Raw genomic sequence first — 62,500 nt, forward strand, 5'->3', positions numbered from 1 at the left:
ATGTGTTAGTGGGAGGAGTCTGTGCAGTTGAGTTTAAGCTGCAGTGATGCGTGTGCGTGTGTTTTAATGGGAGGGGTCTGTGTGGTTGACTTTGAGCTGCAGTGGTGTTAGTTGGAGGAGTCTGTGCAGTTGAGTTTGAGCTGCAGTGATGCGTGTGCATGTGTGTTAGTGGGAGGAGTCTGTGCAGTTGAGTTTGAGCTGCAGTGATGCGTGTGCATGTGTGTTAGTTTGAGGAATCTGTTCAGTTGAGTTTGAGCTGCAGTGATGCACGTGTTAGTGGGAGGAGTCTGTGCAGTTGAGTTTGAGCTGCAGTGATGCGTGTGCATGTGTGTTAGTTTGAGGAATCTGTTCAGTTGAGTTTGAGCTGCAGTGATGCACGTGTTAGTGGGAGGAGTCTGTGCAGTTGAGTTTGAGCTGCAGTGATGCGTGTGCATGTGTGTTAGTTAGAGGAGTCTGTGCAGTTGAGTTTGAGCTGCAGTGATACGTGTGCGTGTGTGTTAGTGGGAGGGTCTGTGCAGTTGAGTTTGAGCTGCAGTGATGCGTGTGCGTGTGTGTTAGTGGGACGAGTCTGTGCAGTTGAGTTTGAGCTGCAGTGATGCGTGTGCAAGTGTGTTAATGGGAGGAGTCTGTTCAGTTGAGTTTGAGCTGCAGTGATGCGTGTGCAAGTGTGTTAATGGGAGGAGTCTGTTCAGTTGCGTTTGAGCTGCAGTGATGCGTGTGCACGTGTGTTAGTGGGAGGAGTCTGTTCAGTTGAGTTTGAGCTGCAGTGATATGTGTGTTAGTGGGAGGAGTCTGTTCAGTTGTGTTTGAGCTGCAGTGATGCATGTGTTAGCAGGAGGATCTTTTCAGTTGAGTTTGAGCTGCAGTGATGCGTGTGTGTTAGTGGGAGGAGTCTGTTCAGTTGAATTTGAGCTGCAGTGATGTGCGTTTTACTGGGAGGAGTCTGTGCAGTCGAGTTTGAGCTGCAGTGATATGTGTGTTAGTGGGATGAGACTGTTCAGTTTAGTTTGAGCTGCAGTGATGCGCGTGTGTGTGTGTGTTAGTGGGAGGAGTCTGTGCAGTTGAGTTTGAGCTGCAGTAATGCGTGTGCGTGTGTGTTAGTGGGAGGGTCTGTGCAGTTGAGTTTGAGCTGCAGTTATGCGTGTGCATGTGTGTTAGTGGGAGGAGTCTGTGCAGTTGAGTTTGAGCTGCAGTGATGCGTGTGCACGTGTGTTAATGGGAGGAGTCTGTTCAGTTGAGTTTGAGCTGCAGTGATGCGTGTGCGTGTGTGTTAGTGGGAGGAGTCTGTTCAGTTGCGTTTGAGCTGCAGTGATGCGTGTGTGTTAGTGGGAGGAGTCTGTTCAGTTGAATTTGAACTGCAGTGATGCGTGTGCATGTGTGTTAGTGGGAGGAGTCTGTTCAGTTGAGTTTGAGCTGCAGTGATATGTGTGTTAGTGGGAGGAGTCTATTCAGTTGTGTTTGAGCTGCAGTGATGCATGTGTTAGCAGGAGGATCTTTTCAGTTGAGTTTGAGCTGCAGTGATGCGTGTGTTAATGGGAGGAATCTGTGTAGTTGAGTTTGAGCTGCAGCGATGCGTGTGCTCGTGTGTTAATGGGAGGAGTCTGTGCAGTTGAGTTTGAGCTGCAGTGATGCGTGTGTGTTAGTTGGAGGAGTCTGTGCAGTTGAGTTTGAGCTGCAGTGATGCGTGTGTGTTAGTTGGAGGAGTCTGTGCAGTTGAGTTTGAGCTGCAGTGATGCGTGTGTGTTAGTGGGAGGAGTCTGTGCAGTTGAGTTTGAGCTGCAGTGATACCTGTGTTAGTGGGATGAGTCTGTTCAGTTTAGTTTGATCTGCAGTGATGCGTGTGCCCGTGTGTTAGTGGGAGGAGTCTGTTCAGTTGAGTTTGAGCTGCAGCGATGCGTGTGCGCGTGTGTTAGTGGGAGGAGCCTGTGCAGTTGAATTTGAGCTGCAGTGATGCGCGTGTGTTAGTGGGAGGAGTCTGTGCAGTTGAGTTTGAGCTGCAGCGCCTGGTGAGTTTAAAATTTGTGTTTGATCAGCAGTTTAACGATCAGTTAAAGTTTACTCGTTCAATGGAACACGGTTAACTGGTTTAACGGTCACCGCTGGAGTCTGATGGTCGCGCTGCAGGTTTAAATGCAAAAATGGCGGCGCTTTAGGCCTGCGCGAGATTAAACACGATTACAAACACACACGAAAGAGAGTGTTAGAGAGACATACATGGGTGTGACAGCAGTGTGTGTGTGTGTAATTCGAGTTTATTAATGGTTTGATTTCGTCAGTGCAGCGTTAGCAGCGGTGCTAATATGTTAGCCTGTTAGCATGTGTATGCGGAGGAACGGCGCAATATTTGCGGTACTGTCACCGAATTCAACTACAGAATTAACCGCACTGGACCGTTATTCACTCAAAAACGAGCATGTAATGAATCTCAAAGTCATTTATGCGTCTGTAAAGTGACGACAGCCGCGCGCCGGTTACAGGCCGCAGATCATAAACACTGAAATATAATCATCACTTTAATATCAGAAAGACTGATGACATCTGAGCTTAGATATACACTTACAAAATATAACACGCACATTATGACATGCACACCTACAAAGACATACTCATTACACACTAATCAACAAACACACCAAGAACAGTTTGAAAACACAACGGAGGTGAATGACGTCACTGACTGACGGTAGACGTAAAGTTGATGTGAGGTCTGCAGGTGATTTTTACTGAACAGCTTTTAATGATGATTTGGAGAGTGAGCTTCTGTATTTATAGAGTTTGCAGCTCTTATTAGAAATATAAATTAATACTGTATTAATAATCTGTGATTATGTGTCAGAGTGATTAGTGCAGCTCACATTGATTTTAATAAATTGTAAATGAGCTCAGTGTTTCTAGAGATGTATGTCAGTCTGTCTCATCTGATTAAAGTTCTTCAGGTTTGAGTGACAGCAGCGGTTGTGTGATTGTGTTGTTGTTGTGTGTGGTTGTGTTATTGTGTGTGGTTGTTGTTGTGTGTGTGATTTTGTTGTTGTGTGTGTGGTTGTGTGTTTCAGCTCAGAATGGCTCACAGTGATGGCTGAAGGACGGCAGGTGTCTCACACATCTATTGTGAGTTGATCAACATTATATTTCAGTTCAGTTTAATCCGTATGCTCATTGATCTGTTGGGATGTTTGTGGGGCTGATGGGTAAATTAGATCTGATGTTATTAGTATTCAAACCCTAATCTGCCAGCGACTGCTTACTGTAACCGCTCACAGAAACAGTCTAGTGTGGAAGTATTTATATTAGTGATGAAGCAAGTGAGTTGCGCATGTGTTCATTCAGGTCCTGTGGTGTGTTTAAGGTCATGGCCACGGGCTCTTGCAGGACAGACTGTAGCAATGATGTGAGGGAACGCTCGCAGCTGCACACCGTCGGTAAGACGACATCATCATCATATGTATAAGTGCCATGTTTACTGTAGACGGTGATCTCACTTATGAGTGTGTGCTGCAGTTTCAGGTGCCAAACTCAAGAGGAAGAAGAATTGGTTTGGAACAGCCATCTATGTGGAAGTGACATCAGACGGAGAGAGCAAGAAAACCGCCAAATCTCACAGCTCATCCAATCCTAAATGGGATGAGAGCTTGACTCTGTAAGACACCGGCACGCCGGACACAAGCAGCCGAGAGAAGATGAATAAAATCGAGCTGTAGAGTGATTTATGATGGTCGTGTGATGATTATTTCACCTGCACACTTTAATGTTCTTCTGCAGCGTTCTCAGTTGTTTATGTGAATGATAAGATTCATGTTCATTCACTAATAACTGTGTAATAAGTCCCTCTTTTCCAGTTTGAACAATAGCACACATCATTTTTGTTATTCTGAATTTATAATAATGTAAAAAAAAAAATACTAAAAAAACAGGCCACCAGGAGTGTGTGATTTTTGCTTGTTTGTGAAAATCTGTAATCGTAAACTTTTTTGATAAATCACAATTTCTGCAAACACACAGTTAGTGAATGTGAGCCAATATCTTTATGTGAATGTTTTGTGTGTGTTATTGAGATTATGATGTTTTTGTTGAGGAAAACATGTTTTGATCTGAATGGTCTTCATTTCAATGAAATCTAATGCTGCTGACTGGCTAATAATTCTCTCTGCAGCTTTTATCCTCATTGAATAAGCAAAGTTTTCTCATCAGTATAATATATACAATATATCAGTGTGTTTATCCAGAACTCTAGAGAGGAGATCTGATGAGAACACAACTGCATTCATTAATGTTTATGATGTTCCAGTTACACACTTATAAACACTTATGCGTCTGCTGCAGGAATGTAACGGCACACTCGCAGCTGGACTTCAGAGTTTGGAGTCATCACACACTCAAAGCAGACACGCTACTGGGGAGAGCCTCCCTGGACCTGATAGAGACACTCCGCAAACATGATGGCAAACGTACGTCCCAGCTGTCCGAACTACATGTGACTAATGTAGACTGTAGATATTGATAAGTGTTGTATTGTGATGTTGTTTCAGTGGAGAATGTTCGTGAGGTGTTGACTCTAACTGTGGACAGTAAGAATGGTGTCGTGTCCACTGGTGAACTCACAGTCTTCCTGGACGGGCCCTCGTTTGACCCGCAGCACATGCACAATGGAAACTCAACCACTGCAAACAGTAAGAACATCCACATCCCTTAACTTAACCTTTAACAGCTCAACATTACCCCCCCCCTCTCTCTCTCTCTCTCTCTCTCTCTCTCTCTCTCTCTCTCAGAAGTTCATCAGAATGGAGATGCTCTTCATGAGAACACAGATGAAAGTTCTGCAAGGTTTCAGAACAGGTGAGAGGATTTTTTTTCTCAGGAAAAGCTCTACAAGGTGTTTATCTGGTTCTTCGTCACAGCTGCATAGTGTTACATTTCCAGACCTCTGACTTTGTGTTTGAAAGAGGAGGCTAATATTTACAAAATGGTTAGCCTAATTAATCTTAAATGTAAACTAATGTGGATCATCGCAGTTCCATACTGTTTGCCAACATTACAATCTAGCTGTCGTTTGTAAATAATGAATGATTGTTATTTTACAAATGTGTTTCTGCAGATCTGTGAACAGCACAGATGGGCTCGAGAATGAAGCCCCACCCACCTCATCTGCCAATAGTGAAATTAGCCCCTCCCCCATCATCAATGGAGCTGAAGACTTTTCCCTCTCGCACCAAACCCCTAGTCCAAAGGCCACACCCACTCTACAGTCTGCCAGCAGTGATGTGAACTGCACAGCCGGTGAGTGCTGATATTTGTCACTCTGAACCAAACCAGACCTGATTTCCTGGTGTCCCATCCAGATGTAATAAGATTCCAGTGATCTTTCTGTCAAAAAGAGTTCACAGTGGGCGGAGCTACCAAGCATGACCCTGATTGACAAAGGGTGCATCTTATCTCATTCCTTAAGTTGTGAATCAGTATATCATGTAAGGGTGTTGATCAGCTGAACATTGAGACATTGGTGACAAAACATTTAACCACATGCTGTATAAAAGACACTATCTAGCATTTTCATTGTGCTATAATAAAAGAGAACCTACATAAACAAAGATGTAAAAAACAAAGGGGTGTATTTTTAATTTCCATAAAACAACAGTAATATCTAAATATTATTTTCCTTTCATGCATGTTATAGAGTAGATGAAAGAATTACATGCAAAATCTCTTTTAAAGTCTAAAATTATGCTTTGACTTCATAAATGTTCACTTGCCCTCATCTTCTGATGGCATTTCCTGTAAGGAAACATAGTGAACATTGATGCTTCTTTAACGGTGCATTCTGGGAGTTTTTAGGGAGTGAACATTTCAGTGCACTGAACTATTTTGCGAATTGGACAGCCCTGACTACTGAACTACAAACCTGATTAAATGCACCTAAGATGCTGTGCAACTTGTTGTATAAATAGTCTGATTAACATGGAAGAGGAGCTTTAATGGTGTTTGTCTGTGTTGATCAATGTTTAGATATTTGTCACACATGCAGTCATGAAATATTAAACCTGATGACAAGAGTCTGGAGAACAAACGTCATGTATCTGTCAAGTCATTTTTATTTGTATAGCACTTTTCACAACACACATTGTTTCAAAACAGCTTTACAGAAGATCATGCATTAACGGAAAATGAAACCGTAATATCTATAAAGTCTTAGAGTCATCATTGTGTAGTTTGATTAAATATGATTGTAAATTGTGTATAAAAATAAATAAATAATCGTATTTAGACCCCCAGTGAGCAAGCTGAAGGTGACTGTGGCAAGGAACACAAAACTCCATAAGATGTTGATTAATGGAGAAAAATAACATCATGAATATAATGTCAATATTACTTATGTATAGTGCAAGTCATGGTTTAAGATTAGTAAACTAAGTAAGTGTTGAGGGTCAGTGTTTAAACAAAGATTCAGTATGAACTGTAAGATTAATGACTAATGTCTTTGAAGTTCATCCTGGATTAACTGCAGAAGTTCACATAGATGCATTGTCCTTTGTTAGTTGGCTGATGAAGGCTTTTGTTGGCAATTAATTGATAGTCTGTGTATTCCATTATAAGAGTGTAGTCCATCAATAGACCAAGGTGATGCAGGCAGAGATCAGTGAGGTTCATCACAGTTCAATCGCAGATATGTGTAATCTATCTGTGTGTGTGTGTGTGTGTGTCAGTGAATGGTGAGGGTTGTGAGGTGTTGTCTGCAGCTGATAATGCAGATGCAGCTGCTGAGATCTCCTTCAGTTCTTCCTCCTCTCCTGCGGGTGGTGCTGTTGTCTCCTCCTGTGCTGCTGCTGCCTCTTCATCACCTCCTCCTCCATCATCAGCAGCAGCTGCTCCCCCCGACTCCAGCTTTCCCGCCCCTGATGGAGGAAAACCACACCAGCAGCCACCTCCAGCCGGACCAGAACCACTACCACCTGGGTCAGATTCGCACACATACACACACACACACACACACACACACGTTTGTTTCACTATGTTAGTAAGGCCCTTTCATAGACGCAGTGGTTTTGATACAGAGGTGATTAATATATGCTGTACCATCATCCTAACCCTCATATCAATCTATCAGTAGATTAAAACAATTTATTACATGGGTCTCTGGAATACTCTATTCTGATTGGTCAATGGCGGTATCTAGCAGTCTGAGTCACAACCGCACATCCATGTATTGCGAGTCATCTTTCCTACTTCTCGGATCACTGTGAGATCTCTACAAGCTAATAAAATAATTTTAATGCAAATCAATGTTTCATGTCCATTTATTGATTTATTTGGCAAGTAGTCTTGTAATAAGCTGGATAATGAGCAGCCAGATGGACCAACAGAACTCCAAGAAAATCCAGAGGTGGAATTTAGTTGTTCAGTGATTTCCTTCACATAATTACATAATTTCAACCCAAATCAATATTTTATATCCATTTATTTATTTGTGTGGTTAGTAGCCATGTCGGTACAACCCTGTTGGGGTTTATTTTGTGATTGTACATTATTCCTTACATAATTTTGACGATTTATGAGTCTTTCAAATAGTGAGAACCACCTCAAATGTCCTCACAAGTTGCTTTTCTACCTGTTGCACTTTATTTTCAAAGATTTTCCCCTCATGAGTATAGCCAAGACAATGTCCAAAAGAATATTTGAAGCCCCCCTGCAGGCCTATGTGTTGATTTCTTTGCTGTTTTAGCATATTAATGAAGATTATTTTATTATAACTTATTTAGTTTTCTTGCCCCAGGGTTTAGAATCCCTGTTGTAGATGTCTACGAACTGTAAACACACACACACACACACACACACACTCATCAGTGTGGGTTTGTATTCTCAGGTGGGAACAGAGGAAAGACCCTCACGGCAGAACTTACTACGTAGATCACAACACCAAAACAACAACCTGGGAGAGACCACAGCCCTTACCACTGGGGTGAGACCACCTGACCTTAACCTTTAACCCTTAACACTGAGGTCTTCAGCATTGCAGAGCTGCAGGGTTCCTCACTATAAGACACTAGTTTATAAATCAACTTTGTCTTTGGGTCATTTTCTGGGTGTTAAAATGCTTTCTGGTATCTCAGTTTAGTGATCAGAATCACTATCAGTAATCCATTGATAGTTTGACTTCCTGAAGAGTGTAAACTCTGTTACACTTCTGTTCGACTTCTGACTCAACAAATGGTGTGAGTTTGGGGTCGGGACTGTCTGTTTGTCTGACCAATGATGGATGGGAGTGGGTGGTATGAGTATTTGGGAGACCTATTTGGAAACATTATTTTTTAACGTGTGAATAGTGATCTGAATCTCATTGTTTCCTCTACTATTCTCTAATGTTTTTTATTTGCATTTATTTTTGCGAAGATACTAATGATCCTTGTTTGTGAAGACTGACTCTCTCTCTCACTGTGTGTGTAGCTGGGAGAGGAGAGTGGATAATCGCGGCAGGGTCTATTATGTAGATCATAACACACGCACCACCACATGGCAGCGACCCACGATGGAGTCTGTGAGGAACTTTGAACAGTGGCAGTCACAGCGCAGTCAACTGCAGGGAGCCATGCATCAGTTCAACCAGAGATACCTGTACTCGGTACTACACACATACACACACACACACACACACACACACTATACATATACGCACACACACATTTTCACACACGTACACACACATTATACATATGCACAAACTATACGCTCACACTATACACACACACACACACTATGTGCACACACACTATACACACACTGTATATATACATACATGTAATAGTGTGTGTGTGTGTATGTGTGATGGTGTGTGTGTGATGGTGTTGATTGATTGTCATTTGATCTCATTTGTCTCATGATGATTGACGCGTGTAATGTTTAAAGTTCAATTATCGCTCTCTCTCTCTCTGTTGTCTTATGTGTGTCTCTGATTGGTTCATATGATGAGTATGAGGTAATACTGGTAATCTAGAAACATCAAACTTTACTTAATATTATTTACAGCCATTCAGCTCTATGTTTTCTCTATCTGGCACCCATTGAAAAAAGGGTTAGACACATCAGTACACAGTTAGTGCAGTTTGTGTGTCTGGGTGTGAGTGTGTGTGAGTGTGTTTTTGTGTGAGTGTGTGTGTGCGTGTGTGTGCGTGCAGTGCATCCGGAAAGTATTCACAGCGCTTCACTTTTTCCACATTTTATGTTACAGCCTTATTCCAAAATGGATTAAATTCATTCTTTTCCTCAAAATTCTACAAACAATACCCCATAATGACAACGTGAAAGAAGTTTGTTTGAAATCTTTGAAATTTATTACAAATAAAAAACAAAACAAAAATCACATGTACATAAGTATTCACAGCCTTTGCTCAATACTTTGTTGAAGCACCTTTGGCACCAATTACAGCCTCAAGTCTTTTTGAGTATGATGCTACAAGCTTGGCACACCTATTTTTGGGCAGTTTCTCTCATTCTTCTTTGCAGGACCTCTCAAGCTCCATCAGGTTGGATGGGGAGTGTCGGTGCACAGCCATTTTCAGATCTCTCTAGAGATGTTCAATCGGGTTCAAGTCTGGGCTCTGGCTGGGCCCCTCAAGGACATTCACAGAGTTGTCCCGGAGCCACTCCTTTGTTATCTTGGCTGTGTGCTTAGGGTCGTTGTCCTGTTGGAAGATGAACCTTCGCCCCAGTCTGAGGTCCAGAGCGCTCTGGAGCAGGTTTTCATCAAGGATGTCTCTGTACATTGCTGCATTCATCTTTCCCTCGATCCTGACTAGTCTCCCAGTTCCTGCCACTGAAAAACATCCCCACAGCATGATGCTGCCACCACCATGCTTCACTGTAGGGATGGTATTGGCCAGGTGATGAGCGGTGCCTGGTTTCCTCCAGACATGACGCTTGCCATTCAGGCCAAAGAGTTCAATCTTTGTTTCTCATGGTCTGAGAGTCCTTCAGGTGCCTTTTGGCAAACTCCAGGCGGGCTGTCATGTGCCTTTAACTGAGGAGTGGCTTCCGTCTGGCCACTCTACCATACAGGTCTGATTGGTGGAGTGCTGCAGAGATGGTTGTTCTTCTGGAAGGTTCTCCTCTTTCTCCACAGAGAAATGCTGGAGCTCTGTCAGAGTGACCATCAGGTTCTTGGTCACCTCCCTGACTAAGGCCCTTCTCCCCCGATCGCTCAGTTTGGCCGGGCGGCCAGCTCTAGGAAGAGTCCTGGTGATTCCAAACTTCTTCCATTTACGGATGATGGAGGCCACTGTGCTCATTGGGACCTTCAATGCCGCAGAAATTTCGGAGGTCTACAGACAATTCCTTGGACTTCATGGCTTGGTTTGTGCTCTGACATGCACTGTTAACTGTAGGACCTTATATAGACAGGTGTGTGCCTTTCCAAATCATGTCCAATCAACTGAATTTACCACAGGTGGACTCCAATCAAGTTGTAGAAACATCTCAAGGATGATCAGTGGAAACAGGATGCACCTGAGCTCAATTTTGAGTGTCATGGCAAAGGCTGTGAATACTTATGTACATGTGATTTTTTTCGTTTTTAATTTTTAATATATTTGCAAAGATTTCAAACAAACTTCTTTCATGTTGTCATTATGGGGTATTGTTTGTAGAATTTTGAGGAAAATAATGAATTTAATCCATTTTGGAATAAGGCTGTAACATAACAAAATGTGGAAAAAGTGAAGCGCTGTGAATACTTTCCGGATGCACTGTGTGTGTGTGTGTGTGTTTGAAGGTGTGTGTGTGTGTGTGTGAGTGTATGATTGTGTGTGTGTGTATGATGGTGTGAGTGTGTGTGCGTGATGGTGTGTATGTGTGATGGTGTTGATTGATTGATTGTCATCTGATCTCATTTGTCTCATGATGATTGACGCTTTACACACAATGATGATGTAATGTTTTATGTGTGTCTCTGATTGGGTCTCAGGCGTCTATGATGTCAGCAGAGAATGATCCACTGGGTCCGCTTCCTCCGGGCTGGGGTAAGACAACACACTGATCGGGCTGCAAATATAAAAGCTAAAACAATATAGAAATGTCAAGTAAAAATGTCAAGGGTCTGTCGTTACATTAGACTTTGATTTAAATAAAAAACTGAATTATTTTATAGGTTTAGGAATCACTTCTCACATGAAAATGTGTATAGTGTGATGCTGTCTGACAAAAATATTAAGAATATAGCAGTATATGTTTTTGCTTATATCCCCCACTCCACACTTTTAATGATGATGTAACTCAGCGCAGTGTGTGTGTTTGTGTGTGTGTGTTGTCGTCTTCATATTCTCAGAGCGCCGTGTGGATGCCAACGACCGTGTTTATTTTGTCAATCACAACACAAAGACGACGCAGTGGGAAGATCCACGAACACAAGGGTGAGAAACATTTCATGTGATCTTATTAACGCTCAAAATCTCTCACTGTGTGTGTCGCTCATCACGTGTGTGTGTGTGTGTGTGTGTCAGGCTGCAGAATGAAGACCCTCTGCCGGAGGGCTGGGAGATTCGCTACACACGAGAGGGCGTTCGCTACTTTGTGGATCATAACACACGCACCACCACATTCAGTGACCCTCGGACGGGCAAATCTTCTGTGTGAGTGATTGAATCTGACACTTTGTGTGTGTTATAGAGAGTGTGTTTGTCTAATTAAAGTGTGTGTTTGTGCAGAATTAAAGGGCCACAGATCGCATACGAGCGAAGCTTCAGGTGGAAACTGGCTCACTTCCGCTATCTGTGTCAGGTATCGATCACTCAACTCTTCAGAAAACATCACACTCTGAGTGTTTGTCATTTATAAACTGTGTGTGTGTGTGTGTGTGTGTGTGTGTGTGTGTGTGTTTCAGTCTAACGCTCTTTCCAGTCATGTGAAGATCACTGTATCCAGACAGACGCTGTTTGAAGATTCTTTCCAGCAGGTAACAGAAGTGACTTCACACACTTGTTTCTAGATGAAGACTAATCATAACCCTCTTTTGTTTGATAGTAACTACACATACTGTAACTCTGAATTTAAAAATGGATTATTTGCTTTATTATGATTTTTTCCCCTAATGAGGCCATCTTCAAATGTCTCTAAAGGAAAGTTTTGTCAGTACACAAACACACATTTCTTCACTTCACTGTTCCGGTTGCTTCTACAGATCATGAACTTTAAGCCGTATGATCTGAGGAGGAGACTGTACGTCATCTTCAAAGGAGAGGAGGGACTCGACTACGGAGGGCTTGCACGGTAACACACACACACACACACACACAGTACAGTGATGTGTTCGCAGGGCTGGAGTGATGACATGACTTTGACTTACATGATCATGTGACTTGAGAAATTAGTTTAAATAGATGTTATTGTACGGATCTCATTTGACGTGTGTGTGTGTGTGTGTGTGTGCGTGCGTGCGCAGTGAATGGTTCTTCCTCCTCTCTCACGAGGTGTTAAACCCCATGTACTGTCTGTTTGAGTATGCTGGCAAGAGCAACTACTGTCTGCAGATCAACCCCGCGTCCACCATCAACCCCGATCACCTGTCATACTTCTGCTTCATCGGCCGCTTCATCGCCATGGCAAGATAAACACACACACATCATTACACCACTGATGTTTGTGAAAGCATGTATTATAACTCTTTTATTGTGTGCACGTGTGTTTGCAGGCACTCTTCCATGGGAAGTTCATTGACACGGGTTTCTCATTGCCCTTCTACAAGCGCATGCTCAATAAGAAACTGATCCTGAAAGATCTGGAGTCAATCGATCCAGAATTCTACAATTCTCTCATCTGGATCAGGTGCGTCTGACGTCTGATTATTAGAAATGATAAGGTCATGAGCTGTCTGATGATTAGAATGAGGGTTATATTTATATCTAATATCTGATTATTAAATGTAACTGCATGAAACCACCAGAATTTACATCCATCATATTTAAACGCACATATCCCTGACCTGCTTAAATGTAGAAAAAGAGTTCAGAGGTGTTTGATTCAGTTGCTTTACTTGATCTCTCTCTCTATTAAACAATATCCAAAAGCAGTCAACAGCTTGTAATAATAACTCTCTTGACAGCAGATAAAGTGATGGTAAAAATGAGCAGTTTGTTGAATAATCTTGATTGTGTGTTTCTCAATGTTCAGTTAAGTGTTATTATTAGAGCTGTCAGAATTAACACGTTAATGCTTGCGATTAATTAAAGTTTTCTTAATTGCGATTGATGCATTTACTGTTGATACAGCATGAACACTGGTGTGAATGGCAGAACTTTTGTAATGTGTCTGCCCGGAGTCATTAGCTGCATTTACATGGACCCTGGTAATCCATTTGTAATTGGACTAGAAGCTCAATCCGAATAAAAAAGTCTCATATAACCACGTCAATCGAATTAAATTGGCCACATCCAATTTAAATTTCATTGAGATTGTAAGGTGTGGTGTAAAGTAACCTTTTCTAATCCATTTGAAAAGAGAATTTTTGCCATGTAAACACTTGATCGGATTGTTTTGTGAAACTGAGACAATCTGCACATGTTCAGTACTGACGCAGTAATGGCGTGATGACGTTTCACGCATCGGTCGGTTAGGTCGGTCACTATATTACTAAACGTCTGTGAAGTCTATATGAAACTAAGATCTGCTTTTAGTTCAAAGAGAACACAAAGCAACCGAGACAAACAAACCTATGCAAATTATTAATTATTACTATTATGTTTTATTTATGTTGTCAAGCACATGTTGTCTCTTTGTAGTGTAGTTAATTTAAAAATATCCAGCATTTTCCATATCAGCTTGCTGTGTAAATATGACTTTTTTACAGTGTAATCTGGTGGCGTGAATATATTCTGTGCTTCAAAGTCTTGTGTTTAATGACTAACATTACTATACTGTATAGCCTTTAATTAAATATATTCTGTATAGCGACATAGTGCTTTTTATACAATGTTACAAACTTCACACATCTTACGCGGTCGTGGTATTATAAATGTAAGTGTTTAATCGCTGCTCTCCCCCTCCATCACTGGTTGACTTGGTGAGTTTGACTCTGGTATGTAAACAGCAGTATCACTTTATTAATCTTTATAAATAGAAACAAAAGTTTTGCAGACTTTTGTCGCAGCACACAGCGCAGCACACAGAAGGTATGTGGAGTTTTGGTCATATACTGTACTGTATATGGCAGCGATGTCATATAATAATATCACATGAAACAGGTAAATAGAACTGACCTCTTGGCTCAATTCAAAGGTGGTATATTTCAAAGCTGAGTTTTTTTATTGTTGCTGGAAAATGAGTAGATGTTATATTTGAACATTTTGAATTTAATATTTGTTGTTATTTATGATGTATTGATTATTAAAACTAAAAGCCGTTGCACATAACATCATATCCCCATTTGTAGAGAAGTCAGAAATAATTTTGTGTGCTCAAAGTCAAGTGTGAACACCCCTTCAAACGGCGAGGGAATGCTGTATAATCGTGCAGTGTACACACGTCACAATAGTAGTTCCAATCTGATGCTTGATACATATAAACGCTCACATCAATCTGCTCACTTTATGTAGCATTCATGTAAACAGTACTTTCGGAATCAATAATTGGAATGATTTCATTCCGATTAAAACAAAAAGTGTCCATGTAAAAGCAGCACATACACCACAGTGCCAGAGCCCTTCTACCAACAGTAGACTACACGCTTAGCATAAAACAGCATAACGCAGCAGTCCCATTGACATTCTATGGCCGTACTGTCGTAAAACGCTAGTTGACTGTCACTGTCTCCTGTGATAGAGCAGTGGAGGTTGTTATCTCAGTAAATAAAATTATCTCTGATAGCGCTTCTCTGTCAGTGATAAAATGATGGAGAAAGAAGCTCTTAACATTATTGGATCTACAAAACAAGCCCAGATGGGACTTGTGACAGAAATCAAGTATTTTTCAGCCTCTGTAAGGCGCATGGTGAGTTCAAAGCGGCGCTGGACGCTGGTGTTGATGCTCTGATGTGAATCATGAACGCAGCTTCACGATTGCTGTAATAAAGTGTATAGTCACAGTCTACTGGCAGATTAATATTGCAGAGGATGAGAGTTTAAGAGATTTAATGCCCATTGCAATGAATATGCAACCTATGTGGGGAGACTAGTTCCTTCAATTAGTCAAACTCCCACTCAGACTTCAGGAAACGTTTAATGTTACTTGAACTGGTGATATTTTAGTGCATTTCTATCTTTATATTGTGGAAGGTTTTGTTTGGAAAATTTTACTAAAACATTATATTGCTAAATACATATAGTTTTTTTTCTTTCCTAAGATGTAAATTAATTAATTTTGAAAAGAAAAGTGTATATATAGTGTCAAATTTCAACACTTTCAAAATCTGCGATTAATCATGAATAACTACAAAAAAATATGCGATTAACTGCAATTGAAATATTGTTATTGACTGACAGCACTAGTTATACTAAACAGAGACAATGGAAAATTACTGCTTCATCAACATCGTCCTGTGACATTAAAGACCTTGAAATGGATACAACAACTTATTACTTCTGAAGACAGTCTCGCACACAACATAAGATGAAGCAAAATATAAATAATATATTAGTATATATATTTATAGAACATATATTAAACAAAATTAAATCAAAAGTAATCCGTTAAAATTAATTTAAATGTGTGTGTGTGTGTGTGTGTGTGATTTGATTATATATTGAATGATATATGTATAAATAAAATAATATGGATGAAATCAAGAAGCAACATAAAAGTACAACACAGATGTATGTTTGCCCTCTTGTAGTTACCACGCAAACACACACAGACCCAGACCCACAGACCCACACACACACACAGACAGACACACACAGACACAGATCCAGACAGACCCCCACACACACACACACACACACACACAGACAGACCCCCCCACACACACGCACACAGACAGACAGACATGGACACACACAGACCCACACACACACGGACACACAAACACACCCACACACAAACACAGACAGACATGGACACACAGACCCACACACACACACACAGACCCCACACACACAGAGGTCACAGAGTTTTTAAAGTGGTCTGTCGAGTTAGATGATGACAGCTGCATTTGAAAAGTTTTTACTATCAGGCATTTAAACAGGATTGAACTCATGACCTCTGCTGATTGATTGACAGAGATAATAACATCGAGGAGTGTGGTCTGGAGATGTACTTCTCAGTTGATATGGAGATCCTGGGCAAAATCACGTCACATGACCTGAAAGATGACGGTGCAAATGTTCTGGTGACTGAAGAAAATAAAGAGGAATATATCGGGTAAAACCTCACTGCTGCTGTCACACAACACACACACAACACACACACGTCTGGACTGATGGTGTGTTTATGTTCTGCAGGCTGATGGCAGAATGGAGATTTTCTCGTGGTGTTGAGAATCAAACCAAAGCGTTTCTGGATGGCTTCAATGAGGTCGTACCGCTGCAGTGGCTGCAATACTTTGATGAGAAAGAGCTAGAGGTGTTTATGTGTGTGTGTGTTTTTATGTGTGTGTGGGTGTGTTAGTGTGTTAGTGTGTTTGTATGTGTGTGTTAGTGTGTTTGTATGTGTGTGTTAGTGTGTTTTTTGTGTTTTAGTGTGTTTTTTGTGTGTTAGTGTGTTGTGTTAGTTTGTTTATGTGTTTGTGTGTTAGTGTGTGTTTTTTGTGTGTGTGATTTAGTGTGTATGTTTGTGTGTGTGTGTGTACTGGTGTTCGACTGGTGGATCACTAAATCTCTTGGCAATCACCTGCATTTCCACTGATTTGAGAACTGAAAGATGAACACACTCTTTTTCTTCATACCTACACACACAAAATCATTAGTGCATTACTTTGCATTGCTTGAGAGTATTAGTTTTATTTGAGAACATTTTACAATCCAAAGGTATTTAATTCAGCGTATTTATGCCATCACAAACTGCAGCGATTAAAAGTTGTTTAAATCTATAACAAATAACATTTATAGCTGGCAATTCACATGTATGAAATTTGTCAATAAAAGCATTTTATTTTAGACAAGTCAAAATCAAGTGTCTGGAGCCACTGTGCAGTGTGACATGTAGAGAAACAGGATGTCTTTTAATCTTGTTTAGCCAGACCTTTAACTAAAACATCAACGGTCTAGACCATATAACAGCTTAAATTGGCCAAGAACCGCCCACTTATACAGGAAGAGCCGTCTGACTGACATGTATAGTGATCACAGTCTGTTTTGGCATTAAGTGCTGTTTAGGGGCGGGATTACCTGACATAAATCACACCATAATAAAGACCAACACATTGATTGCAAATAAAACACACAGGAAAATAGAGGAAATGTGTAGAGAGTCATCAGAGTATTTGACAGACATAATTTATTGAACAAAGCAGAATATAATACATTTCTGTTTGTGTATTTCCATTTCATTGCTCCTACATGCTCAAACAAAACTCTAAATATCTTTAATAGATTTGATGTCACTGACCTGGACAACTTCTGTGATTTATTTAATACTCAAATGTGCTCATTATATCGAAGCAGAACCTTGTGAACACGACTCATGAAAAGTTCTGTGTGCTTCTACTCGCTTCATCAAACCAGCTGGTCGAGAAAGTGTTTTCTAATTTTGTGTGTTACTGTTGAAGTCAGAAGTTTACATAGACTTAGGTTGAAGTCATTAAAACTCATTTTTTAACCACTCATATTAGTAAACTATAGTTTTGGCAAGTCGTTTAGGACATCTACTTTGTGCATGATACAAGTAATTTTTCCAGCAATTGTTTACAGACAGATTGTTTCACTTTTAATTGATTATATCACAATTCCAGTGGGTCAGAAGTTTACATACACTAAGTTAACTGTGCCTTTAAGCAGCTTGGAAAATTCCAGAAAATGATGTCAAGCCTTTAGACAATTAGCTTCTGATAGGAGGTGTACTGAATTGGAGGTGTACCTGTGGATGATTTTAAGGCCTACCTTCAAACTCAGTGCCTCTTTGCTTGACATCATGGAAAAATCTAAATAAATCAGCCAAGACCACAGAAAAACAATTGTGGACCTCCACAAGTCTGGTTCATTCTTGGGAGCAATTTCCAAATGCCTGACGGTACCACGTTCATCTGTACAAACAATAGTACACAAGTATAAACACCATGAGACCACACAGCCATCACACCGCTCAGGAAAGAGACACATTCTGTCTCCTAGAGATGAACGTAGATTGGTGTGAAAAGTGCAAATCAATCCCAGAACAACAGCAAAGGACCTTGTGAAGATGCTGGAGGAAACAGGTAGACAAGTATCTATATCCACAGCAAAACGAGTCCTATATCGACATAACCTGAAAGGCTGCTCAGCAAGGAAGAAGCCACTGCTCCAAAACTGCCATAAATAAGCCAGACTACAGTTTGCAAGTGCACATGGGGACAAAGATCTTACTTTTCGGAGAAATGTCCTCTGGTCTGATGAAACAAAAATTGAACTGTTTGGCCATAATGACCATCGTTATGTTTAGAGGAAAAAGAGTGAGTCTTGCAAGCTGAAGAACACCATCCCAGCCGTGAAGCATGGGGGTGGCAGCATCATGTTGTGGGGTGCTTTGCTGCAGGAGGGACTGGTGCACTTCACAAAATAGATGGCATCATGAGGAAGGAAAATTATGTGGATATATTGAAGCAACATCTCAAGACATCAGCCAGGAAGTTAAAGCTCGGTCTCAAATGGGTCTTCCAAATGGACAATGACCCCAAGCATACCTCCAAAGTTGTGGCAAAATGTCTTAAGGGCAACAAAGTCAAGGTATTGGAGTGGCCATCACAAAGCCCTGACCTCAATCTGATAGAACATTTGTGGGCAGAACTGAAAAAGTGTGTGTGAGCAAGGAGGCCTACAAACCTGACTCAGTTACACCAGTTCTGTCTGGAGGAACGGGACAAAATTCCAGAAACTTATTGTGAGAAGCTTGTGGAAGAATACACAAAACGCTTGACCAATGCTACCAAATACTAACAAAGTGTATGTAAACTTCTGACCCACTGGGAATGTGATGAAAGAAATAAAAGCTGAAATAAATCATTCTCTCTACTATTATTCTGACATTTCACATTCTTAAAATAAAGTAGTGATCCTAGCTGACCTAAGACAGGGAATGTTTTCTACGATTAAATGTCAGGAATTGTGAAAAACAGTTTAAATGTATTTGGCTAAGGTGTATGTAAACTCCTGACTTCAGCTGTAAATGTATCAGACGATTAGAGCACAAACAGACTGTTAAATTAACGCGTGTCACAGTGGTCACTTTCGGTGTAAATAGTTTTGTCAAGTATAAAGGGAGTTAGTTTTTTTTGTGATCTAGTTTTGTCCTGTCAGGCAGAGCTGCCCACCTCTGATGTGACCGATTATTCCGACCCAGAACAACATGTAGAAGAGCTCTAGATTGGTGACCAGCACACTGTCTGTTAAGAAAAAGGAATTATACATCAGTTCACACTGGCATTCAATGATGACATGTTCAAGATTTCATATGTTTGTGTGTTGTGTATTACAGGTGATGTTGTGTGGAATGCAGGAAGTGGATCTTCAGGACTGGCAGAGGAACACAGTTTATCGGCACTACACTCGTAATAGCAAACAGATCATCTGGTTCTGGCAGGTGTGAATCTACACACTTACCTGAACTCATCACACTTATCAGTAGATAAGTTTACATCAAACTTTTACATGTGAAAATTCAGGATATCGCAAAAACAATTTATAAGTCAGCCTTTCCATCTTTATTCAAGAGAATAAAATCATGACGTGGGGAAACTGGCACATATTTCACATAACTCGTGTCAATTTTGAGGGGTGTCAAACTCGGTTCCTGGAGAGCCACAGTCCAGCAGAGTTTAGCTCCAACCTTAATTAAACACACCTGAAGCAGCTAATTAAGGTCTTCAGGAGTGCTTGAAGATTACAAGGAGGCATTTTAGAGCAGGGCTGGAACTAAAATAATTATATATAATATATATTATATCATGAACACTGTTTAAGGCAAAACATAATGCAAAAGTAGAAATAGAGTACTTCATGTTCCCTAACTCTGCGAATTTATAAATAGAATATACCAGTTTGATAATACCAGTATTATTATTTTTTATTTTTTATTTATTTTTTTCCTCCCCTTTTTTTCCAATTTGGAATTCCCAATGCACTCTAAGTCCTCGTGGTGGTGTAGTGACTCGCCTCAATCCGGGTGGCGGAGGACGAATCTCAGTTGCCTCCACGTCTGAGACTGTCAATCCGCACATCTTATCACGTGACTTGTTGAGCGTGTTACCACGGAGACATAGCACGTGTGGAGGCTTCATGTCATCCACCGCGGCATCCACGCACAACTCACCACACGCCCCACCAAGAGCGAACCACATTATAGCGACCACGAGGAGGTTACACCATGTGACTCTACCCTCCCTAGCAACCGGCCAATTTGGTTGCTTATTTTTCTTTTTTTAAATCTTTAATCTTTAATGCTAAATTAATCACTGAAGTATGACCATAACCATATTATGTTTATGTTATTCATAAACGTCCAGTTAAAATGATATTATATAATGAATGGTTCTGTTACATTATTGAAAATGTCAATATATTACATATATTAAGGGAATAAAAATACCTCTATATAATTATCAGGAAAATTAAATCAAATATGCCTGATAAAAGTAGATCATGTAGGATATTTTACTGATATTTAACTGAGTAATAGATAATGAATATTTCTAGTACCATCACCTATGTCATTCACCCCCGCTCTTGTTTCATTTTTTTTGTGATTAACAGTTTTTATTAATTCATACAATTGACAAACAAAAGCAAAACATATATTCAAAGAATCAACATTTAACCCCCACTATTACCCCTCCCAATCCCAGCCTGACCTTCAACAAACATCCCTGTGGTCACACGTGAGTATACACACACAAAAAATAATAATAATAATCACACACATTTAAAACTATACTTCTCTCTCCACTGTCCCTCCCCAAGAGCCCTCCAAGAAGGCCAAATAGCTACCCCTTTTCCCATCAAATGAATTAAGTTCCCCAGCCTTCTACATGCCATTTCCTCGAATGCTGCCACCCTACCCATCTCCGAGCACCACTCTTGAAATGAGGGCGCTCCAGCCGACTTCCGTCCCCTAAGAACAATCTGTCTGCCAATCATAACACTGGCTAGGACCCACTTTTTTATGTGCTTATTCTCTATATTAATGACCGCCCTATTGCCTAAAATACAGAGTCTGGGGCAAAATGAAATTTGAGTGCCCAATACGTCACACATAAAACTCTGAACCCTCAACCACAATTCTTGGATCTTAACACACCACCAAAAGACATGGGTTGTGTCTCCATCATCTGATTGGCATCACCAGCAGGTGGGTGTGTCTTTAAGACCAAGCCTATACAATCTAGAGGGGGTCCAATAGAATTGATGTAAAATCTTAAATTGCATAAGGCGCACCCTTGCACTACTAGATGTAGACTTGATGTTTTTAGAATCCTATCCCACACTCCCTCCTCCAATATCAAGTTTAAATCTTTCTCCCTTAATCTCTTGAGAGAAGTTTAAGCTCCGTCCCCCAGACTCTGAATTAGCAGGGAGTAATACACTGATGCCTCATGACCTTTTCCAAAAGCAGTAATCACCTCTCCCAGAGTATCTGCCGCTTTAGGGGGGTGTATACTACTCCCAAAAACAGTACAGAGCAGGTGGCACAGCTGTAAATACCTAAAGAACTGAGACCTGAGAATCCCAAAATGTTGAACCATATTTTCATCTCAACACTCCACTCTCATATAGCTCACCGAGTGGAGTAACCCCCCTCATAATACACTCTGACCAGCAGAAAGGGGACTTATTAATACATAATTTTGGGTTCAGCCATATGCTCGAGACAACATTTAAATAAATGTCGGAATTAAACACTCTGGACACTTTTGTCCATACCGAGTGCAAATGCGAGATAACGGGGTGTGACTTAACCTCTCCGGTTAGTTTGATAGAAAGGCTTTGTTATGGCAAAATAGGGGCTAGAACTTCCTGTTCAATACAAAACCAGAGAGGGGCTCTCTCAGGAAGAAGTGACCAATGAGCTAAATGTCTGAGACTGAACACAATAATAATAAAACAAAATCTTGGGTAGGCCTAGCCCACCTTTGTCAATCGGTCTATGTAACTTACTGAAATGTAATCTGGGACGCTTTCCATTCCAAATAAAGGACTTCGCTATGCTATCAAATTGCTTGAAATAAGAGAGGGGGACATCTACAGGGAGAGACTGAAGCAGGTAGTTGAATTTTGGAATACAATTCATTTTAATAACATTAACCTTCCCAATCATCGATAAATGTAATGAAGCCCACATGCTGACATCGCTCGAAAACCTTTTTATTAAAGGGTCAAAATTAACTCTGACTAAATCAGACCAATTTGCTGGGAATAAAATCCCCAAATACTTAATGCCCTGTTTGGGCCACTGGAAGTCGCCCGGTTGAAAAGCCGTTACAGGGCAGTACGCTGTCAGAGCCAAAGCTTCGGATTTAGACCAATTGACTTTGTATCCTGAGAACTTGGAAAAGGAATTAATAATTCTGTGGAGGCAAGGCATAGATTTAGTGGGGTCGGAGACAAATAATAAAATATCATCTGCGTAAAGCAGAAGTTTATGCGCCACACCTCCCGCTGTCACCCCTGGAAAATCATCCTCCTTTCTTATCGCAGCTGCTAATGGTTCCAGAGCAAGACAGAACAATAATGGGGAAAGAGGGCAACTCTGTCGAGTGCCCCTATCCAGAGTAAAATAATCTGAAATTAATCCATTTGTTTGTACCGCTGCTACAGGGTGTTTATAAAGTAACTTAATCCAACCAATAAATGTACTCCCGAACCCGTATATTTCCAAAATCTTAAAAAGATAATCCCATTCTACCATATCAAACTCCTTTTCAGCATCAAGTGAGATGGCAGCGACCAGAGTCTGATCATTTTCCTCTGACCACATGATATTGATGAAACACCTAATATTATCAGAACAGCTACGGCCCCGAATAAACCCCACCTGATCAATATGTATAAGAGATGTCATAACTTAATTGGTTAGCCAGAATTTTTGACAACATTTTTACATCTAACTGGATCAGGGAAATTGGACAGTAACTCTTACACTCACTTGGATCTTTGTCCTTTTTAAGAATCAGACTGATCCGGGCTTGCTTCTTGGTTGCAGGAAGCTTTCCATTTTTTAATGATTCTGTATAAACTTCTAACAGCAAATTCTGCGGCAAAACCATCTGGCCCCGGAGCCTTGCCTGTAGGTAAGGCCTTAATTACCTTGTCAAGCTCCTCCAAGGTTATCTCAGAATCAAGACAATTTCTTTGCTCGGTCATCAGTTTAAGAAGATCTAATGGTTCCACAAAGTTTCTAATATCTTCATCAGCAGACGAAGACGTGGAACTATAGAGATCATGATAGAATTCTTTAAAGGCATTATTAATATCAATGGCCGAGGTAAATATTTCCCCACCAGCGGATTTCATTGAGGTAATGGTAGAAAAAGACTCTCTCTGCTTTATAAATCTAGCCAAAAGCTTCCCTGCTTTGTCCCCCGACTCAAAGTATGACTGTCTTGCCCTGAATAACCAAAACTCCACCTTCCGCTACAAAATAGTACTATATCTGTATTTCAATTGGGTCAATTCTCTGAGGCCATCAGATGACATTCGGCGCTTCAGCTCTGCCTCGGCAGACTTTTAATATTCTCTTCCAACTCCACGAGTTCTTGTGCTTTGGATTTTTTGATGTATGAGGCATACTGTATGATCCGGCCCCTAAGAACCGCCTTAAGTGCCTCCCAAGCCACGCCCACAGAGGATACTGAGGACCAGTTGGTCTCCATATAAACATTGATTTCAGCCTTTAGCATCTGTTGAGATTCAGGATTTTGCAAAAGGGATATGCTCCTGTTTGATTTTAAACATTTGAATTTAAAATGATAAACATATATGGAACATTTACATTAAATCAGTTGATACATTTTGTTAAATTTTTTCTGTGATATCTCCGAGTTCGCATAAAAACCAGCTACTGACACACTCATCGAACACTGGCCTGTTGATTTATCAATTTTACTTCAAATTATCCTATCTGAAAGTTTCTCCTGCTTTTGATTCGGTCTAGCGAGTGTTTTTCCACTCGTCTGTAACAGAATTGAATTGTTTTAAAGGTCTAAAGGAGGAAACTGGTTTCTGAGCTCATTTGGCCTGTTTATTTACTGCATTGAATTGTTTTGTCATTATTGGATATTATATTGTGCCTGTGTGTGTGTGCAGTTTGTGAAGGAGGTGGATAATGAGGTCCGTCTGCGTTTGATGCAGTTTGTGACGGGCACGTGCAGACTTCCGCTTGGGGGCTTCGGTGAGCTCATGGGTGAGTTAAACACCATCATCAGTCACCACTCGTTATGTGATTTTCATCAACTATAGACATCAGATGTCTGACATGCCCTTGACTTTCCTCCTCCAGGAAGCAACGGACCTCAGAAGTTCTGCATTGAGAAGGTTGGCAAAGAGACATGGCTGCCCAGGAGTCACACATGGTGAGTTTCACGATGTTTGAAAGTGAACGTCACAGATAAAGCGTGACTCGTCTGACTCGACATGCTTCTCTTTCAGCTTTAACCGACTGGATTTGCCTCCGTACAAAAGCTTCGAACAGCTGAAAGAAAAGCTGCTCTTCGCCATCGAGGAGACGGAAGGATTCGGTCAGGAATGAAACATCTCACCGCTTTACGGCGACACGTCCAGCCAAGTAAAACAAACCATGAAACTTGCACAGATAATTACCAATGTAAATAAGCTATTTTGTCATTTTAAACCAAATCTTAATATAAGACCTCATTTAGCGATCTTTACGATAACATGATTTCCCATGAATATGCAAGTGTTTCAGCTTCTCTGATCTTTTAAGTGCTGATATCGTAATAACACTTTTGTGTTCTGCATTTGGCAGGTTTTTGAAATGAGCCTGAATAAAAACTATTAGAGAGGATTTTATAGTAGAACTCCAACATACGGCTCTAGTTTTATAGAGCTTATACTGAATGATTGTAGAGCTTGATCAGGTGCCTGGGGTTTATTTCCTTGTCTTTATTTTTGATTTTGAGTGTTGATGGACATTACGTTTGATTAAGCGATTGCATGGCTGCATACAGAGTGGGAACGATCATTTGACTCAGACAGACAGCTGTCTCACATATCATTCAGCAGGTCAGGATTGGCTCTTGACAGTATTTGCTGTTTGTCACTTTCGAGTGTAAATCAGTATTTGATCAGAAGGGCAGCAGCTGAAGTCCGTTGTGCTTTTAGCACTTAATTCTTTCTGTGGCCTTTTGACCGTCATTTCAAACGGGAGGAAAACTGTGTCCATGACTATCTTTCATATTAAAATATATGAATTTAAACAAACGTGCATGTCTCTTGTGTTCTTCCAAACACAACACTGGTGAAGACCTTGAGTTTATATGATGGTATGAAGATTTTGTGTGGTTTATTTCTCTTATTAATACCATTGGTTGTAATTAGATTTACTTGAAACATTTTAAAGCATAGTACTTAAACAAAACCAAGATTTTCCATTCTTTTATCTGAATTTTTGCACAATTAAAGTATAATATAATTTAGTTAACAGATGTAAAAATCCTTCAAAAACACTGTTTTTGTTGTGTGGCATTTGAAATGTTTCAGCAATGATTTGCATTTATTGTTAAAATCACCCATTACATTAGTCAACAACTTAGTCTAGAGAAAACCATTCATTTAAATTAAAATATTTTCCATTTTTCCATGAGTCAGTTCTTTCAAGGATGTCCAGAATAATTAAATGAGAAAACTTGAAAATATTCTTGTAGTATTCAAGAGCGAAAAGCACACAGATCTCTGGATAAATATGCTAATTTTCAGCACTGATTACAATAAACAATAATCTGTACCAAATGTGGATTTTCAGTCGGTCCAAAGTCTCTATTTGTTGGACCTGTGAACTCGTGTGTCAGATGGTCTCATCGAGGTTTGTTTGTCATACCGTCTTGCTTGTACAATAATCACATTCTGCTTTTTCATTAAAATATGAAACTCTAGAAAACCTCAGGCTGAGGTTTATTAATCTGTAACAATCATTTCAGAACAAAGTATTTGTTTAGATTTAAGGACCTTTGCTTCAAAAATCCTAACCCTTTTTTAGTTTCTTGTTTTCAAATATAAAGAATGTATGTTAGTTATCATAGCAGATAATGAAGATGAACAGCAAATCACCATACACAATCAATTATCTGTAGGTCATTTCATATACACTATATTGCCAAAAGTATTCACTCACCCATCCAAATAATTGAATTCAGGTGTTCCAATCACTTCCATGGCCACAGGTGTATAAAATGAAGCACCTAGGCATGCAGACTGCTTCTACAAACATTTGTGAAAGAATGGGCCGCTCTCAGGAGCTCAGTGAATTCCAGCGTGGTACTGTGATAGGATGCCACCTGTGCAACAAGTCCAGTCGTGAAATTTCCTCGCTACTAAATATTCCACAGTCAACTGTCAGTGGTATTATAACAAAGTGGAAGCGATTGGGAATGACAGCAACTCAGCCACGAAGTGGTAGGCCACGTAAAATGACAGAGCGGGGTCAGCGGATGCTGAGGCGCATAGTGCGCAGAGGTCGCCAACTTTCTGCAGAGTCAATCGCTACAGACCTCCAAAGTTCATGTGGCCTTCAGATTAGCTCAAGAACAGTGCGTAGAGAGCTTCATGGAATGGGTTTCCATGGCCGAGCAGCTGCATCCAAGCCATACATCACCAAGTGCAATGCAAAGCGTCGGATGCAGTGGTGTAAAGCACGCCGCCACTGGACTCTAGAGCAGTGGAGACATGTTCTCTGGAGTGACGAATCACGCTTCTCCATCTGGCAATCTGATGGACGAGTCTGGGTTTGGCGGTTGCCAGGAGAACGGTACTTGTCTGACTGCATTGTGCCAACTGTGAAGTTTGGTGGAGGGGGGATTATGGTGTGGGGTTGTTTTTCAGGAGCTGGGCTTGGCCCCTTAGTTCCAATGAAAGGAACTCTGAATGCTTCAGCGTACCAAGAGATTTTGGACAATTCCGTGCTCCCAACTTTGTGGGAACAGTTTGGGGATGGCCCCTTCCTGTTCCAACATGACTGCGCACCAGTGCACAAAGCAAGGTCCATAAAGACATGGATGAGCGAGTTTGGTGTGGAAGAACTTGACTGGCCTGCACAGAGTCCTGACCTCAACCCGATAGAGCACCTTTGGGATGAATTAGAGCGAAGACTGCGAGCCAGGCCTTCTCGTCCAACATCAGTGTCTGACCTCACAAATGCGCTTCTGGAAGAATGGTCAAAAATTCCCATAAACACACTCCTAAACCTTGTGGAAAGCCTTCCCAGAAGAGTTGAAGCTGTTATAGCTGCAAAGGGTGGGCCGACGTCATATTAAACCCTATGGATTAAGAATGGGATGTCACTTAAGTTCATATGCGTCTAAAGGCAGATGAGCGAATACTTTTGGCAATATAGTGTATGTGAAGAAAAAAACAACAAAAGACCATTAAGGCATCTTATAAAAATACTGTGTTCTGATTTCACTCGTCATGCGTTGAGTTTCTTGAGAAGATCCAAAGCATCTTTATGTACCTGTGTTGGGTCAGAAATGAATATTACAGCTCAGTATATGATATAACAGACAGATAAACATGACTGTGAGAACCTGTTTGTCTTCTTCTGTGACTGCAGGATAATCGTGCGCTTTATTGAGCCACAACATGGCCTTCTCGCGGTCACTCAACATCATGTACGTCTTTCCCAACATCAGCAGGTTCTTACTGTAGAAATTTGGCTCGACTAAAATGAGAAATGACAGTTTGTTACAGCTGCAGTCTGTCACACACATGAAAATACAGTTAAAGTGTTTGTTTTTACTGCACCTTCTTCAGCTTTCAGGAAATATGCCGAAGCCTGACAGAGACAAAACACACAATCATTTGATTGTTGCAAGACAGTTTTAGCACCAAATGTTTTGGTGGTTACAGAAACATACCGTCTACAATCCAAATAACATTTCAAACGTGTGTAAGTGATTATGAGCAGCTGCATCTGTTCGTTTCTTTGACCTCTTCATAAGTCGCCGTCGGAGGTGATGCAAAAATAACAGCTGCAACTTTACGTTGGTACCAGGGTAATTCAGCAAATGCAAAACACCTGCAGAAACACAGACGGTCAGAGATCCACTCAAAGGACAGTCCTTACAGAAGTCATCCATTATTATTCATGGTTTAAATGCAAACTCACCAGTAACCCAGAATATGGATAGAAGTTGCATCTTTTGGATTGAGTTCATTTGCTCGCTGCAGATATTAAAGACATTTCACTCATCGATTCATTAAGTACTGTTCTGTATTCAACATTTCATCATCTCACCTGCAGATGATCTTTAATGATGTAGGAATTTAATATTTTCACTTTGATCCCTTCATAATCGCCAACATCACTGAGACAAACGGTGTACCACTGCGGAGAAAAGCAGATGAAACTCCAGCGACACTGCGCTCACTGTAAAACTCATTTATTAACATCAGTTATTTTGTACTTTGTAAGCAGAAAATGAAGATTCGTTTGTCTCTCTTGGCGAAGTCGAAGGCCTCATGTGAGTCGTTTCTTGTCTTCGGTTGTGATGCTGGACAGTAAAGAGAGATCACGAGACGCTCGAGACAAACGCCACAGAAACTCTGCATCATCACTGGACACACAAGAGGAAACACTGTCCATGACAAGAACTAATCTGTTAGCATGATCTTGATCTTGTACTCCTATTAAGGTGCCGCTCAAACCAACAGCCTGCGGAGAAAAACATCACCAGTACTCCCTAAATTCAGATCTGGTAAACTTCATTTTATGCTTGTTTGTGTTCTACTGAAACTTCGGCAGTCCGAATCAATTTGAATTTGTTTACATTCTCAGGTGAGTGTTACCTGTCTTTACATTTATGCATTTAGAAGACTATTTTAGTGATTCACAGTGCGACCAAAGTGTACTTTGTATAAGGTCATGTGATCCCTTGAAATCAAACTCATGATCATACTGTCGCTACAAGAACTGTCTAACCTGCTCACTGTGGTGACGAGGTTTATAGTAGATTAGTGTCACTGAATGGCTGGATGTCTGAGTGGTGTCTGGAGAACAGCATAGGATTTATAGACGATTGGAAGAGTTTTGGGGTAGACCTGACCTGCTAAAGAGAGACAGCTCCATCCCTCCAGGAAAGGTGCCGCTCTCCTCTATAGTAATTTGGCTCATAGTCTTAATAGTGATAGTATTTAACTAACTGGGGCCCAGGTCAGGAAGCAGACAAACTGGTTAATCCGTCTGCTAGCTGCCTTGAGACGTCACACAGGAAACATAAACTACAACACATAGAGACTGTATCACCTAGATATCATATAGAGACTATGTCTGTTCCCCGAACTACCAAACACAAAACCCTCACTAAATCATTTAGAAAAATCTGATTAAGGTCAAACTTGAAAAAACAAAAAAAAATTGAAGATAAACATCATATAAAGGTAGGGCTACTAAACATAGATCTCTTTCAACCAGAGCACTAATTGTAAATGAAATTATTACAGATCATAGTTTGGATGCGCTCTGTTTGACTGGAACCTGGTTTAAACCGGATGAATATATTAGTTTAAATGAATCTACTCCCTCAGGTTATTGTTATAAACATGAGCCTCGTCTGAAGGGTCGAGGAGGTGTTGCTGCAATTTACAGTGAAGTTTTTGGTGTTACTCAGAGGACAGGATATAAGTTTAAGTCTTTTGAACTAATAATGCTTGATGTGACACATTCATATACAAATAAAAAATCTGTCATCTTTTGTCCTTGCTACAGTATATACAGTAAATATACAGTACTTTACAAAAGTTTTAGGCACTTGTGAAAAATGTTGCATAGTGAGGATGTCTTCAAAAATAATGCCATAAATAGTTTTCATTTATCACATAATGTCATACAAAGTCCAGTAAAATTAAAAATAAAAAGCTAAATCAATATTTGGTGTGACCACATTTGCCTTTAAAACAGCCCCAATTCTCCTAGATACACCTGGACACAGTTCTTCTATCTATTTAGTCTCAATTGCTTCTGTCTCTTTATGTAATCTCAGACTGACACGATGTTCAGTGGGGGTCATGACATCTGTTGCAGGGCTCCCTGTTCTTTATCTATTTAGTCTCAATTGCTTCTGTCTCTTTATGTAATCTCAGACTGACTCGATGTTCAGTGGGGGTCCCTGTGGGGGCCATGACATCTGTTGCAGGGCTCCCTGTTCTTCTATACTAATCTTTCTATTTGCAAAAATAATGTTTGTGAGTCTAACATTTATATTTCCTATTGACACACTAAAGCTGAAGATACAAATAACCATCTTAAAACAAATGTTTTTGTGAAACACCTTATGTGCGTAAAACTTTTGAACAGTACTGTAGTTCACCCGGGCCGTACTCAGATTTCCTTGGTGAATTTGCACATTTTCTATCAGATCTAGTAGTTACTGTAGATAGAGCTTTAATTGTTGATTTTTTTCAACATTCATATAGATAATAAAAATAACACATTGGGATTAGCATTTATCGATATTCTCAACTCGTTTGGAGTCACACAAAAAGTGACAGGACCAACTCATCACCATAATCATATGTTAGATTTAATATTGTCATATGGATTTGATGTTGATACTATAGAAATTCTACCGCAGAGCGATGACATCTCTGATCATTTCCTCTTCTCTTGTATGCTGCGATCAGCTATTGTCACGCTATCGTTCAGGTAGAACGATTCATTCGACCACTAAAGATAGCTTCACTAATAATCTTCCAGATCTATCTCATACACTCAGTAAGCCACAAAGTCTAGAAGAACTTGATGAAATCACAGAAAATATAAATACAGTCTTCTCTAGCACTCTTGATAGTGTCACCCCCCCTTCAATTAAAGAAAATTAAAGAAAAAAGCCCTGCACCATGGTACAATGATCACACTCATGCTCTCAAGAGAACAACTCTGAAAATGGAGCGCAAGTGGAAGAATACAAAATCAGAGGTATCTCGCAGTGCATGGAAGGATAGTGTCTATAGCTACAGACAGGCACTAAAAGCTGCCAGGTCAGCATATTATAGCAAACTCAGAAAATAACCACAACAATCCTAGGTGTTTATTCAGTACAGTGGATAAATTGGTTAGGAATAAAGCCTCAAATGAACCAGATATTCTGTCGCAGCACAATAGTAATGACTTCATGAATTTCTTTACTGATAAAATTGAAATAATCAGAAATAAAATCGGAATTATGCAATCATCTGTCACAGTACCTCAGAAAACAGTGTCTCATAATTTTGCTCACAAGCAACTTCAATCCTTCACTGTCATAGGTCATGAAGAGCTAACAAAACTTATCGAAACATCAAAAGCAACAACATGAATGTTAGATCCAATACCAACTAAGCTCTTAAAAGAGGTATTCCTTATAATCTCAGAACCTCTTCTTAATATTAACTCCTCGTTATCCTTAGGACATGTCCCAAGAAACTTTAAAATGGCAGTTATCAAACCACTTATTAAGAAGCCACAACTTGATCCTGGAGAATTGGCTAATTACAGACCGATTTCAAATCTACCATTTATGTCGAAAATACTAGAAAATGTTGTGTCCTCCTAATTATGTTAATTTCTACAGAGAAATAGTATATATGAAGAATTTCCATTTGGATTTATGCCCCATCACAGTACAGAGACTGCACTTATAAGAGTTATAAATGACTTGCTCTTATCATCTGATCACGGCTGCATTTCTCATCTAGTGCTTTTAGATCTTAGTGCTGCCTTCGACATGATAGATCACGACATTCTCTTGAATAGGCTGGAGAATTATGTTGGCATTAGTGGACTTGCATTAGCATGGTTTAGGTCCTGTTTATCAGACCGCTACCACTTTGTCTGTGTAAAGAAGGAATTGTCAAATCAAACAAAAGTATGGAGTGCCACAAGGATCAGTTTTAGGGCCTCTGCTTTTCTCCTTATACATGCTTCCCCTGGGAGAAATTATCAGGAATCATGGAATAAGTTTCTTATTCTAAAAATAAGATGCTAAAATATAATTTGACTCTCGATGGATGTACCGTTACATCATCTTCTACAGCGAAGAACTTTAGGTGTTATATTTGATATCAATCAGTCCTTTGAAAATCAAATTTCCAATGTTTGTAGAACAGCATTCTTCTACCTCAGAAATATTGCTAAATTACAACACATGCTCTCTGTTGCTGATGCAGAAAAACTAATTCATGTGTTCATGACCTCAAGACTAGATTATTGTAATGCATTACTGGGAGGATGTCCAGCAAGTTCAATAAATAAATTTCAACTGGTTCAAAATGCAGCTGTCAGAGTGCTGACCAGAACCAAGAAATATGATCATATTAGCCCCATTTTATCATCGTTACATTGGCTACCTGTTAAATTTCATATTAATTTTAAAATCCTGTTAACTACATACAAAGCTTTGAATGGTCTAGCCCCACAGTACTTAAGTGACCTTCTGACACGCTATATTCCATCACGTTCATTACGATCACAAAATTCTGGCCTGTTAATAGTTCCTAGAATATCAAAATCCACAAAAGGAGGTAGATCCTTTTCATATTTGGCTCCTAAACTATGGAATAGTCTCCCTAACACTGTTCGGGATGCAGACACACTCACTCAGTTTAAGTCTAGACTAAAGACTCATATATTTAGCCAGACATACACCTAATTTATCCATCAACTCACAATTAGGCTGCTTTAGTTAGGTCTGCCAAAACCTGAAACATCTATCATGATCTATAACTCTGCAATAAATTGACTGATATCTACGCTAATATTATTCTATTTGTTTCCATGTCTCAACCTTGGGAGTCATATCCTGAGGTTACTAGAACCGGCCAGATCCAGCTCTGTTCCTACTGGATATCGGACTCCACTGCAACGTGTCTCTGATTGATGACGACTAAATGCAGCCGATGCCAGCCAAACATCATTTCAGTCTATTACGATAGACTTCAGAGGATGAACTGATGTCAACTCCAACTGTAAGACATTGGATACTTCATATGCCACTGCCTGAACCTTGAACTTAAGATAGACCTCACCGAACCTCACCGAAATGACTTGCCATTTGAACTGCGATGCACCTCACTGATCTCTGCCTGCATCACCTTTGTCTACTGATGGACTACACTCTTGAAATGAAATACATAAACACTGACCCTTAACACTTACTTAGTTTACTCATTTTAAACCATGACTTGCACTATACATAAGTAATATTGCCATTATATTCATGATGTTAGTCAGAGGGGAACTGGCCCCCACAGTGAGTCTGGTTTCTCTCAAGGTTATTTTTCTCCATTAATCAACATCTTATGGAGTTTTGTGTTCCTTACCACAGTCACCTTCAGCTTGCTCACTGGGGTTAGAAATACAATTATTGGGGAAAATGGACGCCATGCAAGGAGCAGACGTGTGAGCGACGAGCTCTGCGCACTTTGCTGAATTTTTGATTATTCTCATGTTATAATCTGGTGAAATTTGATACACCCAGTTACACATTTGTCCTTTGTTGCAAAACATGGCAAAGAAGTCAAAATCCTCGGGCTCTGGAGATATTAAAAGACACTTACTTGTTCAGGATGAAAGCCCCGACAGGCCTACAGACTGGGGACTCGATTTGGATGGCGCGGCGAGAGAGGAGATCCAGCGTCAGTTGTCCAACATGTCGATGATGTTGACGAAGATTCTTGCTGACTTGGAGGATCACGCTGTAATACGTCGATCGATCACGGCGATGGAAATAAAATTCTCTGAGTTAGGTACAAGAGTGACTGATGTTGAAAAACGAATCGATTTTCTGGAATCTTCGGAGAGGGAATCATCCGCTAATCCGCCCACGACCAAAGTTGATTTGGAACATCTCCTTGAAAAGCTTGAAGATCTTGAAAATAGAAACCGCAGGAATAACGTTCGATTTGTTGGAATTCCTGAGCATGAGGAGGGCAGAGATATGGTGAAATTCCTGGACGAGCTCTTCCCGAGTCTGCTCGACATAACAGGCCACAAGCTGGAAATCGAGCGAGCTCACAGAGTCCCAGCTCACAGATTTGCTGAGGGAGACAGGCCCAGATCGATTTTGGCCAGATTTCTGAGATCATCCGATAAAGATCTTGTGTTGCGCCAGGCGAGGAGCAAAGGGAAGCTTTCTTGGAAGAACCATAATGTTTTCTTGTTCCCAGACTTTGCGAGTTCGACAAGAGAGAAACGCGATCGGTTCAAGGAATGAAAGAAACTCTTACATCAGAAAAAACATCTCGTCTGCTCTGATGTTTCCTGCCAAACTGAGAATAGAAACGATAAACGGTCGCAAAGTATTCACATGTCCAAATCTGGCAATGTCTTTTATAGAATCAATGTCTGAGTAAACCATTGGATGTTTCTCATGTGAGTGGGCCTGACTCGCTGTACTAACTCTTGAGGAAGCTGGGCGACATTTTGGATTTTTTGCTTGTTTTGTGAATAACACTTTTCCTTAAAGAATCTTTTGCATTGATGGAAGATTACATTTGCATTGAAGTTCCCAGCCAGTTTGAGAGTGGACACTACGGATGACCACAAAATATTTACATGCTCACACAAATGATGTCTTTTATAAAGTTGACGGATTATGTAAGTCATGGTATATACTTTTATGCAGCCTCCGAGTGAATTGACTTGACCGGATGCCGGTTTTGTTTCTTTTTGTATTGATTCCACCTAGCGGCTTGAGCATGTTCTGTTGAATAACACTCCTTTGGAACAGCTGTGGATTAATCTGTTCGTTCTTCGTGCTTATTCCTCCTGCTGGCTGTAGTTTGTTTTGAGTTTTTTTTTTTTTTTTTAACGGGACATTTGAATGATTATGTCATCCGCTGAACTCATAACAGCCGGCTCACGGAACATTCGTTTGTCTGTCCAAGGAATCTGAACGGTTTTATATCAGCTGGAATTTGTTTTGTGGAAGATCACATCCTTGAGACAGTTCTGTGAATGAATCTACACATTTCTTGTGCTCATTCTTCCTATTAACTGGGTTTATTTCACAAAGTATTTTCTGTTATGTCATTTTGCTCACAAATTTGTGAGGCAAAATTGAGCAATCCGATGGCAAAGTTGTCGTGGGGGCTCGAGGGCGTTCATGGACCTTTTGAGTTTAGAGGGATTGTCGCCGGTTGGCGCTGTCGTGCGCGGGGTTAATGTGCATGTTTTTCTTTTTTCTGTTTGTTTTGTTTGGGGGGATGTTCGGGGGTTGATTGTTTCACTAATGGGGAATGTGGTCTTCATAATTTTGTTTTTCACACACAATTTTTTATTATTATTATATCAATGTCAAATGTTAATATGAATAAGTTGTCTCTCTCCACATGGAATGTGAATGGGTTGGGGCACCCCATAAAAAGAAGGAAGGTTATTTCTTTTCTTAAACGTAAGAAATATGATATAGTGTTTCTTCAAGAAACACCTCTCTCCCCGCAGGAAGCTGAAAAATTTGGGAAGATATGGGGTGGACATGTTTTTTTTTTAGTGTTGGCTCAAGTAAGAGCAAGGGAGTCATTATATTGGTAAATCAACATCTACAATTCAAATGTCTCAAACAGATTAAAGATAAATTAGGAAGAGTCATTATTGTTTTAGCTGAAATTCAAGGGCAAAGTCTGATTTTGGCTAATATTTACGCACCTAACTCTGATGATCAGGGCTTTTTTATAGATCTTGAAGGGATGTTGCAAGCCACTGGCACCCCTCATGATATAATATTGGGAGGAGACTTTAATCTTTTGATGGACTCAGTCCTTGATCACAGTGAAGCAAAAGTGTGTAAGTCCCCTAGAGCAACACTGATGCTTCACAAGATGTGTAAAAATCTTGGTCTTTCGGATATTTGGAGACTTTTGAACCCATCTGGTAGGGACTATACATTTTTTTCATCAGTTCATAAGATTTATTCTAGAATAGATTTTTTTTTTATATCCAAATCCCTCATTTCATCTGTTGTTGATTGCTCAATTGGAAAGATTTTAGTCTCAGATCATGCCCTGGTGAGTTTAGAGGTGATGCCATATATAGAGAAAAAGAAATCATATAATTGGCGCCTTAATGTGTCCCTTTTACAAAATCCTGATTTCCAACAAATGTTAAAGACTGAAATCAATGTTTATATGGAGACCAACTGGTCCTCAGTATCCTCTGTGGGCGTGGCTTGGGAGGCACTTAAGGCGGTTCTTAGGGGCCGGATCATACAGTATGCCTCATTCACCAAAAAATCCAAAGCACAAGAACTCGTGGAGTTGGAAGAGAATATTAAAAGTCTGCCGAGGCAGAGCTGAAGCGCCGAATGTCATCTGATGGCCTCAGAGAATTGACCCGATTGAAATACAGATATAGTACTATTTTGTAGCGGAAGGTGGAGTTTTGGTTATTCAGGGCAAGACAGTCATACTTTGAGTCGGGGGACAAAGCAGGGAAGCTTTTGGCTAGATTTATAAAGCAGAGAGAGTCTTTTTCTACCATTACCTCAATGAAATCTGCTGGTGGTGAAATATTTACCTCAGCCATTGATATTAATAATGCTTTTAAAGAATTCTATCATGATCTCTATAGTTCCACGTCTTCATCTACTGATGAAGATATTAGAAACTTTGTGGAACCATTAGATCTTCTTAAACTGATGACTGAGCAAAAAAAACTCTCTTGATTCTGAGATAATAATTTAATAATTATTAATTTTCTTTATCACACATTATACATTTGCACATATACAGTGAAATTCTTCTTTTTCACATATCCCAGCTAAGCTGGGGTCAGAGTGCAGGGTCAGCCATGATACAGCACCCCTGGAGCAGATAGGGTCAAGGGCCTTGCTCAAGGACCCAACAGTGGCATCTTGGCAGTGCAGGGGCTTGAACCCCCGACCTTCTGATCAGTAACCCAGAGACTTAACCGCTGAGCTACCACTGCTCCTCCAAGATAACCTTGGAGGAGCTTAACGAGGTAATTAAGTACCTACCTACTGGCAAGGCTCCGGGGCCAGATGGTTTTGCCACAGAATTTTTTAGATCCTATGCTACAGAATTGGCCCCACTTTTGTTAGAAGTTTATACTGAATCATTAAAGAATGGAAAACTTCCTCCAACCATGACACAAGCCCAGATCAGTCTGATTCTTAAAAAGGACAAAGATCCAAGTGAGTGTAAAAGTTACCGTCCAATCTCCCTGATCCAACTAGATGTTAAAATATTGTCAAAAATTGTGGCTAACCGATTAAGTAAGGTTATGACATCTCTTATACATATAGATCAGGTGGGGTTTATTCGGGGCCGTAGCTGTTCTGATAACATCAGGCGTCTCATCAATATCATGTGGTCAGTGGTGAATGAACAATCTCCGGTCGCTGCCATCTCACTTGACACCGAAAAGGCATTTGATATGGTAAAATGGGATTATCTTTTTAAGATTTTGGAAATATACGGGTTCGGGAGTACATTTATTGGTTGGATTAAGTTACTTTATAAACACCCTGTAGCAGCGGTACAAACAAATGGATTAATTTCAGATTATTTTACTCTGGATAGGGGCACTCGACAGAGTTGCCCTCTTTCCCCATTATTGTTCTGTCTTGCCCTGGAACCATTAGCAGCTGCGATAAGAAAGGAGGATGATTTTCCAGGGGTGACAGCGGGAGGTGCGGCGCATAAGCTTCTGCTTTACGCAGATGATATTTTATTATTTGTCTCCGACCCCACTAAATCTATGCCTTGCCTCCACAGAATTATTAATTCCTTTTCCAAGTTCTCAGGATACAAAGTCAATTGGTCTAAATCCGAAGCTTTGGCTCTGACAGTGTACTGCCCTGTAACGGCTTTTCAACCAGGCGCCTTCCAGTGGCCCAAACAGGGCATTAAGTATTTGGGGATTTTATTCCCAGCAAATTTGCCTGATTTAGTTAGAGTTAATTTTGACCCTTTAATAAAAAGGTTTTCGAGCGATGTCAGCATGTGGGCTTCATTACATTTATCGATGATTGGGAAGGTTAATGTTATTAAAATGAATTGTATTCCAAAATTCAACTACCTGCTTCAGTCTCTCCCTGTAGATGTCCCCCTCTCTTATTTCAAGCAATTTGATAGCATAGCGAAGTCCTTTATTTGGAATGGAAAGCGTCCCAGATTACATTTCAGTAAGTTACATAGACCGATTGACAAAGGTGGGCTAGGCCTACGCAAGATTTTGTTTTATTATTATGCATTCGGTCTCAGACATTTGGCTCATTGGTCGCTTCCACCTTAGAGAGCCCCTCCCTGGTTTTGTATTGAACAGGAAGTTCTTGCCCCTGTCTCGCCACTGCATAGCCTTTCGATTAAACTAATCGGAGAGGTTAAGTCGCACCCCATTATTTTGCATTTGCACTCGATATGGACAAAAGTGTCCAGAGTGTTTAATTCGGATATTTATTTAAACGCAGCCTCAAGCATATAGCTGAACCCTAAACTATGTATTAATAAGTCCCCTTTCTGCTGGTCAGAGTGGATTGTGAGGGGGGTTAATGCACTTGGTGACCTATATGAGGGTGGAGTATCGAGATCTTTTGAAAATTTGGTTCAACATTTTGGCATTCCCAGATCTCAGTTTTATAAGTATTTACAGCTTCGCCACCTACTCTGCACTATTTTTGGGAGTGGCACGCACCCCCCTAAGGCGGCAGGTGCTTTGGGAGAGGTGATTGCTGCTTTTGGAAAAGGCCATGAAGCATCAGTGTATTACTCCCTACTAATTCAGAGTCTGGGGGATGGAGCCTTGACTTCTCGCAAGAGAGTATGGGAAAAAGATTTGAATTTGGTATTGGAGGATGGAGTGTGGATTAAGATTCTTAAAAATGTCAAGTCTGTATCTAGAGATGCAAGGGTTCGCCTTATGCAATTTAAGATTTTACATAGATTTTATTGGACCCCCTCTAGATTATATAGGCTTGGTCTTAAAGACACACCCACTTGCTGGGTGTGTCTTAAAGACACACCCACTTGCTGGCGATGCCAGTCAGAAGTTGGAGACACTACCCATGTCTTTTGGGGGTGTGTTAAGATCCAGGAGTTTTGGTTGAGGGTTCAGAGGTATTTGTGCGACGTGTTGAACACTCAGGTTTTGCTTTGTCCCAGACTCTGTATTTTGGGTGATGGAGCGGTCATGCATTTAGGGGACAATCATATAAAAAATTGGGTTATGACCAGTCTCATGATCGGCAGGCAAGTAATTTTAAGGGGTTGGAAGTCAAATGGAGCACCCTCTTTTTTGGAGTGGTGTGTGGAAATGGGGAGTGTAGCTGCATTTGAAGAGGCGTTAAGTAGAAGGCTGGGGTTGAGGGACTTATTTGCTAAAAAAATGGGGCAAATATTTAGTTTTTTTGGGGGAATCTCGGGGAGGGGATGTGGAGAGTGTAGTTTAATCATGTATGTTTATTATTTTATTTATTTGTGTATGTATATGTGTGTGTGTGTGTGTATATATATAATATATTTTATTTTATGTAAGTGTATGTATATGTATCTGTGTATGTATGTATATGTATGTGTGTGTGTATATATGTGTATGTGTGTATATATACATATATTTATATATATTTATTTTATTTTTTTGGATTGTGTCAGGGTGGGATTGTATTAGTAGGGTTTAAATGTAAAATGTTGATTCATTATATATGTGTTGAGTTTTTTTCACTGTCATTGCACATGAATCAATAAAATGTTAATTACAAAAAAATAAATACAATTATTATTTATTAAATTTTTATACACAATTTACAATCATATTTAATCAAACTACACAATAATGACTCTAAGACTTTATAGATATTACAGTTTCATTTTCTGTTAATGCATGATTTCCTGTAAATCTGCTTTGAAACGATGTATGTTGTGAAAAGCGCTGTACAAATAAAAATGACTTGACCTGTCTTTATACCATCTCAGGAGAGTTTTACCTGTCTTTATACCATCTCAGGTGAGTTTTACCTGTCTATACCATCTCAGGAGAGTTTTACCTGTCCTTATACCATCTCAGGTGAGATTTACCTGTCTTTATACCATCTCAGGAAAGTTTTACATGTCTTTATACCATTTCAGGAGAGTTTTACTTTCTTTATACCATCTCAGGTGAGTTTTACTTGTGTTTATACCATCTCAGGTGAGTTTTACCTGTCTTTATACCATCTCAGGTGAGTTTTACCTGTCTTTATACCATCTCAGGAGAGTTTTACACGTCTTTATTCCATCACAGGTGAGTTTTACTTTATTCCATCTCAGGTGAGTTTTACCTGTCTTTAAATCATCTCAGGTGAGTTTTGCCTGTCTTTATACCATCTCAGGTTAGTTCTGCCTGTCTATACCATCTCAGGTGAGTTTACCTGTCTTTATACCATCTCAGGAGAGTTTGACCTGTCTTTATACCATCTCAGGTGAGTTTTACCTGTCTTTATACCATCTCAGGTGAGTTTTGTCTGTCTTTATACCATTTCAGGTGAGTTTTACATGTCTTTATACCATCTCAGGTGAGTTTTCCCTGTCTTTATTCTCTCTCGAGTGATTTTAACTCGACAATATCTCAGGTGTGTTTTATTACCGGTCAGCGTGTTCAGTTGTTGTTCTGGTTCAGTTGTTGTTCTGGTTCTGTTGGAGCGGGTCAGCGTGTTCAGTTGTTGTTCTGGTTCTGTTGGAGCGGGTCAGCGTGTGTTCAGTTGTTGTTCTGGTTCAGCTGTTGTTCTGGTTCTGTTGGAGCGGGTCAGCTGTTGTTCTGGTTCAGTTGTTGTTCTGGTTCAGTTGTTGTTCTGGTTCTGTTGGAGCGGGTCAGCGTGTTCAGTTGTTGTTCTGGTTCTGTTGGAGCGGGTCAGCGTGTGTTCAGTTGTTGTTCTGGTTCAGCTGTTGTTCTGGTTCTGTTGGAGCGGGTCAGCTGTTGTTCTGGTTCAGTTGTTGTTCTGGTTCTGTTGGAGCCGGTCAGCTGTTGTTCTGGTTCAGTTGTTGTTCTGGTTCTGCTGGAGAGGGTCAGTGTGTGTGTTGAAATCAGTTTGTTTCCTGTGTTGTTCATCCGGTCTCCTCCAGCAGACGGCGCTCAAACACAAACAGTATAATTATAGAATAAATGTTTCTGTCTACAGCTACAAAAGACCGTTTTCATCTTTCCTCTGAATGCAGATGAATATTTCAGTAATGCTTTAATATTAACCACCTAACCGACAATTAACAAGGACATATAGTTACAGATGTGAAATATAGTTCTGAACGATCAAACGTCACATACAATCATTCATAAATAATCACAAAACCTACTATTATGACCCTCTTGACAGATCAGACTATTACGTTTTTGCAGCAAAGATAATCAGTGTAGATCAAATGTGTTCAGTAGATTGATTTCCATCGATTTATTTTCATTATTCTTCACATTTCTTGTCAGTTAATGCAGGGCAACAGATCATTTTCAGCATTTAACCAACTGCCTTTTGATTTGATATTCTTAATGATAAAAATAATGTTTCATGAATAATCGACCACGAGTTTTTAAATTATGTAATCTAAAAATGTAAAATATTAAAAACAGTGTTTGTATAGTACACAGTAAATGAATACATATACTGTCAGTTGAGAGAACTATGAAGCTCGAGACGTAAATATATCAACATTGATTATTTTCTATCACTTGGATCCGCTCATCACTTCAGTTAAATGAACTTTCTTTGGTCAGTCGCTGAAATTGTACTGTAGTTTGTTTGAAAGACGTGACAAGCTTTTATTCTGTTTCCTCACAAACGGTGTTACAATATATTCAGTTCTTGATAAATGTGGTTCCAGTGGGCGGAGCATACATGAATATTCATGACCTATTCTGACAACCCCGGATCACATCTGATACGCAGAAATGAATCGCTGGAAGGGGAATAATTCTGAACTGAATCCTGAAGAGGCGGGGTTTAATGGCTCAAGCGTCGCCTCTGAGTGGTCAGATGTGATGACGTTTTATTCAGACGTTAGGTCACATGGTGGAGGAAATGGCGGAAGGACTTTGCAAAAAGCTTCACGTCCCTGTTTTTAAACTCTATCTTGTTTGTTTTCTATTCAGTAGTTATTGTTTTAACATCTGTTTATGATGGATGTTCCTGTGTGTGTGATGTTCAGCGCGGCGGTTCTGATTCGGTTCGTGCTGTTGTGTTTCGGTGTTTATCAGGATCAGAATCTGACAGTAAAATACACTGATGTGGATTATCACGTGTTCACTGACGCCGCCAGATTCATCACACAGGTACAAAACAAACATCACAAACATTTCATTTAGTGTACTTATTTACTCATTTCTGCTCATTTATATTTTGAAAGTAATATTATGTCTTATGTGTGGTTTTGTTTCTAAAATAAGGAAATACCGCAATATAGTTAACATTATTTGGTTTATTTTCTTCTACTTTATAGCAAAATTTGGGAAGAATAAACAATTGTTCTTAATTCTTAATCCTCAGAGACTCAAGCATAGAGATTGATGACTTATTTTAGTTTTTCTTCCTTGATCTTGTTTTTAGGAAGACACTGATTATAACAATAATGATTTTTAAGCACATTTTTAGCATGATGTTACATAAACAATTTTTTCACCAAAACTGTTATGAAAGATTTCAGGGTGTCCGCTACATTTATGTGTAAGGTTTTTTTGTTGTTGTTGTTGTTTTTAAGTATTGTTTAACTCTTGTTCACTGTTCAGACACTTTTGACCAAAATCTATTTTGTTTCTTTAAAAAGGTATACTTCATGTGAGTGGATCGAGGCTTGATTTATTTTCCTACATTTACCATCTGAATACACACACACACACACAAAATAGGAATGGATTCAAATGTGATTGACCAATGGAAATGAATGGGCGAGACTATAACACAGAGCAAATTTTTTTTTTTTTTTTTTTTTGTCAAATAAAATCAGTATTTCAGCCATAATGCAGAACACACAAATTTACAAATTCATCTCGTTACAACCAGGAATGAATTAGAGGATCTTTGCAGCCATCTACTGATATTATATGATTTTCACGTCATTTTTGTGCGTGATGGCAGCAATCTGCCCCCAATACATTAGTTTTTACTGTAGTTAAGTTATATGCATATACAAATAAATGGTGTAATTGAGAAATTTAAAGGTAGATAAGATCTAAATAGCATAAAATCTCCCCAAAAATGCACAATTCCGTGTTTTTACTTTATTGAAGTTAGTGTTATTCAATTTCTTTTAAAAAAAATTACATGTTTGTTTTCAGTCAAACTTGACTGTGAAAAATATAAGTGTCAGTCATAAACGAACAGTGCACGAGGGTTAATTGCTGTTAACAAAAAGTATTTTTCTGCGACACTGGATCTCTGATGATTAAACTGAAATACTTGATAACAGTAACTCATTTATATAGTAAAAGACATTATGAATCATGAATGTAAGTGGACTGAATTTAACTCAGAAATGCTTCTTTCTTGCTGTTACAGGGCGCGAGTCCGTACAACCGATCGACTTTCCGTTACACGCCGCTGCTCGCGTTCATCCTGACGCCCAACATCCTCCTCAACGTTCACTGCGGGAAACTGCTGTTCTGTGCCGCGGATCTTCTGTGTGGACTTCTCATCTTCAGGTTACTGGCTCTTCGTGGTGTGTCGCGGAGCTCCGCATATGTTTACTGCGGCCTGTGGCTCCTCAACCCGCTTCCCATTGGAGTGTCGACACGTGGGAATGCTGAGTCTCTGCTGGCGGCGCTGGTTCTGTCCACACTTCTGTGTCTGGAGTCCAAGAGACGGACGGCCGCAGCGCTTCTGTTCGGTCTGTCCGTTCACATGAAGATCTATCCGGTCACATATGCACTGCCCATCACGCTCTCACTGGTGAAACCGGCGTCTGCTCGAGGATTCTTCCAGAACTTCATGAGATGTTTCAATAAAGATATCGTTCTGTTTCCTGCTGTTTCTGCTTCTGTGTTCTTCAGTCTCAATCTCACTTTCTATTACATGTAAGTCATTTAAAACTAGAGACAAACTGCAACCTAACATGGCTGAGTCTAAGTGGGGGGGCTGGAGGGGCATTCGCCCCCTAGATTTGCCTCAAACCTCCCCAGAAACTTCTGATGTCCCCTAAAAAAAAGAAGTGCCCCACCAAAGATTGCATCCTAGTATTAGTTCTGCATCCAAACACTTTCATTTATCTGTTGATCGAAAGTCATATGCCGCAATGCTTGTCATTAGTTTTGTAGAATGAATACTTTTCGTAAAGTTCAACACAAAACTAACATTTTAATAGACATTTTTCTTAATGTGTGAGTTGTGCAGCAGTGATCAAGTGTTCATCACACGTGTACTCCTTCAGTAGTGTTAAAAGAACATCTCAGGATGAACATCATGAAGTTATTTGAATGAACAGAATCTACTGAAAATACAACAGAGCTTTTATTTAATGACTTAATTCACATTCTTCCATTTGTTTTAGAAAACAGTCCTTATAAAGAATTTGATTGGCTCTGTACATTCATATAGTGGTCATTAATGGAACGTTGTCCCTGTTTTTTGCAGGTATGGTTGGGATTTCCTGCACGAGTCGTATCTGTATCACGTGACCCGCACAGATATTCGTCATAACTTTTCTCCATATTTCTACATGTTGTATCTGACAGCGGAGCGGCACTGGAGTGGTGGACTGTCCATCATCTGTTTCCTGCCGCAGTTTCTCCTGCTGCTCGTCTCTTCACTGGCGTTTCACAACGATCTTCCGTTCTGTTGTTTCATTCACACCGCTGTGTTTGTCAGCTTCAACAAAGTGTGCACTTCACAGGTACCACACACACTCTTATAATGACTGACAGATACACACACCTGCTCATTATATCTGCAGGATCAGAGTTCTCGAAGAGCTTCAGTTCTTCTGCTCAGTAGACGGATGATTGGTTTAATACTGATCATGTTTTATATCGTTATTATTTGATGTTTGTTAATCTGTAAAAAAGCAAAAGGTAAACAATTAATAATTTGTTCCGCATAATCATTTATCAAACTGGTATTAATATGTGTAAAATGAATAACAGTATATTGATGGATCTTTGGCTGAATCACATGTGATCTGATGCTGAGAGTGTTTTTCTCCCGGCAGTATTTTCTCTGGTATCTGTGTTTACTGCCGCTGGTTTTGCCTCGTCTGAGCTTCAGTTTGAATCGAGGGTTCCTGCTGCTGCTGTTGTGGTTTGTTGGACAGGTGAAATAAATATGAACTTTTATGAATCGAGGGAGTTTGAGGTGGAGATTTTCCTGAATGTGTTTATTTACAGTGATGTTTGTCTGTGTTTCAGGCTGTGTGGTTGATTCCTGCGTATTATCTGGAGTTTGAGGGCTGGAACAGTTTTGCTCTTGTTTGGATCGCTGGTCTGCTGTTTCTTCTCATAAACTCCTTCATTCTGGCTCAAATCATCTCTCATTACAGACCTGCAGAAGTCCAGCAAAAGAAAACAAACTGACAGACAAACATTTAAACATTCACTGTATTTAACATGATTATGTTTGAACATTTCTCATGAAAATGCTGTACTATAAATAGGAAAATAAAACATGAACTGTTCTGTAAATATTTCCATCATGTAAAATTGTAAAATAGTTTTTCATAAATTTCTCTTAAAAATGGTAAATATTGTCTTTCTTTGGCACTAAATAAGGATATTGATCTAGATATCTTCAGAAGGCCAGCAGATGATGTGAGACAGCTTTTGTGTATATTTGAGGATATGATCTGTCTCACTGACATGATCATGTTGCATGAAAACAAACAATAAGTTTGAGTGGAATTATTTAAAACTTCAATAATTGAGTCAGATCAATCCCGCTCACAGAAGAGAACGTTTACTCATGTGAAGTATTTGTAATTGTGTCATTTAATGTGTCTAGTGTCTGAAAGTGTTCAGAATATGACCATATTGAAATGTCTCAATACCATTATATTTACATATATGCATACGGCAGACACAGTTGCAATAGGAACACAATCCTAAAACATACAAGGAAATATGGATTTTCAAAATGAAACAGCGGTACACCTTTTTATGTACAAGAGTTTTTTATGTTATGTAAAAAAAAAAAAAAAAAAAAAAAGTTTGACAGGAAGACACATGTGATTGTTGCTTTGCAGCTACAAAGTTGCCTAAAACATTTCTGAATCTGTTAATGTTTATCGCTGCTGTTGAATGCCAGAGGTGAAAAGTCACATTAAAATCCTTCCTGAAAAAGTTTGTAGATATTTGCTATTTTACAATAAATACAAATGAAAAATAAATCCTCAAACGACAGGTATAGAAGATATGTCAAAATGACATTGTGTCCCGAAGGGTTTCTTTCTATTAGTCCCATTAGTGCAAGTTTATTGATTAATATTTTGACAAAAACATTAAAATAGAAGTTTTATATGAAGACAGAGTTAAAAGCTCAAAAGTTAGGACCACACTATTAAAAGTAATCAAATGTTTGGCATTTTTATCAATGATGAAGTGAATCTAATGTGAATACATTTAAGAGCTTGAATATTATTTTACACTGTTATTAGTAACTGAAACTTGGTGTTTTAACACCTTTTGTCAAATTTATGATCAAATAAATAAAAATAAAAAAAAACTACTTCAGAATAAATTTTTCACTTGACCTTTTAATACTGATTAAAATAAACACAGATTTAATAAAACAATTGTTTCTAAAAAATAAAAATTCATGAAAACAAAATCTCAGCATTCACATCATTAACCTTCAATCTTCAAAAAAAATATATATATATATATATATATATATATATATATATATATATATTTATTTATTTATTTTTTTTTTTTCATTTTTGACAATTGTGTATCTTTATGTTTAAGGTGAGTCCTTAAGTTTTTTTTTTTTTTTTTTTTTTTGTGGAAAACATCACTCTTTTATTTGACCTGTCCATGTTTGATGTAATTATTTTATGAAGCGACACGCTGTAAGTAAAATATTAGCATCACTAAACTAAAAGTGCTTAAAACAAAATATAATGGAATAAACATTCTGTAAACAAACCAATCCAAATCCTCAAACGATTCCTATGAAACCACACAGCTAAACCACGCCCTGAAATTAAGAGATTTTTGAAAAACGTGTGCGTCAGCAACAGAATTGTGTTTGAAATAACAAGAATTTCCATCTATTAACATTTTCAAAAATTGCCAATAAAAAAAGAAAGATGGCAGCTTGTGCGGAAGCAGCAGCGACTCGGCTCTCTCTCATTTCTCTTTCTCATTCTTTTTATTACCTAGTTCTGTTAGTTAGTCTATTAAGTAAAGCATTAGCTTTTACCATATACGATCGATCCCAGTTAATGTTCATCAGACAGCACTATATAGATCCCGGAGTTAACTCTTCCCCCCCAGAGGAGATTCTCATCGGAATTACCATCCCACCAGCGAGACAGCGCAGGCGGTGGAGGGAGAGGAAACAGAAGCGGGGAAAGCGAGCCGGGCTATTTGCTTGGCTAAAAGCTAACCCTTACAGACCAGCTCTACCGAGCCTGTTCCTCGCCAACTCCAGGTCTCTCACCAACAAGATGGATGAAATTAGAGCAAGACCCATGCCTCACTGTGTGACTATCATCATGAAGACTTGGCCAAACCAAAACGTACCAGACGCTGCTATCGAGCTGGCCGGCTGCTCTGTTTACAGAGCAGACCGAACGAAGGACTCCGGGAAGAGCAGGGGAGGAGGACTGTGTATCTACGTAAACAACAAATGATGTACATCCGCGGACATGGTGGACAAACACTGCAGCCCATATTTGGAGCTCCTAATGGTAAGGTGTAGACCACTTTTTTCTGAGGGAATTCACGACAATAATAATCATGGCAGTTTACATCCCCCCACAAGCTAAGGCTAAGTTACCATTGAAAAAGCTACATGAAAGCACCAACAAACAGCAAATGGCACACCCGGATGGTGTGATTATTGTAGCAGGCGACTTCAATAATTAGTTCTCAAACTAGTCGTGACTAGTCAAACTAGTCAAACTAGACAAAAATGTGAATTTCCCCACAAGAGAGAACAACGTCCTACACCAAGTCTACACAAACATCCCCGGAGCATTCAAAGCAATCCCATATGCATATCTAGGACAATCAGACCACATCTCCCTCACTCTGACCCCAGCTTACAGATCACGGATATGCAGTGTAAAACCGACAAACAGGACAGTACAAGTGTGGTCTGAGGAAGCCACCTTAATGCTGCAGGACTGTTTTGTTAACACAGACTGTGATTTGTTTGCAGAGGGAACAGATCTGGAGGAATATGCTGGTTCAGTCCTAGGATATATACATTTTTGCACAGAAAATGAGTTAACAAAGAAGACAAAAAAGGTGTTTCCAACCAAATGCCGTGGATTGCAATGTGAGGGGATTACTCAGGGAGTGGGCTGCAGCCTTCAGGCCAGGTGACAAACAAACCTACAGTGAAGCACGGGGGAAACTCCGGAGAGGCATCAGGGATGCAAAGTGCAAATACAAACAGAGCATTGAAGATCAATTTGACAACAATAACCCCCGCAGCATGTGGAATGGCATCAAGACACTGACGGACTACAAAACTAAAAATCTGCTGCCAAATGATGACGCCACACTGTCTGATGTCCTGAACCAGTGCTTCGCCCGCTTTGACACTCAGAGGGAGGAGGCTGCTCCACTCATCAACCCATCCGACAGAGAGCCAACACTGGTCCTTCAGTACCATCACGTGAGGACCATCCTGAGGAAAATATATGCAAGCAAGGCAGCTGGCCCAGACGGAGTGCTGGACAGGGTACTGAAAGTATGTGCCGATCAGCTTGCAGAGGTGTTTTCAAACATATTCAACCTCTCACTACAACATGCTGCTGTTCCAACGTGCCTCAAATCCTCCAGTGCCCAAAAAATCATCTATGAAGGGCATGAATGACTACCGCCCTGTGGCACTAACACCCATAGCCACAAAGTGCTTTGAGAGACTCGAGCTCTCACACATCAAAACACAACTAAACAATCCGGGCCTTGTTTCCTCTCTGTGTTCATGGATCATGGACTTCCTTACAGACCGACCACAGCAAGTCAGAGTTGGTAAACACACCTCCACCACCATCATCTTAAACACAGGCACCCCACAGGGCTGTGTGCTGATCCCTATGCTATTCACACTTTTCACCCATGACTGCATCCCCATCCCCATCTACACCTCCAACTCATAATTAAATTTGCAGACGACACCACAGTAGTTGGCCTGATTTTGGACGATGATGAAACAGTCTACAGACTAGAGGTGGATAAACTGGCTGGGTGTTGTAAGGACAATGACCTGATCCTTAACATCTCAAAGACAAAAGAGATGATCACTGACTTCAGGAGAACAAAGGACAAAGCACACCTCCCCCTCCATATACATGGAGAAGTAGTGGAGAGTGTGAAATGTCTAAAGTTTCTTGGAGTCACTATGTCAAAACAGCTGACATGGACCACCAACACCTCTACACTGGTAAAAAAAAAGGCCCAACATAGACTCTTCTTCCTCAGGAAGCTGAAACAGGCTCAACTCCCACAGAAACTGCTGCTGAATTTCTACAGGGGAACAACTGAAACCATCCTGACTAATTGCGCCATGGTGCACAGCCGCTGAGCGGAAAGACCTGCATCATGTGAAGTCGGCCCAGCGCTTTGTCGGGATGGAGCTCCCTGAACTGGACACCATCTATGCCAGCAGACTGAGAAAGAAAGCAAACAGCATAATCAGAGACACCACACATCCCAGACACTCCTTGTTTGAACCTCTGCCGTCCAGCAAACGGTTCAAGACAATAAGATCAAGAATCAACAGACTGAGGAACAGCTTCTATGCCAGAGCTGTGGCCTCCATCACACCCCTCCCACAGAGCAGTGAAAAGAAAATGTGAGCACACACACACACACACACACAACAACAACAAGGACTGTGATACGCATACATCAAGGACAAACATACTTGCACTAAACGTCACTTTTACTGTTGCAAATAGTCACCTTCAACACATGTAGCTGCTACTGCTGTCTTCTCCAAAGTTGCTGCTATATTTTGGTACTTATTTTTTTTTATTTTTGGTATTTATTTATTTTTATTTTTTATTGTTATTATGTTTATTGTTTTTACTTAGTTATCTTATTTTAATTACTAGAGAGAAGCCAAACAGAGTTTCATTGTACCTGTGTATAATGACAATAAAATCATTCTGATTCTGAAGTATATTAGTGCTTCTCAACTGGTGGATCTCAGGTCTGTCCTGATAGAGTCATAGACAGCAGGAAAAAATGCAAATAATAACAAGTAACTAATATAATCAAACACCTCCCATTATCTTTTGATATTGGCGTCTAAAGCCATATGTTCAATCAAACTGCAGTATTTTGGTGAGAATCCGTCTGTCTCTTGGTAATATGGATATTAATAATACTAAAACAATGTTCGGCTGGTAGATCACACTTCTGATGTTGTTTATAAATTTACAGAATCGTCAGTTTTCCTATTCAGACTGTTATGGTCATTATTTTACATATTGTTGGGTGTTTTAGGTTTGATTTAAAGGCCTTTTTTTATTGTTAAAGTACAGTTTTAGTACTGAGTTGAGTCTAATTTGAGTCCTGGAGCAAAACCAGTTGAGAGGTGCTGATCTGTGGAATATTCCAGAAGTCTCTGTCAAATCTCACGTTTATTTACATGAAAGATGTTTGAGACTCACTGCATGAACACGTATGGGCTGATCTTCTGTGGCGGGCCGTTCATCACATAGTTATTCATAACGTTCCTCTGACTGTTTATTTGCCATGGCGGAGAGTCCAGGGGCTCCTGTTTGATGCACTGAACTAACCCTTGACCTCTGAACTCGTAGCTTGTTTTGTAGTCGTTCAGCATGTATGAAGCAGCGTTAGTGTCTGTGCAGTTTGAGAGTGTGTCGAGGTGGTTTGACCTCTGCGGGCTCAAAACTGCTGCCTCTTTGTTCAGGACACACTTCAGAAGTCGAGGCGCAGTGGCGTAAGCATTCTGATGGTAGCCGCCGTATGTCAGCGCCTGACCCTTTGACCTCTGACAGGGTGAATACTCCTCGCCGTATCCGCTCTCCACTTTCATCTGATCACCATCGTAGCTGTTCGGGTAACGCTCGCGTGCCTCCCATGAGTGTCCATAACCATCGCAGCCATCTTCTAAGTCCGAGTCCGGCTCCACTTTTATAGGCAGCTCAGAGATCACATGACCATCTAAACCCTTGCCGGGAGCATCGTAACAGAAGATCTCGCTCTTAATGCCGTCCGTGAGACTCTCGTACATCTTCGGAACAAATGCATCCACTCTGTTATTATAATATCCTGGAGACAGTCGATATGGTTTGGGGAAGTGTTTGCTCATGCGGGCCCCAGACGGGACATTGTTGGCCACGTGAGGTGCCCTGAGGGCCCCACCGGAGCTTCTCCACAAGTCGTCCGGGTTGGAGAACTTCAGTGCAGACTTACAGAAGTTCAAGGGCTCATCCTGATCGTAGTAATCTTCACTCTTGTACTTGATGTTGTCTTTGGAGAGTGGTGTCCAGGGCTCGTGTGACCTCACAGGTCCATTGGGCTCCACGCCATCACTCATCGCTGTGTGTTGTCTGAAATGATCGTCACTGTAAGAGACAAACACACAATGAGTTTAATTCAGAACTGATGAACCTTCAGAGCTCTGCAGAACTGAACATCTTGTCCTCCAGTAAAAACATCATAACGGGAAGGTTTTGAGGCACTTGGAATATTTACTGAAGTTCCTTGAGGACATAAAGACGATATTTTACATAAGATTAGAGTCACTTTCAACAGTTTTCCTGAGTAACGGCACCATGATGGACTGTTTGCTGGTTGCGGTCTCCATAAGAATCAATGGAAAAACAACCAAAATGAGCGATCCAGACGGAGAACCACAATAATTTTAAAGGTGCACTCAGTAACTTTTTTGTTTGTGTCATCTTGTACATATAGTGACACCTCATCCAATCTAAACAGACCTTATTCACAGTAGCACCATCTTTGATTTTTGGCAGGAATGAAAACGAGGCTGTGATTGATAGATGTACCGTCTCTTCAATGACATGTATTGTATAAAACTATCAAAAAGCTCCTAAAGCACATCTCATTTGCCACAACTCATGATATCTGGAGTTTTTTGTCTACTGAAATTTATTGGAAAGAAATTTTTTCAATGTTATTTCAGCGGAACGATCCATAAACCCTATAAAGCCGTGATCAAATATGATACACAATGTTTGACGGCTTCTATTTCACTCTCTGTTCAAGCTGACGAGCCAAACAACCTATGGTTAGTAAGTTTCACATGTTTATGGCACCACCTAGTGGTTATTTTTGAAAAAAGTGGTTTCTATGTTTATATCGATCTATTTAAAATGGTGGCGGACTTGCGCGAAAAGTGACTCTTATGTAGGGATAAATGACAGCTTATTTTAATAAAGTAAAAGTGACAGTAATGATTATATTTCTACTGATATTTAAAAATGAGTATTAGCTGAATATAAGCAACTTGTGCTTGGTTAAAATTCTGTATATTATTATATAAAAAAAACTTTTAAATGCATGTACTAAATATATAACAGGCTTTTGAGGAATATCTCTCAATCATCATTACATACATTCATGCCCACCACAAAAACATCACAGAGCTTTGAGAATTCTGACATATACTTTTTATAAGATATATGTAAAGTGTGAACTAATATTTCTGTGTATTTTCATATATGCAGTCTGCTCTGTCATTATAAAGCTCTCATTAATTTACATTACAAGCTATTATGATGTCATCTTACCATAAGTTCATGAGACCCAGCGAAAAACGTTAGAAAATTTCCCTTTTTAAATGTCAATATAGTGTTCGTTGCATAAAATACATATGATAAAAATAGTTTCTTGAAAAAAGAATATTTTATTCTTATTATATTTGAACTGTGAAACATTTATTATAGAGCATGGAGAGGAAGTTGTCATGGTCAAACTCTCAAACATTTGGTATCTCTGAAAAGCCCAGAGAGTCCTCTGATAATACCCCAAGATTTACCACTGTAGAAAAACTTACATAACAAATGAACTACACAAAAATGAACTGCAGGACCTCAGGAGGAGAATGACATTTAAAGCCTAATGTATCAAATACGATACATAAAAAAAAATTTTTTATAAACTTTTTATAGTTTGTCTAATGGTACTAAAAACAGTTTAATGTAAAAAAAAAAATTCTTTCATATGTCAGATTAAACGACTGTAAAATGAGTTGAAGAGACTGTACGTCTATCCCTCCCAGCCTCATATTCATTCCTGTCAAAAATGAAAGATGGTGCTGCTGTGAATAAGGTGTATAGTTTTCAGTTACAGATACCATTGTAGAAATTCACTATTTACAGTAAGTCATGATTAATTCAATCCATGAGTGAAAGTGTCCAATAACAGGGCAGTTACTGAGATTAAGTGAATAGTATTCAGCTGGTCATGTGATCCTAACATGGCCGCCCCCATGAGGAGACCCTCTCCATGTAGAATAAAACTGTTTTTATAAGGTTACTGATATGACTTATGTGCATTCATATGTAAATGAAATTATTACAGATCATAGTTTGGATGCGCTCTGTTTGACTGAAACCTGGTTTAAACCGGATGAATATATTAGTTTAAATGAATCTACTCCCTCAAGTTATTGTTATAAACATGAGCCTCATCTGAAGGGTCGAGGAGGAGGTGTTGCTACAATTTACAGTGAAGTTTTTGGTGTTACTCAGAGGACAGGATATAAGTTTAAGTCTTTTCAACTAATAATGCTTAATGTGACACCGACAGATATAAATAATAAATCTCTGTTGCCTTTTACCCTTGCTACAGTATATAGATCACCTGGGCCATATTCTGATTTCCTTGGTGAATTAGCAAACTTTCTATCAGATCTAGTAGTTCATGTAGATAGAGCTTTAATTGTTGGTGACTTCAACATTCACATAGATAATGAAAATGACAAATTGGGATTAGCATTTATCGATATTCTCAACTCGTTTGGAGTCACACAAAATGTGACAGGATCAACTCATCACCATAATCATACGCTAGATTTAATTCTGTCATATGGAGTTGATGTTGATAATATAGAAATTCTGCCACAGAGCGATGACATCTGATCATTACCTCATCTCTTGTTTGCTGCGATCAGCTAATGTCACTCAATCTACACCGCGCTAACTATTCTTTCGACCACTAAAGATAGCTTCACTAATAATCTTCCAGATTTATCTCATACACTCAGTAAGCCACAAAGTCTAGAAGAACTTGATGAAATAACAGAAAATATAAATACAGTCTTCTCTAGCACTCTTGATAGTGTCACCCCCCCTTCAATTAAAGAAAATTAAAGAAAAAAGCCCTGCACCATGGTACAATGATCACACTCATGCTCTCAAGTATTTCGTGGTGCATGGAAGGATAGTGTCTGTAGCTGCAGACAGGCACTAAAAGCTGCCAGGTCAGCATATTTTAGCAAACTCAGAAAATAACGACAACAATCCTAGGTGTTTATTCAGTACTGTGGCTAAATTGGTTAGGAATAAAGACTCGACTGGACCAGATATTTTGTCGCAGCACAATAGTAATGACTTCATGAATTTCTTTACTGATAAAATAGAAATTATCAGAAATAAAATTGGAATAATGCAATCATCTGTCACAGTACCTCAGAAAACAGTGTCTCATAATTTTGCTCACAAGCAACTTCAATCCTTCACTGTCATAGGTCATGAAGAGCTAACAAAACTTATCGAAACATCAAAAGCAACAACATGAATGTTAGATCCAATACCAACTAAGCTCTTAAAAGAGGTATTCCTTATAATCTCAGAACCTCTTCTTAATATTATTAACTCCTCGCTATCCACAGGACATGTCCCAAGAAGCTTTAAAATGGCAGTTATCAAACCGCTTATTAAGAAGCTACAGCTTGATCCTGGAGAATTGGCTAATTATAGACCCATTTCAAATCTACCATTTATGTAGATCGTAAAAGAAAATACTAGAAAAGGTTGTGTCCTCCCAACTAGGTTCATTTCTACAGAGAAATAGTATATATGAGCAATTTCACTCAGGATTTATGCCCCATCACAGTACAGAGACTGCACTTATCAGAGTTATAAATGACCTGCTCTTATCATCTGATCACGGCTGCATTTCTCTTCTAGTGCTTTTAGATCTTAGTGCTGCCTTCGACATGATAGATCACGACATTCTCTTGAATAGGCTGGAGAATTATGTTGGCATTAGTGGACTTGCATTAGCATGGTTTAGGTCCTGTTTATCAGACCGCTTCTACTTTGTATGTGTAAACGAGGAATTGTCAAATCAAACAAAAGTATGGAGTGCCACAGGGATCAGTTTTAGGGCCTCTGCTTTTCTCCTTATATATGCTTCCCCTGGGAGATATTATCAGGAATCATGGAATAAGTTTCCACTGTTATGCCGATGATACCCAACTTTATATTTCTTCTAAACCCGATGAAATTTCACAATTCTCCAAATTAGCAGAGTGTATAAATGAAGTCAAAGATTGGATTCCGACAAATTAGAGATCCTAATAATTGGACCAACAACCTCTAAAAATAAGATGCTAAAATATAAATTGACTCTCGATGGATGTACCGTTACATCATCTTCTTAAGCAAAGAACTTAGGTGTTATATTTGATACCAATCAGTCCTTTGAAAATAAAATTTCCAGTGTTTGTAGAACAGCATTCTTCTACCTCAGAAATATTGCTAAATTACGACACATGCTCTCTGTTGCTGATGCTGAAAAACGAATTCATGTGTTCATGACCTCAAGACTAGATTATTGTAATGCATTACTGGGAGGATGTCCAGCAAGATCAATAAATAAACTTCAGTTGGTTCAAAATGCAGCAGCCAGAGTGCTGATGAGAACCAAGAAATATGATCATATTAGCCCCATTTTATCATCGTTACATTGGCTACCTGTTAAATTTCATATTAATTTTAAAATCCTGTTAACTACATACAAAGCTTTGAATGGTCTAGCCCCACAGTACTTAAGTGACCTTCTGACACGCTATATTCCATCACGTTCATTACGATCACAAAATTCTGGCCTGTTAATAGTTCCTAGAATATTAAAATCCACAGGTAGATCCTTTTCATATTTGGCTCCTAATCTATGGAATAGTCTCCCTTACACTGTTCGAGATGCAGACACACTCACTCAGTTTAAGTCTAGACTAAAGACTCATCTATTTAGCCAGACATACACCTAATTTATCCATCAACTCACAATTAGGCTGCTTTAGTTAGGTCTGCCGGAACCAGAAACATCTATCATGATCTATAACTCTGCAATAAATTGAATGGCATCTACACTAATATTATTCTATTTGGGGGGGGGATACATATCCATATCTCGACTCCACTGCTACGTGTCTCAGTGTGATGACGACAAACTACAGCCGGTGCCAGCAGGACATCACTTCAGTCTTTTACGATGGACTTCAGAGGATGAACTGATGCCAACTCCAACTGTAAGACATTGGATACTTCATATGCCACAGCCTGAACCTTGGATTTAGGATAGACCTCACCGAACCTCACCGAAATGACCCGCCGGATGAACTGCGATGCACCTCACTGATCTCTGCCTGCATCACCTTTGTCTACTGATGGACTACACTCTTATAATGGAATATATAGACTATCAATTAATTGCCAACAAAAGCCACAATGCATCTATGTGAACTTCTGCAGTTAATCCAGGATGAACTTCAAAGACATTAGTCATTAATCTTACAGTTCATACTGAATCTTTGTTTAAACACTGACCCTCAACACTTACTTAGTTTACTAATTTTAAACCATGACTTGCACTATACATAAGTAATATTGTCATTATATTCATGTTGTTAGTCAGAGGGGAACTGACCCCCACAGTGAGTCTGGTTTCTCTCAAGGTTATTTTTCTCCATTAATCAACATCTTATGGAGTTTTGTGTTCCTTACCACAGTCGCCTTCAGCTTGCTCGCTGGGGTTATAAATACAATTATTATTTAATTACTTATTTTTACACACAATTTACAATCATATTTAATCAAACTACACAATGATCACTCTAAGACTTTATAGATATTACAGCTTCAATTTCTGTTAATGTATTGATGCTAAGTACCACCCCTGGAGTCATGAGTTCGAATCCAGGGCGTGCTGAGTGACTCCAGCCAGGTCTCCTAAGCAACCAAATTGTCCCGGTTGCTAGGGAGGGTAGAGTCACATGGGGTAACCTCCTCGTGGTCGTGATTAGTGGTTCTCGCTCTCAATGGGGCGTGTGGTAAGTTGTGTGTGGATCGTGGAGAGTAGCATGAGCCTCCACATGCTGTGAGTCTCCGCGGTGTCATGCACAACATGACTTATAAGCGGAGGCAACTGAGACTTATCCTCCACCACCCGGATTGAGGCGAGTAACCGCGCCACCACGAGGACCTACTAAGTAGTGGAAATTGGGCATTGCAAATTAGGGAGAGAAGGGGATAAAAAATATTCTTTTTTTTAAATGCATGATTTTCTGTAAAGCTGCTTTGAAATGATGTGTGTTGAGAAAATTGCTATACAAAAAAAAATGACTTGACTCATATGTTTTAAAATTAGTGCACATTTAAGTGTTAGTTGGAGTAAAATGGAGTTCTGGTTCAACTTGTACAGTTGTTGGCTGTAATAACAACTCAAAGTTGTAATTAATGATACCAACATACTGTAACTAACCTCGAGATATTGCTTCATGTCATCTATCCACTCTGGTGAAGCGCCGTCAAAAGATGCTCATCATCAAGTCATTTTTATTTGTATAGTGCTTTTCACAACACACATCTTTTCAAAGGAGATTTACAGAAGATCATGCGTTAACAGAAGATAAAACTGTAATATCTATAAAGTCTTAAGAGTCATCATTGTATAGTTTGATTAAATATGATTGTAGATTGTGTAAAAAAATAAATAAATAATAATTGTATTTAGACCCCCAGTGAGCAAGCTGAAGGCGACTCGAGTCATCGTGACCTGTAAGTATCGGCACTTTGGAGCCACATATTTTTTTGGGGGGCAATCCTTACATATTTAACACTGTAAATGAAAATGAATTTTCCTTTAGTGAACTTTCTGCTGAATTGAATCGTACTTGTAAACGTTGTTGTTCTTGTGTTTGTTCTTCATCATCATCATCATCATCGTGTTCTTTATCTTGATGTCAGTGATGGAGGGCAGCAGAAGAGGAACAGCGACACAGAAGAGTGCGAGCTGAGGCGGGAGAACCCTTCCGGATGGAGTCTTCTTCCTCTGACCGTGAAGAAACTTCAGTTGCCCCTGAAACTGCATCGTCTGCAAACACACACACACACATTCAAATATCTCAAACATCTCATTATCACTGCTGATCACAGGTGTAATCACTCTCTTCTGTACAGTAACATCAGTCAGACGCTGCTGAGATCTTTCATCGCATCTGAACAACATCACAAATGTCAGTTTTAGAAGCAAAAGTCAAAGACATATTCGCTCACCAGAAATCCAGACGTGCTGTCCAGTAAACAGCGAACTCGCAGGATAAAACAGCGATTTAAGAAGCACGTGAATTCTGGAGGAACGTCGCCCGTCTCATTGGAGTGAAATAAACTGCTCACAACAAAATCTTCACCTACAAAACAAACACGAGCGATCAAACTGATGACAACACACATGAGCAAAACATTTATACAATATAAGCTCTCAATCCAACTAAATCTGAATTAAAGTGTTTCTCATCACTTCTGATTGGGAAAAAAATCAATGCTACAGTAAATGCAAATCATAATATGCATCTAACCATATAATAATGGCTAGTTAGGATAGTGAAATAAATAGACTTGTCAACTTTTAAAAGGGAGGAGAAAACGCATTGCATATGTTTTTTAGTTGATGTAAAAGGCTGTGTCCAATCAAACTCTACAGTACTCTTTAATCAGTTTCTCTACCATTTTCTCAGTCCCTGCAGTTTATGGTAAAGATCATACATTTCAGGATTTAAGGATTTAACAGTTTTAGGACTGTCGGTCACCACTGTCCAATATAAAAGTCCTGAAGTAAAACTAGTTGAGCAGCACTGGACTAGAGAGCAGCAGTTTAACTCGCACCCGTGCTGCCGTGTAAGTGTTGGTCAGTCATCGGCGGTGACGGGTTCATGGCCCAATGCAACTGCCGTCTGAACTCCTGCCGGTCATCCACATGAATGTAATCAAACACGTTCTGATGCATCACATCTGTCTGAAGAGTGAGAGAGAGAGATTACATAGAGATATGACACAGAGATTATTGTCTTTAATTGTGTTATTCTATTTTTACATACATTCACAGTGTTGGTAATATTATATTATTTATGGCAACTTTGAATTGAATTGAACTGAAAGAGAGAGGGAGGGGGGTGAATTGTGAACAGTAGGAGCCCCTCACAGACTGAACAATTGTGTGTGAATGACAGAATTGTTCATTTCACTGTAAATACTCATATTAGATGTTTTGTGCTCGTGTTTTAGATTCTCCGGTTGAGTCGGGCGGTTTGAGCCGCGGCTGGCGTAGCGTGAGACCGCGAGGTCATGATGTTTTAAACATGGTGTGACATACACAGCCAAAAGAGCACCAGAAATAAACTCACATTGGAAATTATTTCTGTTCTTTGCTTTCTGTCAGAAATGACAGATTCTTTCTAAAATATTTAACTTTGTCCCTTAATTTCCATATTAGAGGCACGCAAAGCCTTCCAAACATTTGCCTTGTAAAACAGCAGTTGAGCATCAGCGGCCGGCAGATCGGATGACTGACTGAAAGATTCCGACTGTTAAACACAGAAAATAAAGTTCTTCAAAGGATAATGGTCATGTCACATCCTGAAAACTTTCTTGTGGTGAAATTCAACTGACACACAAATACACTCACAACATTCAATTATGAAGACTTTACTCAAGCGGCTGCACACACACACAACACACACACACACACACACACACACACACACACACACACTCACACACAGTCACACACACACACACACACACACACACACACTCACACACACACACACACACACACACACAGACACACACACAACACACACACAGTCACACTCACTCACTTAGATTGGGAAATTCACACAACTGACTGCACAGGCGCTGACTGCAAACAGTTTCAGAGTTTGTAGTTATTTACATGATCTGCTTCTGTATTATTTGAACTTTAATAAAGATGTAATGCATTAAATATAACCGCATTAAAGATGTAACGTATTAAATATAACTACATTAAAGATGTAACGCATTAAAGATGTAACGCATTAAATATGTAACATATTAAGTATAACCGCATTAAAGATGTAACACATTAAATATAATTAAAGATGTAACGTATTAAATATAACCACATTAAAGATGTAACGCATTAAATATGACTGCATTAAAGACGTAACGCATTAAATATAATTAAAGATGTAACGTATTAAATATAACCACATTAAAGATGTAACGCATTAAATATGACTGCATTAAAGACGTAACGCATTAAATATAACTGCATTAAAGACGTAACGCATTAAACATAACCGCATTAAAGATGTAACGTATTAAATATAACCGCATTAAAGATGTAACGCATTAAACATAACCGCATTAAAGATGTAATGCATTAAACATGACCGCATTAAAGATGTAACGCATTAAACATAACCGCATTAAAGATGTAACGCATTAAACATGACCGCATTAAAGATGTAATGCATTAAATATGACCGCATTAAAGATGTAATGCATTAAATATGACCGCATTAAAGATGTAACGCATTAAATATAACCGCATTAAAGATGTTACGCATGAAATATAACCACATTAAATATGACCGCATTAAAGATGTAACGTATTAAATATAACCGCATTAAAGATGTAACGCATTAAACATGACCGCATTAAAGATGTAAAGCATTAAATATGACCGCATTAAAGATGTAATGTATTAAATATAACCGCATTAAAGATGTAACGCATTAAACATAACCGCATTAAAGATGTAATGTATTAAATATAACCGCATTAAAGATGCAACGCATTAAATATAACCGCATTAAAGATGTAACGCATTAAACATAACCGCATTAAAGATGTAACGCATTAAACATGACCGCATTAAAGATGTAACGTATTAAATATAACCGCATTAAAGATGTAACGCATTAAACATGACCGCATTAAAGATGTAAAGCATTAAATATGACCGCATTAAAGATGTAATGTATTAAATATAACCGCATTAAAGATGTAACGCATTAAACATAACCGCATTAAAGATGTAATGTATTAAATATAACCGCATTAAAGATGCAACGCATTAAATATAACCGCATTAAAGATGCAACGCATTAAATATAACCGCATTAAAGATGTAACGCATTAAACATAACCGCATTAAAGATGTAATGTATTAAATATAACCGCATTAAAGATGCAACGCATTAAATATAACCGCATTAAAGATGTAACGCATTAAACATAACCGCATTAAAGATGTAATGTATTAAATATAACCGCATTATAGATGTAATGTATTAAATATAACCGCATTAAAGATGCAACGCATTAAACATAACCGCATTAAAGATGTAACGCATTAAACATAACCGCATTAAAGATGTAACGCATTAAATATAACCGCATTAAAGATGTAATGTATTAAATATAACCGCATTAAAGATGTAACGCATTAAACATAACCGCATTAAAGATGTAATGCATTAAATATAACCGCATTAAAGATGTAACGCATTAAATATAACCGCATTAAAGATGTTACGCATGAAATATAACCGCATTAAAGATGTAACGCATTAAATATAACCGCATTAAAGATGTTACGCATGAAATATAACCGCATTAAAGATGTAACGTATTAAATATAACCGCATTAAAGATGTAACGTATTAAATATATGTTTTAATGGGTTTCAATGGGGACATTTTTGTCCTTAAGGTCCTGAGTGTAACTATTTTGTGTACACAGTGTATTATAGATGTATTATAGGAACTGAGGTTGAAATATCAAA

At 39.4% G+C, this 62,500-nt stretch overlaps 4 protein-coding genes across 7 annotated transcripts in view; 2 read left to right on the forward strand and 2 right to left on the reverse strand.

Moving 5' to 3' along the window:
* Positions 1-1,898: 1,898 nt before the first annotated feature.
* On the forward strand, positions 1,899-25,535 carry LOC127431911 (NEDD4-like E3 ubiquitin-protein ligase WWP1). Of its 2 annotated transcripts, none has more exons than XM_051682559.1 (25): positions 1,899-2,006; positions 3,054-3,108; positions 3,347-3,419; positions 3,499-3,637; positions 4,321-4,445; positions 4,527-4,667; positions 4,767-4,833; positions 5,093-5,274; positions 6,699-6,948; positions 7,856-7,951; positions 8,437-8,611; positions 10,949-11,003; positions 11,309-11,393; positions 11,484-11,612; positions 11,688-11,760; positions 11,864-11,935; positions 12,161-12,249; positions 12,422-12,581; positions 12,671-12,804; positions 16,192-16,332; positions 16,413-16,533; positions 19,579-19,683; positions 24,402-24,498; positions 24,595-24,667; positions 24,744-25,535. In XM_051682559.1, exons 2-25 carry the CDS (start codon positions 3,073-3,075, stop codon positions 24,841-24,843), a joined length of 2,718 nt encoding a protein of 905 aa, XP_051538519.1. In that variant the 5' UTR covers positions 1,899-2,006; positions 3,054-3,072; the 3' UTR covers positions 24,844-25,535. The 2 variants fall into 2 exon arrangements, with proteins under 2 accessions (XP_051538519.1, XP_051538520.1); XM_051682560.1 differs by lacking the exon at positions 1,899-2,006 and adding an exon at positions 2,041-2,713.
* Positions 25,536-27,674: 2,139 nt separating this feature from the next.
* Positions 27,675-28,912, reverse strand: LOC127431931 (regulator of microtubule dynamics protein 1-like). Its single transcript, XM_051682593.1, is given in 9 exon segments — positions 27,675-27,780; positions 27,854-27,987; positions 28,071-28,101; positions 28,257-28,344; positions 28,435-28,490; positions 28,564-28,653; positions 28,733-28,766; positions 28,768-28,788; positions 28,790-28,912. Coding segments are annotated over 9 exon segments (621 nt in total). The 5' UTR covers position 28,912; the 3' UTR covers positions 27,675-27,735.
* A 13,349-nt stretch (positions 28,913-42,261) lies between these two features.
* pigm (phosphatidylinositol glycan anchor biosynthesis, class M) lies at positions 42,262-47,090 on the forward strand. 2 transcript variants are annotated; one of them, XM_051682584.1, is made up of 5 exons: positions 42,262-42,555; positions 43,778-44,292; positions 44,849-45,107; positions 45,423-45,524; positions 45,619-47,090. In XM_051682584.1, exons 1-5 carry the CDS (start codon positions 42,400-42,402, stop codon positions 45,781-45,783), a joined length of 1,197 nt encoding a protein of 398 aa, XP_051538544.1. In that variant the 5' UTR covers positions 42,262-42,399; the 3' UTR covers positions 45,784-47,090. The 2 variants fall into 2 exon arrangements, with proteins under 2 accessions (XP_051538544.1, XP_051538545.1); XM_051682585.1 differs by having other exon boundaries at positions 42,289-42,555; positions 44,950-45,107; positions 45,619-45,767.
* Positions 47,091-47,159: 69 nt separating this feature from the next.
* The window catches only part of LOC127431917 (uncharacterized), a 39,333-nt gene continuing 23,992 nt past the window's right edge, over positions 47,160-62,500 (reverse strand). For both annotated transcript variants that reach the window (XM_051682573.1, XM_051682575.1), the window contains 4 exons: positions 59,553-59,682; positions 58,944-59,077; positions 58,562-58,761; positions 47,160-51,980 (listed from right to left, as the gene is read on the reverse strand). In XM_051682573.1, coding sequence (XP_051538533.1) covers positions 51,056-51,980; positions 58,562-58,761; positions 58,944-59,077; positions 59,553-59,682 — 1,389 coding nt within the window. In that variant the 3' untranslated portion in view covers positions 47,160-51,055. The remainder of the gene's footprint in view (positions 51,981-58,561; positions 58,762-58,943; positions 59,078-59,552; positions 59,683-62,500) is intronic.

The sequence above is a fragment of the Myxocyprinus asiaticus genome, chromosome 41 (genome assembly GCF_019703515.2).
Source record: "Myxocyprinus asiaticus isolate MX2 ecotype Aquarium Trade chromosome 41, UBuf_Myxa_2, whole genome shotgun sequence".
NCBI classification, from domain to species: Eukaryota; Metazoa; Chordata; class Actinopteri; order Cypriniformes; family Catostomidae; genus Myxocyprinus; species Myxocyprinus asiaticus.

Excerpts from the sequence above, each read along its gene's own strand:
- LOC127431911 (XM_051682559.1), top strand. The coding sequence starts at position 3,073 with ATGGCTGAAGGACGGCAGGTGTCTCACACATCTATT. Across the intron at positions 3,109-3,346 it reads AGGTGTCTCACACATCTATT|GTCATGGCCACGGGCTCTTG; the intron begins GTGAGTTGATCA and ends GGTGTGTTTAAG. Across the intron at positions 11,613-11,687 it reads CGGACGGGCAAATCTTCTGT|AATTAAAGGGCCACAGATCG; the intron begins GTGAGTGATTGA and ends GTGTTTGTGCAG.
- pigm (XM_051682584.1), top strand. The coding sequence starts at position 42,400 with ATGATGGATGTTCCTGTGTGTGTGATGTTCAGCGCGGCGGTTCTGATT. Across the intron at positions 42,556-43,777 it reads CCGCCAGATTCATCACACAG|GGCGCGAGTCCGTACAACCG; the intron begins GTACAAAACAAA and ends TTGCTGTTACAG. Across the intron at positions 45,525-45,618 it reads TGTTGTGGTTTGTTGGACAG|GCTGTGTGGTTGATTCCTGC; the intron begins GTGAAATAAATA and ends TCTGTGTTTCAG.